At 40.2% G+C, this 72,089-nt stretch overlaps 2 protein-coding genes across 2 annotated transcripts; one reads left to right on the top strand and one right to left on the bottom strand.

The window, feature by feature from the left end:
- The first annotated feature begins 7,708 nt into the window (after positions 1-7,708).
- Positions 7,709-14,613, top strand: LOC131256084 (heat shock protein 81-1). The gene is made up of 3 exons (XM_058257137.1): positions 7,709-8,078; positions 8,171-8,451; positions 12,830-14,613. Exons 1-3 carry the CDS (start codon positions 7,814-7,816, stop codon positions 14,375-14,377), a joined length of 2,094 nt encoding a protein of 697 aa, XP_058113120.1. The 5' UTR covers positions 7,709-7,813; the 3' UTR covers positions 14,378-14,613.
- A 28,529-nt stretch (positions 14,614-43,142) lies between these two features.
- On the bottom strand, positions 43,143-71,040 carry LOC131255376 (uncharacterized). The gene is made up of 7 exons (XM_058256069.1): positions 70,757-71,040; positions 68,986-70,240; positions 64,834-64,893; positions 48,770-48,904; positions 47,534-47,674; positions 45,044-45,225; positions 43,143-44,529 (listed from the first exon to the last, which is right to left on the bottom strand). Exons 1-7 carry the CDS (start codon positions 70,914-70,916, stop codon positions 43,268-43,270), a joined length of 3,195 nt encoding a protein of 1,064 aa, XP_058112052.1. The 5' UTR covers positions 70,917-71,040; the 3' UTR covers positions 43,143-43,267.
- Positions 71,041-72,089: the final 1,049 nt, after the last annotated feature.

Raw genomic sequence — 72,089 nt, 5'->3', positions numbered from 1 at the left:
CTTCTTTCATAAATTTCAGTCGTTTTCCAAGGAGTGTATCTTCCAATCCTTGTTGAACTAGGATATCATTCATCTTAACTTTCCATAATTTAAAGTTATTTTTATCAGAATATTTCTCTACGTCAAACTTTGTGTTAGATGTTATGAATACCTTACTTTTATATTTGATCTTCTTCCCAATGTTCTCTCTGATACCACTTGTAGTGACTCGCATAAACACAAGGAGCGGAATCAAGCAAAGTAATTGCAATCACATAAACAAACCTAACAAGAAGGCAATCCAAATTTTAAGTGAAAAAATCCCTGTGGGAAAAAACTACAGCATAAAGCGATGATTAATGCACTATGAAAGTAAAATTACAAGAGATAGTAGATCTTACCGTTTTGAACAACCCTTGAATCTCCTTTGAAACTTTATCTATGCCCTTAAACTTTTTAGAACACTTTAGAAAAGTCCTAATCCTCTCAAATCCTTATCCTGATATCAATTACACTCAATATATATATATATATATATATATATATATATATATATATAAAATATCTAACCAGAACATGAAACAAATTGTACACTTATGCAACTTTGCGCATTCACTCGATGGGACCTTTGATAGCATTGGCAGACATCGAAGACCGGTCAATGACATTGAAGATCATTCGATGCCATCGAGTAGGAACTTCTAAATTTGTCCAACAATCAAATATGATTTTCTTGGATTTTCTCGATGGGATTGAGCAGTCTGTCGATGGCATTGATATCATCCACATATGCTTGACGGGATTGAGTGGTCTGTCAATGGCATCGAGAGACCTTGTTATAGACAGATTTAAGACATTAAACAACAACATGTAATAGGTATATAACTTATTTTTAATTTACAAGGCCTGCTATGGTCCAGTCTATTTTAGCCTTAACCCTTGTCCAACCCTAGCTTGACTTGACCCTCCACCGAGGGTTAACAATGTACGAAACATCTTACTTGTGATCTTCACCCAAGGGTGTGCACTTGTTTCCTTTTAAGCACTATTCATTGACAGTTGACCATCCATCATTTATTTTGAAGGATGATGCGCTTGGTTCCTTTTAGTGCGCCGTCTTAGATTCCTTTTCTCATAACTAGCTTTGGCTTGATAATCCCAACTGTCTTATCAATAAATATTTGGTTGTTAGGCCTGGTTATATGGGATGATCATCCAAAAAAAACTTAGCAAGAACTGGCAATAGGAAATAAAACTGTTGTAAGAAAAGTGAAGTGATGGTGCGCGTAATCTATCCTAATCCGTCTCAGAAATGTTGTGTGTAAGATCTGTGCAAACTCCACCATGATGAATGTGTTTTATCCACTCGGTCCATACATTTTCCTTCTCATTTTAGGCATGGTCCCATCAAATGAGGTACATCAAAATCTCAGGTGGATCACAACATAAGAAACAATAGTGATTGAATGCCCACCTTTAAAACTTCTTACGGCCTGTTATAATGTTTATTTGCCATCTAAAGTCACATAGACAAATATAGGAGCAGATTACGTGAGAACCTGGATCCACCAAGGTGGGCGGGAAGCCCAACTGTGGGGCTCACATCGATGTATGTGCCTTAAGCCACACCATTCAACCATTCTGAAAGCTCATTTTAGAGGATAATCAAAAAATGAAGTTGACTCAAATTTTAGGTGCACTACACCATAGGTGATTGAATCCTCACTATTAAAAACTTCATGGATTCCACTGAAATGTTTATTTGCCATTCAACCTGTTGATAAGGTCACAAGCACATGAAATCACAAGCACATGAATGAAGAGATCACACAAATATCATCTTGATCCAATAGCTTTTAGGCTCATAAAAAATTTTCATGGTTAATCACTATTGTTTCCTGTATTATGATTCATTTGGGATTTAGAACTGGCACTTCTTTTTATGAATTCGGATTCTCCGTGTTCGACAAACACGCTGCATTATGATTGAGCCATGCCATCACATACTGCTAAGTTAAAGTCACAAACAGAGTATCTGGACTCTTTTCGGATCATGCCCAAAAATGAGCTTTCAATATGAATGGGCGGCATGGATGTAATCACATACATCACAATGGGCCCCACTGTCTGGGTCCCACCTACCTTGGTGGATATGAGGTCTCCCATAATCTCGCGGTCTAAATTTTTTGTGAACCATGAGAAAATTTTAATGATGGCATTCAATCATCATTTTGTCAATGAAAAAAACACACATTACCGTAGTCCATTAGCACTAACCAGTTGGGACCCTTGACTATGGATCTCACAGTGATGTTTGTGCCTTAAATCCACACGATCCAACTATTTGAAAAGCTCACTTTAGGGCATTATCCAAAAAAAAAAGTTGACTCAAATCTTAGGTGGACCACACCACAAAAAACATTTGTAATTGAATCCCCACCATTAAAAACTTTGTGGCTTCTACTGGAATGGTTATTTCCCATCTAACCTCTGGATGAGGTCCCAAACATCTAGATGAAGAGACCATACAAATATCATCTTGATGGAAAGCTTTTTGGCCCACAAGAAGTTTTAAATGATCAATCACCGCTATTTTCGTCTATTATAGTCTAACTAGTATTTGGAACTGCTTCATTTTTTGAATCATGCCTTAAACGGTCGAGGCTCATTTAACACTGTTTCCTGTAATGTGGTCCAGTTCAGATTAGGATATACCACATTTTTTAATCTCATACCATAAAATGATATGGAAAAATAGATGGACAACATGGATGAAACACAAACATCATGGTAGGGCCCAAATAGCACCGACCACCAGCCATTGGCCGGGGGGGGGGGGGTAGTAGCCGATCCGTTTCCCTCACCTAATCCGCTCCCACTTTACCGAATCCGAGTCGGACGCGGATTTCCTGCAAAAGTCTTTAGCAGCAAGTTCCTGCGCTGGGAACTGAGGTGGGCCCCACTGTGATGTATGTGAGAAATCTTTCCCGTCCATCTGTTTTGTGAGTTCATTTTAGACCATGACGCCAAAAATGAACCGTATTCAAAGCTCAAGTGGGCCAAAAACTTGATAATTGAACATCCACAGTTGAAATATTCATGGGCCACAAAAGTTTTGAATCGTGCTAATATTTATGATTTCAGTTCATCTCAATAGGAATGAAGTTATTAACGGCATAGATGGCATGTAAACATCACTTTTAAAAACAAGTAGGTTTCAACAGTAGAAATTTTTCTAACCACATTTACCTTTAGTACGGCTTACTTAAGTGTTGGATACGGTTAATTTTAGCATCATGCTCTGAAATGAACTGAAAAACGGATGGAAGGGGAGGATTTCTCACAAACATCACAGGGCCCCACCTGGGTTCCCAGTGCTAAAGGCTTTGGCAGGAAACCCGCGTCCTGAGTCGCATAGGAATCTTTTTGTTTTTTCTTTTTTTTCTTTTACCCCGGGAAAGTGCGGTGCCTGAAGCTTCTAGAACCGTGCTATTACTTTGGTAAACTGACAGCTACATGATTTTGAAGTTTCGTGAGATCAAGCCGTCGATGAGGTATGCCAGCTCATATTAACCATTGAACACAAAAATCAGGATAATTCAAAAACAGTCGGGATGTAACACCACCATTTTTTGATTTAGGGCACACCGTGCTGTTTATATGCCATCCAATCCATTAATCCGGTGTACGAAGGAATCATCTGAAAATCACTGTATTTCAAACGCAGGTGGGCCATAACACATGAATATATAAGTTTTAGGTACGGAATGTTCGGGTAGACTACTCGAGGAAAAATAGGAGATGGTGTACCTGATTTACAGAGTGATTTGGATGGACGTCGAGTAACATCCCCACGGCAAAGGAAATGACGGGCAGGTGTCCAGCGCGAGCTGCATCAATGTTTTACGTTTTCGGAAGAGACGTGCAGTGCACGTGCGAGAGGCATGACCCCCAAGATTTGGTAAAGTACAGTGCGGGTGTATCCCAAATAAGAAACGTCCATGGCTAAGAGGGGACAGGCTAGTGACCCAAACACCAGCTTACTAGCTGGTGTCAAAGCTATGTTAAGTAAGTATGAAAGCACGTAAAAATAAATCAAGCAAAGTATCGTCAATTGAACAACTAAGTTTGAATCCGAATTTCATGTGGAAAAACCTTTTCTAGAAAAAACAACATCACAAAGCGACGAATAATGTACCATAAAAATAGAAATTACAAGAGATGGAGTTACCGATTCGAATGAGCCTTGAATCTACCTCACAGGCCTTGAAACCGCTTATGATAAGACATTATAGAAAATCTGAACCGTTCATGTGATGGGCTTCTCCATGCATTTTCAAATTCGTTGCTTATTTATTAAAAAAATAAAATCAAATCATTTTGGCTTTGAGACTTTTAAAAATCTTCAAAATACTGGGAGTTACCATAAGGAATGGAATCATTGGTGGGTGCCAAAATAGCTTTATGGGCCTACCACCATGTATGTGTTTTATCCACAATGTCCATCCATTGTTCGGTTCAGTTTAAGCCATGAGCTTGATCATAATTTTATATGGATCACATTAAAAGAAATAATGGTGATTGAAGATAGACCATTAAAATCTTGTGAGCCATTCAAGTTTTGAATCTAGATGATATTTGTAATTTTCTCTTCATCAAGGTTCATGTGATGACAAATAAACATTGCCGTGAGTCTTAAGGAAGTTTCAATGGTGGTGTTGTCATCTCTTTTGTATTTTAAAATAAAACTTTGTTTTAATTTTAATTTTAATTTTAATTTTTTGTTGATGCAGAAATCAAAACGTTCTCCTTATACCACTTGAGACCTGCAGGGGAAGACAAAGATGGAGACCCTGACTGTAGCAGGGGACCCTCCGATGCCAAATGATAGGTCTAGTAGAACGTAGGGTTTTTGGGGTGAGATTTGTGCTTAAGGTTGTGTATAGCTTTCATCATTGGAGGTGCTCCTATTTATAGTTGAAAGGGACGGTGATGTATATGACCATCTCCTTATTTAGTAGGAGCGTATTGTAGAGGGGATTGTATCCCGAGAGTGTCGTAGATATCTTCTAAGATCTTTGGTTGAGATTTTGGACAAATCCATGCTGTTGTTATCTTTCGAGATCTTCGGCCGAGATCTCAGACAGATTTCTTTGAGTAGTCAAAATAAGAAGAAACATATAGTAAGATGCTGAGGTAGAGCATCCGAGATGGCCTACATAGCCATCTCAAGGAGTGGTTTGCTGACCTGTCCTTGCGCGGCGTATCAAAGCACTGAGACCTAGCTCCCTCCTTTAGTAGAATGTAGGCGAAATCGAGGATGACCATCCTCTTCATCTTATTGTACAGTGTGGAGGTAGTAACTCAAAGTCTCTCTCCATACCGAGCCATGCTTTAGAGGCTCTTACCAAGAAATGATCCGAGCAATAGCTCGAAAATGTATGGGACATGGAAGAGCTCGATGTCTGATGAAAGTGAAGATACTTTATCTCTTGGTGGTCAAGCTCGAGGAATAGGCGTGCTTCCCAATAGTGGATTGTTGATTTCTGATCATTAAAGAACTCCTTGATCATGCTCGGCACTAACTGACCATGTGACGAGCACATATGTTCAAGCTGACCTCTTTCCTAGGCTAACATTTCTTGTTTTGAAAAATATTTTTATGTATAGTGTATTTTTCTTATCTTATATCGAACCAAATAAAAACTTATATAGATATGGGATGTGGTTTGTGTAATGATTGGGTTATAAAAGGAAGAATGGCCATTTGGTTTGAATCGCTGTCTCAGATAACTTGGGGGACGCGGATTGCGTCCTACCCCCGCTCAGACAGTAATACGTCCGGGCAGGGCTCTGTGGGGCCCACTGTGATGTAAGTATTTTATCCACACCGTTAATTGTTTTTATATGATTGTTTTAAGATATGAGCCAAAAATTGAGGTAGGTTTAAGGCTTAAGTGGACCACAAATTGTGGATTAAACTTCCACCATTAAAAACTTCCTGGGAGGGAGAAGTGTCGGATCAAGATGAAATTTGTGTTTTCACTTCATCCAAGTCTGCATGACCTTATTAATAGGTTGGGTGGTAAAAAAACATCATGGTGGCCCTTAGAAATGTTTCAACGGTGGGTGTCATTGTCACTGCAGCTTCCTTTGTGTGGTCCACTGGATTTGTTTATCTGCTTCATTTTTTTGTATAATACTTTAAAATGATCATATAAAAATGATTAACGGTGTGGATAAAATAATTACATCATGGTGGGCCCCACAGAGCCTTGCCCGGATGGATTACCGTTCGGGCAGGGGTAGGATGCAATCTGCATCCATAACTTGGGTGCTTGACACGCCTGGACTCAAATGGAAGCGGATTGGCTGGTGTACCACACACCAGATATATAGCTGGTGTAGGTACTTCTTGTGCGGAGACAAACTTTGATGCTCCTCGAGCTCTGAGTTGTACGAACGGTTCAAAGGAGATCAAAGCTACATGGCCCCCACAGTGATGTCTTTATTATACCTACATCGTTCATCCATTTTTCGAGATAATTTTAGAGCATTATCCAAAAAATAAATCATATCCAAAGATCAAATCGACCACACCACAAATACTAGTAGAAATAATGATTTTCATTGTTAAAATATTCATAGGGCTCACCATAACTTTTATTTTCCATCCAATCCTATAATAAGGTCACAAAGACATGGATGAAGAGGAATTTCTTTTTCATATTGATCCAAAACTTCGGTGACCCCCAAAAAGGTCTCAATGGTAGACGTTCAATTCCCCACTGCTTTTTTCAGTGTGGTCTACTTGATAGATATCTCTCTCTTATTTTTAGTCTCACGCCTTACGAGGATCTCTCAAAATGGATGGATGGTCTAGATATAACACATACCTCATAATGGGACCCACAAACTTGTTAACGTAAATACACTCGCTATTTAGCTGGTGTGCGGTACACCAGCCAATCTGCTTCCGACTCAAATACATAAATCATCTTTTCTTTATAAATTTTTTATTTTTAAAATTTATTTACAGTTTTCGGCACATTATTTTAAACCGTTTTTACCAATTATTTTGATGCAGTCTACTTTAAATTTGAATTTGTATATCATTGTACTCATGCCCTGACATGAACTTAAAATGGACGGACGGCGCGGATAACACAAAGACATCGTGACCAGGCTATGAGAGAGAAAGGCGACTTCCGAATCAGGGACGAGTCTTGCGCTTTCGCAAGAGACGTGCAGTGCACGTGAGACAGGTATGCACTTGCGAGGTTTGTTAGAACACATGCGGGTGTATTACAATAGGATACATTGACGGTTAAGACGTTGTATATGTGTACTTTCAGAAAATCCAAACCGTTCATGTGATGGGCCTCTCAGTGGATTTGAGACTGAAATATTTAAACACTTTGATTTTTTAAAATCCTGATAAAATCTTTTATTTCAAAAATAAAATACTCAAATCACTGTGGATTTGAAAATTTCCAAAATAAGAGATTTTATACTCTTAATATCTGCAACGAAGGTGGTCGGTAACATGAACAGTTTGGATCATTGAAAGGGATGACCACGGATTAAAACCGTAAAGTCCCGAGCTATCCTTTCTCAATACGTTGCGATGTATGTAACAAACCAATCGTCTCGCATGCTCCGATTTGTTTTATAGAACAATCTAGAAACCCTAGTGGCTTTCTATATAAAGCCGCTATGCCTCGCATACCTCTGCCTCTCAAACCCTAGATTACAAGCAAACCCCAGATTCCTTCCTTCTTTCCTTCCTTCCTTCCTTCCTTGCATCGTTCCCAGAACTTCGAATTCGAGAGCGATGGCTGAGACGGAGACGTTTGCATTCCAGGCGGAGATCAACCAGCTTCTGAGCTTGATCATCAACACCTTCTACAGCAACAAGGAGATTTTCCTGAGGGAGCTGATCAGCAACGCTTCAGATGCGTTGGACAAGATCAGATTCGAGAGCCTCACAGATAAATCGAAGCTCGATGCCCAGCCCGAGCTATTCATCCACATCGTCCCGGACAAGACCACAAACACTCTTTCCATCATCGACAGTGGCATCGGCATGACCAAGTCTGGTACGTTTCGTTTCATACCGCTTTCTTCTTGTTCTTCTTCTTCGTAGTCACTACAACCATCGTCATCTTCTTGCTGCTGTTGTTGTTACCAGATCTGGTGAACAATCTTGGGACGATCGCTAGATCTGGCACCAAGGAGTTCATGGAAGCCCTGGCTGCGGGTGCTGACGTTAGCATGATTGGTCAGTTCGGTGTCGGGTTCTACTCGGCTTATCTTGTTGCTGAGAAGGTGATCGTGACGACGAAACACAATGATGATGAGCAGTATGTGTGGGAGTCGCAGGCCGGCGGTTCCTTCACTGTCACTAGGGACAACTCTGGGGAGAACCTTGGCAGGGGAACAAAGATCACCCTCTACCTCAAAGAGGACCAGGTATTCAATATCAAAACCATCTACATGTTCATGTGTCGATTTTCAATATAAATGCTTATTAAATTCTATGCCTTCTTTCATATTGTTTGCATTTTGACTTTTTTTTCCCCATCTAATGGACATATCGTATCCAATTGGTTTCAATGTGCAATTTTTTTTTTTTTTGGTTTTGTGTGTGTGTGTGTGTGTGTGTGTGTGTGTGTGTGTGTGTGTGTGTGTGGATTGCTGAACATGATGGGATGGTAGCTACTTGATTTCATGGTGTATGTTAGAATCGATGATATTATTATTAATCATGTGCTGAGTTTTTTTTTTTTCCTAAATGCTTGATGACATCAGACACAGTTGTTTATTGTACAGAATCATGGTATTAGTTACTAAATTGATGCATGTTGTTCTCTTTAAAAATGCTATTGTTGTAATGGTTTTTTTGTTTCTTCGTTTTATTAGCTACAGTCTGTCTACTTTCCAGTATCTGCCGATGTTTTAGAAACTGTACCAGCAATGGATCTTTTTGTAGTTGACAGTCTGCTGCAACTGGGGGAAACTAGCGGTGTCATTATGATATGATGATTGAATTAATTACAATTATTAAGGCTACAAAAATAATAAAATAAAAATAATGCCTTTAACTTGTCACCACCATTGAGTTGAGTTTGATTTGTTGGAAGTTCCTAATTCACTAATGTCAAACTGTGCCTGTGGCATTTCCTTTCATAGTAAAGTTTGCTGTCTTCCTCAAGTATCTTTTTAGCCGTTTTAGTTCTGTGATATTTGAATTTGAAATCCTTTCTCTTCTCTTTGAGTGATGAGACTATCTCATCTGGTCTCATCAGCCAAGTATCTTTTTTTACCCCTTTTGTTTTTTAAATGTCTTCATTAAGAAGAGAGATCTTGTTGAATTATGCATATCAAGTCAAACATGATAGTTTAGAGTTAGTGCTACTGTGCAATCTGTATATTCATGTCTTTCTTAAATGAAGAAAATTTACAGTTTGTTCAAACGAGATCATTCCTCTAGTTGCCTTGTCTCTGCAGTTGGCTATACATACGTATGTACAGATTTGTTCAAACTAATGATCAAAGGAATCTCTTAAGTAAAGGGCATGACTTGCTTAACCTTACTTTGAAATCTTCCAGTTGCAATCAAATTGAAGAGTAAGAGAGATGAACTGGTACAACACCTTTAGTTGATATTCAACTTACTTCCAAGAAAGTTGACAGTTGAGCCCTTAATGGAGATAAAATCCTTGTATTCGTATCAATGAATGGAAAAATTGACAGCTGAGCCCTTAATAGGGATAAAGTCCTTGTATTCGTATCAATGAACGGAAAAATTTCATATTGCATAGCGAATGTCTAGCTTTACCTTCCCTACCCAACAAAACCAACAGTGCAGGGTACAGAATTTTATATTCCCTCAATTTAATGATCAAATTTCAAAATGACAATTGAGCTCTAAGTAGAGACAAGTGATGCAATCATCACACAACCCACATGTGCATGCTTTGCACATGTACACAAGAAAGGGCCTTCTTTCCCTTTTTATCCTCTAATTTCCTTTTGCTTCATGCGTACATTAGGAAATTTCCTTGCCTCTTCAAGTATAATAATGCGGCCATCTAGAATATCCATTCTGACTCTTCAGATCATCCAAATATTTTGTGATCAATCAACCATTTGTTGCAAGGTTGATATAGTCCCATCCTGAGTTTTTGTAGCCGTCTTATGATTGTGGGTCATCCATCTTCTAGTGCTCATACGGCAACAGGCTTTTGCAGATTATTATTATTATTATTATAATTATTTGATGATGACAGGGTGAGACCAATCACCTGCAAACCAGCAGATTATTATTATTATTATAATTATTTGATGATGACAGGGTGAGACCAATCACTTGCAAACCATGTGCATTGGGTAAATCATGGAGAGGGGAATTGAACTTGTGTCTTTGGGGACCAAATCCACAAAACTAGCCATTCACCCAAACCCTGGGTAATATTTTTTTTTTCTTATTCTTTTTTGATATCGGGAATGCTAGAAGGTTTTGGGAAGTTTGGGTGTCTGATAGGGTATAGGCTGTTTTCTAGTGGAAGCCAGCCCCTGGCCATTTGCCAGTACCTTTAATCATTTAAGGACACCCAACACTAAGCAAGTCCAATTAGAGATTGACCCTACTAACTTTCTGTCATTAGCTTCTTCCCCTGTATAGCCAGGTTACAAAACTGAAGTCTAATTAGTTCTGCCCCTTCCCATCTTGCTAATTCCTAGTGAGCATCTGTGGTCCCCAGTGGTCATCCAATCTGCATTCAGCTTCCTCTTGGGGAAGAGGCTTCTTGTGTATTTGGTTTAAATGAGTCGCGTGGAAAATTTTTAAAAAATTTCAATTTGCAGTTGTAACTTGAGGCATTAACTCAAATTGGTTAAGATATCAACTGCATAGCTGTAAACTCCCATACATGCTCATCTTCCTCCATTCGGTTGTGAGAAATGTTCAAAAACTTGCATGTGTGGTTCTGTAGCTTGAGATATTAATTCAAATCAGTCAAGATATTCATTTCATTCCCTCTTAATGCAACTAGAATCTAATTGTAAAACTAAGATTCATGCACCAGACTGAATAAGCAACATGTGGAAAGATTCACATGTCATCATTGAATGAACAATAAAAGGGGTAAACTTCACTTAAGAATGTGTTTGGCTTTCCAACTACAACTATAATGCATAAGTAAATGAGCCATCATTACCTTTTTAAGGTGTAAACACTTGTAGAAAACTCATCATTGCAGTTAAAATGTAGGTTATGTCATCACACAATTATAGGGGTAAGTAATCATTATGGCCTGTTTGGTTTTCCAATTGTGGTAATTGGTTCCAAACGGGTAATGATTACTTACCCCTGTAATTGTGTAGTGACATTACTAACATTGGCTACAGTGATTATATTCTGCCAGTTTGTTTTACAGGGACATTACTATAAAAATGGTAATGTAAAAATGTAATGATAACAATTTCATTTAATGTTTGCTTTACAAGGTGTATTTGACTTTGTTTTTTTGTGTTATAATTCTCTCTTGGGGGGGTGTTTGGATCTTAAGTTACTTATCTTAGTTTCTACTTATTAAGCCGAAGTGATTAACTTTTAAGTTAAAAAAAAATGTACTTATAATTGATCTTAAGCAAAACTTATCTCAAATAAGTTGCTTTATCTACTGCTGTAAGTAGAAAAAGTAACTTATTCTGTAGTATCCAAACGGGCCCTTAACGATAGCTTATTTACTTTTATAATGATAGCTTATTTACTTTGAATTACAGTAGGAACTAGAAAACCAAACTTGCCCTTATCCATTTCTGGCCATTTGCCGTTGTAATTGGAAAATGAAATGCTGCCTAATATTCAATCTCAAAATCACATGTACAAATTATATAAGCAATACATGCAAAGATTTAGAAGGTAACACATGCCTTCATTTTACTCATGACAAAAATGGGCAAACTTCTCTTCTTTCTTAATATTCAAGATCTAAAAATACACCTCCCCACAGGGGATTTATTTATAACCTGAAGCAAGTAAAAACCCCAATAAAGGAAAATAATAGAACGTTCTTAAGACTTGGTCTGGTCAGCCTAGGGGGTAGTTTAGGCATTTTTGTATTTATTTTAAGACAAAAAAAGAACACTAAACTCCATGTTAGGCTCGTATGTAACTGTGTTGGGCCCATGCTTTTGATCAAGTGGGATATGCATGTGAGATGTGAGATCTACTTGCATTGCCTATGATATGTATGTGAAAGTGCTTGCACTTGAAAAAAAAAAAACATTTCATAAAATACTTGACTTGCACACCTGGATATTGGGGGAAAAATCTCGTGATGAAATTACATCAATAATGAGTGCAAACTACAATAAAGAGATCAGACTGTAGTTTGGTATTATACAATGTATGGCCTGAGAGATTGTAGATCTAGGCTTTTTAGTTTTTACATATGGGGCCCATTGCTTTGTGATCTGAACTCTTGATATTGTTGGTCCTGCTTTAATTTCCTTTTTAACCAATCAAGGGCCAAAATTTCTGTGACTAGAATCTTCTATTCTGGGGTTTTTGGTGTGATGGCTACTTACTGTAAATTTCATATTATAGCCTATTGGATCACTGAACTATGAACCCCATCATTTTTGGTGTTTGCAAATGTCAAACTTGGCACTATTGCATGATCCCTTAACCTGAGCATTTGATAATGCCTTGAGACCTTACATTCCTTGCAGACTTCAAACTCTGAAGTTGAGTACTTTGTGTCCACACAGCTTTCGTTTGGTGTATGCTGTACCAAGTAGTTGGTGTTGCTTATATTGTTGTCCTTGGTTCTGTTTGCAGTTGGAGTACCTTGAGGAGCGCCGTCTCAAGGATCTGATCAAGAAGCACTCAGAGTTCATCAGCTACCCCATCTCTTTGTGGACAGAGAAGACCACTGAGAAGGAGATATCAGATGATGAGGACGATGAGGAGAAGAAGGATGAGGAGGGAAAAGTAGAGGAGGTTGACGAAGAGAAGGAAAAGAAAAAGAAGAAGATCAAGGAAGTTTCCCACGAGTGGGCAGTGGTCAACAAGCAAAAGCCAATCTGGATGAGGAAGCCTGAAGAGATCACAAAGGAAGAGTATGCGGCCTTCTACAAGAGTCTTACCAATGATTGGGAGGAGCATCTGGCTGTGAAGCATTTCTCTGTGGAGGGCCAGCTCGAGTTCAAGGCCATTCTTTTTGTGCCCAAGAGGGCCCCCTTTGATCTGTTTGACACCCGAAAGAAGCCCAACAACATCAAGCTTTATGTCAGGCGTGTCTTCATCATGGACAATTGTGAGGAATTGATTCCTGAGTACCTGAGTTTTGTGAAGGGTATTGTCGATTCAGAGGATCTCCCCCTCAACATCTCCCGAGAGATGCTTCAACAGAACAAGATCCTTAAGGTCATCCGCAAGAACTTGGTGAAGAAGTGTGTTGAGCTCTTCTTTGAAATTGCTGAGAACAAGGAAGACTACAACAAGTTCTACGAGGCGTTCTCGAAGAATCTCAAGCTTGGCATCCATGAGGATTCTCAGAACAAGTCCAAGTTGGCTGAACTTCTGAGGTATCACTCCACCAAGAGCGGAGATGAGATGACAAGTCTGAAGGATTACGTGACAAGGATGAAGGAGGGCCAGAATGAGATCTACTACATCACTGGCGAGAGCAAGAAGGCGGTGGAGAACTCACCTTTCCTTGAGAAGCTGAAGAAGAAGGGTTATGAAGTCCTTTATATGGTCGATGCCATTGATGAGTATGCTGTGGGCCAGCTGAAGGAATTCGAGGGGAAGAAGCTGGTCTCTGCAACCAAGGAGGGCCTGAAGCTGGATGAGAGTGAAGACGAGAAGAAAAAGAAGGAAGGCCTCAAGGAGAAGTTTGAGGGGCTGTGCAAGGTTATCAAGGACGTGCTGGGTGACAGGGTGGAGAAGGTGGTGGTGTCGGACCGTGTTGTCGACTCCCCCTGCTGCTTGGTGACTGGGGAGTATGGCTGGACTGCTAACATGGAGAGGATCATGAAGGCACAAGCGTTGCGGGATTCAAGCATGGCTGGCTACATGTCGAGCAAGAAGACAATGGAGATCAACCCAGAGAATCCCATCATGGAGGAGCTGAGGAAGAGAGCTGATGCTGACAAGAATGACAAGTCAGTCAAGGACTTGATCCTGCTGCTGTTCGAGACTGCCCTCCTGACCTCAGGCTTCAGCCTTGACGACCCCAACACTTTTGGCAACAGGATCCACAGGATGCTGAAGCTTGGTTTGAGCATTGATGAAGAGGATGCTCCTGCCGATGCTGATGCAGACATGCCCCCACTGGAGGATGCTGATGAAGCTGAAGGCAGCAAGATGGAGGAAGTTGACTAAGTGGGTCACGGTTCTTAGATATAGTGAACTCTTTATAAAGTCTTTTGTTTTGCTGTTTTTTAACTATTGCTTTTTTCTCTTTTTTGAAATTTGGGTTTTTAGTTCTCGACAAGATGAGGGAGGGCCCCGTTTTATGTTTTGTTCTTTTTTTGGAGGCTCTTGGTAAGTACTCAATTCTATCTTGTTTTCGACTCTATGCACATGATTAGATGTGATTGCTTCTTCTGGTTTGTTCCTCTGCTTCTGTTTTCCTCTACTGGAATGACTGCAGGTCGTTTTCGTTTTCCTTCAGCTCTTATTTATCGTTTTAAATAGTTGGAAAAACCCTTTATTATCTCTCCTGGTAGTCTGGGTTACCGCACCTGGGCAGCTGATTAGTTGAGATACAGATGGCGCATGACCTTTTTGATTTGTGGAATGAAAGTAGTTTGGTGATTGTGTATTATTATTAATCAAAAATTCCCAAGTTATGCTTAACAGGGAAGCAATGGATGGGATATTTGTACAATGCAATGTCAGGCTAAGCAGCTGAACTTACTGTTCCTGTTTAGTCCCCTTTGTTTTCGGAAGTTGTTTCTATTTCTATGTTTGTTTGTTTTGCACTTTCCCCCCTTTCTTTCATTTCTGAGGTTTATTTCAGTTTCTTAGAGCCCATTTTGATCTTAAGTTATTAATATGAGCTACTTATGCCTCAAATAGCTTATCTTGATGTATACTGATTAAACTAAAGTGATTAATTACCTTAATTAAAAAAAGTTACTTATAATTGGTCATAAGCTGAACTCATCTCAAATAAGTAATTTATCTACTGATGTGTAACTTATTTGGTGGTATCCAAATGGGCCCTTATTGACAATAGGCGATAGTATTCTGTATCTGATAAATAATAGAATACTAAGGGCCTGTTTGTTAAATCTGAAGTTGGAAGTCAGAATCTGAAATCAGAATCTAAAGTCGAAAACCTAGTATTGAATCTGAAGTTGAAAACCTAGTATTGAATTTAGAACAACCTTTTTGTTAACTAACATCTGGAATGTTTGGAATATGTTAATTTTACACATTTGCCCTTGCGTAACAATCATGATTGAATCTCTACCATTAAAATCTTTACCACACAAATATCTTGCAAGAAAATTTTAATGGTCAGTTACCACTTTTTCTTGTATTATGGCCTGTCTTGATTTGGATTTGCTACATTTTTTTTAAGATCATGCCTAAAAATGAGCTTTCAATGTGGATGGATAGCATGAATGTAGTCACATACATTACCGTGGGGCTCATGGTCAGGGTGCCACCCACCTCGGTGGATCCACATTGCATACCATTCAATCACCCCCAGCTATTGGATGGTATTGTGTGGCCCCCATCATAATGTATGTGTTTCATCCACACCATCCATCCGTTTTTCCAAATCATTTTAGGGATTGATCCCAAAAATGGGGATGATCCAAATCTCATGCGGCTTGGAACTTTCTTGGCCCATTAATGGTCACTCACCACTATTTCCTATGACATGCCTACTTGATATTAGGATTTGCTTCATTTTTTGTATAATGCCAATGTTGAATATAGGATACATAGATCAAGGTGGGCCCCCACGGATACATACATCAAGGTGGGCCCCATGGTTATGGCCAAGGTGGGTGGCACGTGGCACACCACGAAATCCGCTTGACCCCATAAGTGGATTAGCTACTGTCAGGTTGAGTAGCGAGACTCACTACTGAAGTTACGTCACAAAGTTGTGGGTCCCATCATGGTGTATGTGTTGTATCCACACCATTAATCCATTTGGAGAAATCATATTAGGGCATGATCCAAAGATCGAGTCAGATCCAAACCTTCAGTGGACCCATAACAGAAAACAGTGGTGAGAGTGATGGCCACCATTAAAAACTTCCAAGGGCCATAAGTTTTCAATCAAGCTGATATATTTTTTTTTACCTCCTTTCATGTCCGCGTTAACACATGAACAGGTTGGATGTCAAATAAATATCAGTACCTTAGGGAGGTTTCAATGGTGGGTGTCACTCTCCCCTCTATTTTCTATGGTGGGGTCCACTCCAACTTTGGATCTGCCTCATTCTTTGGATAATACCCTAAAATGATCTCTCCAAATGGATGGATGGTGTGGATACAACACACATCATGGTGGCCCCACAGAACTTGGTGACGTCATTCAGTAGCGAGTCTCGCTACTCAACTTGATCCGCTCCCCCAAATCTGGGTTGGATTGCTGACTGGATAATCGGTAAAGCTAAAGCTAGAGATGGACAGTCCTGTCAAATGGCTCTATTGGGCACACCATAATGCATATGTTTTATTCACACACGTCCATTCATTTTTCCATATCATTTTAGGGAAAAGTTCTAAAAACAAGTCAGATCTAAGGCTTAAGTGGGCCACACTACAAGAAATAGTGGGAGTTGGGTGCTTACCATAAAAAATTTCTGTGTTTTTCCTTCATCCAAGTTTGTGTGACCTTATGAAGAGGTTAGATGGCAAATAAACTTCACAATGGACCCTAAGAATGTTTTAATGGTAGTCATTCCATACCCACTGCTTTCTATGGTATGGTCGACTTGAGGTTTTGTTGGACGTAGGCCAGTGGGGCCCACTTGTGAGCATCACTAGTGGGTACGTCCCATGTTTTCTCCAGTCTCTTCCTATGAATTAAATTTCAAATTCAAATATGAATTTGATTTTTGATTGAAGATAATGATTTGATCGGAATATTTAGCCTTATCCCAATCCCACTCAAACTCTCCTTCCTCTGTTATAAAAAGGAATGCGCTTCTCTCGTGTAAAGCATTGAGTCATACGATAAATCGAGAGTATACAGAGAGATACAGTGTGCACTATAGTTTGTCTATTTTAGCTTGTCCTTGGGACGATCTGATCCATAGATCGCAATCCGAGGCCACTATATACCGTAGGATTAGAGATGTGAATAGTTCCATCTTCTCCAGTAGTAGATAGGCGGGCCGTTGAAGCACCGTTCTTCTGCTTTGTGAGGGTTCCTAACTTCGTGTAGACCGTCAGATCTTGAGGGCTCACCTTCCGCGCTTCCCAACAGTGGTATCAGAGCATTTAACGGCGGATCTCTGATTATTTTCATCTAAAAAGGTAAGTGGCCTATCTTTTCTTTTTGGATTGGAATCCGTAGAGATCGGTTTGACTGATGTTGTTGTATTGAAATACAACATAGCTATTAGTGGCTAATGTTGTTGTATTGAAATACACCACTAGCTGATGTATTAGAAAAACGAAATGGCTAAGTACACGCATTCTTATTCTGATAAATGGGTCCATATATGATTACTGTACAATAAAGAATCCACGTGATGTACCCTATGAATATACATTACAACAGATATATACTCCCACTTTAATGTTGAATGTGGACTGTTGTTGTGTTTTTCTATAATCGACCGTCCATTGGTAGACCACAGATGGAAAGGTTAAGATTGTCCCATGAAGGAAAGTTTGTAGGGGTGCAACTCAATCTACCAGCGGAGTGGATTACCAAACCATGAAAGTATGTAGCATATACCCTATACGTGTGCATCATACCAACTAAATAGTTGTTGAATTAAAGTCAACCACTAAAACATAGCTACTGGTGACGTATCCCACCATACTTGAATTGTTGGTTGTTGTACATGTGATGACTGTTGTACACGTGATGACTCATGTACATGTACACGTGTGATGGCTCATGAATTGTTGGCTACTGTTGTACACGTGATGGCTCATGTACATGTACACACGTGATGGCTCATGTACATGCACATAAGTGTATATGCACGTATGTTGGCTGATGTACACGTGTACACATGTTTAGACTAATTTCTCTATATGTTGGCTGATGTACACGTGTGCACGTATACTTGGCTGATGTGCATATGTACACCTGTGTACATATGTTGGCTGATGTGCACGTGTACACGTGTACACATGTTGTTCTGATAGATAACTTCAACTATATACATATCTGTACACGAATTGGCTAGTGTTTGCCATAGTTGTATTCATGTATGTCAACAACCCATGAATTTCCATCGTTGTATTCATGTACGTCAGCAACCCATGAATATTCATATGTTGTATTCTTGTACGTCAGCAACCCAAATTGAATATTTCCCACATTGAATATTCATGTGTTGTATCCATGTGCAAATCATGTATTGTATCCATGTGTTGTATCCATGTGTTATAAAATGTTCATGTGTTGCTCAGATGGCAAGATATGTGTTGTATCTAAACTGTCTATCTACATGGAGAACTAGGCAGTCAGCAACACATATGGATCTTATCACAAGGTATGTGTTGTATCCAAACCGTCCATCCATTTGGTGAGCTTGAATTTATGACAAATATAATTATCAAGTGGGCCACATGGATGCGCGGCATGGATAAACCACATATTTTTGAGATTGGCTCAAAGGAGTTTACTAAGTACGCAATCTGATTTTCATGTCGCCTGTAGCAATGTGGCACATGTACATGAAATAAGGGCCGCTCATCTGGTAATGATGATGCGCATATTACAAATACATAATGATGCATAAGTGAAGTACTGTGTGTAATGAATGCATGTATGCTTATGATATGATGGGCCCATGAATTCGTATGATGCCCCTCTTGTTTAATGTGGCATATGAATAATGTTTCCTTTATAACTTTTTTTTCACTGTTGATCAAGAGATCATTAGTAATCGAAATGATCATCGACCATGATGATCAATGTTGATGAAAGGATCCATCATCAACAATGATCATTAACGGTGATGATCAAATCCATCTCTAATGAAAATGATCACAGGTGAAGAAAGAACTCTCTTGATATCTTAACACTTTATTTTTCTTTATTTCTGATGATGTTTATATATGTGATATAATTAGGCTTGATGTGTTTAGATCTAAGCCCTCCTTATTTTTCATTGGAACATATAAAAATAATTAGTGCTTAGATACTCCCTATACACATAAAAATAGGTTGTGCATAACCTGAGTGGGAGTTTATTCTCCTCCACCAAATGATGCATGCAACTAAGTAATGGTAGGTTGCACGTTATATAAATTTATTCTTATAAAAGCGTTAAATCTCATCGTAAAAGGAGAACTTGATTGTTTTACACCGCCCATTCGGGTATGTGGACTTTCAGATCTCATTAAGATGCGTTTACTATTTTTATACTTTGAAAATTTGTATAACACGTAGAAATGCTGATGATTAGTGTCAATACCTTAGATCATAGCTAAGTAGTGATACTCATGCAATGTAGAGATGGCCACCAAAGCGTTAATCGTTGAACAACTGAAATGACAATATTTCGATGGTAACAACTACGAAGACTGGTCCCGCGCGGTGCGATGCCTTCTGGATGAGGACGATATATCTCACACACTCGATGTAGCTCAAGAGGAACCCATCTTGGCTGAAAACGGAAATTTACAAGAACATAGGGTTGCGATGACTCGCTATAATAAGTGGCGAAAATAAAATCGTTCAGCCCGTAATATCCTTCTTAGCACTATGCACAAAGAACTCATACCTACATATGAAGTGTATGAAACCGCTAAGGGAATCTGGGAAGCACTGACAGATGCCTACGCGCAGAAGTCAGATGCGAGAGTTAGGGCAATGAAATTAGAATTCCAGGAGTACAGGATGCCTGTCGGCTGCCCCATTAAAGATCATATTCGTAAGATAGAGTAAATGATAGGTGCCCTTAGGAATGTCGGGTGTAAATTGACTGAAAATCAGAAGATTATAGCCATGCACCGTTCCTTGCCTGAATCTTGGGCCCAAATCAAAAGAATTCTGAACCATACTGATTCTATCACCATGTTCAGAGACTTTTGTGGCCACTTGGTACGTGAGGTTGAAATGAATACAATTCAGCCAGGTTCGGCCAAGGCCTTTGTAGCAGAGACCCATAAGCGAAAAGCTAACAATAAACTGTTCAAAGCTCGCAAGAAGGCGAAGAAGAATAATCAAGAACAGAAGACCACAACACCTCCTCTAAATCTCAAGAAGGGGAATGGAAAGAAGAAGCAGAAAAAGACAAATATAGTCTGCTTTGTTTGTGAAAATTTCGGCCATTATGCTCGACAGTGTGCCCACAAAAAGACGGTAATTTCTCAGTCACAAGATACTTTGTATGTAGGTGTTTGTTCTGAAATCATTTCCATTGATACTATATCTAACGAGTGGATTTTGGATTCAAGCGCAACAAAGCACGTGACACAGAGTCGTCGAGGACTCGAGGAATTCTGGCCTGTAGCCAAAGGAAGTTACAAGCTGTACATGGGCAATAACGCTGTTGAAGACGTACTAGGGATTGGCGTTCTCCATCTCTGTACGCGCATAGGGCAAACAATAATCCTTCGTGATACTCTTTTTGCACCGGGGATGCGTCGGAATTTAATTTCTGTTTCTAGGTTATTATTTGATGGTTTTGATATTCGATTTTTCGGGACAAGAGTTTCTTTGAGACTGAATAACCTCATCTTTGTATGGAGAAATTTAATTTCAGATTTATTTATTTTAGATGTAGATTGTGATAATGCCCTTCTTGCTTTATCTGCTATGTCGAATGAAACTGTAGTATCTGAATCTCAAAAATGGCACGTGAGGTTAGGTCACATAGGAAATGATCGTATGACAAGACTAGTACATTCTGGTTTGTTAGACTCCTTATCCAAAGTTGATTTGCCATTTTGTGAACATTGTGTGTTCGGAAAAACTTCGAAGAAACCATTTCCCAAAGCGGCTAGGTCTAAGGGCACCCTAGAGATAATCCATTCAGATATCTGTGGACCCTTTAATGTACATGCCAAAAACGGATGTCAATACTTTGTCACTTTCATTGATGATTACTTGCGCTATGGATATGTGTATCTCATCTCACACAAATCTGAGGCTTTTGATTGTTTTCTTAAATATAAAGCTGATGTGGAAAATCAACTTGAGAAAAAGATTAAAATCCTTCGATCTGATAGAGGTGGCGAGTATACATCTGAAACTTTTAAATCATATTGTGCAAACGTTGGAATTGTTCGGCAGTACACAATGACTTACACGCCACAACAAAATGGTGTTGCAGAGAAAATGAATAGGACACTATTGGACATGGCTAGATCGATGATGGCACAAGCCAATCTCTCTACCACATTCTGGGGAGACGCACTGTTAACAGCCGTCTACGTCCTTAATAGAGTCTCATCCAAATCCATTCCTAAGACTCCATATGAGATGTAGTCTGGGAGGACTCCTCTAGCCAACCTACGCCCTTGGGGATCTTTGGAATATGTTTTGCTACCTACTTAGCATAGAGGTAAACTTGATAGTAAAACCATTGAATGCGTGTTCATAAGGTACCCTATGCATTCAAAGGGATGCATTCTAGTTTATGAGGACCATGGACGATGGATTGAGATAGAATCCCGAGACGTGACCTTCGTTGAAGATAGATACCCAAGCTGAATGAAGCAAAAGGTTCCATTAGAATTTTTTGAAATACTCGATGTATTTCAGGAGAGTGGGAGTTCTGCTTCTCACGATGATGATGCTCCTATCGTTCGTCAGGACGGTGGGAGGACCTCTCAGTAGGCTCCTGAGTTACGCCGAAGCGAAAGAGGATTAATTCTCCGAAGATACTTCGATATTAAGGGGCAAACATTCTCTTGTGTTGCAGTTGATGATGATGAACCTGATTCGTATCAGGATGCATTATTATCTTCTAACTCGGCCGATTGGGTGAATGCTATGGACGAAGAGATCGCTTCTATGGAGAAGAATAAAGTCTGGGAACTTGTTGATCTGCCTTCCAATCGCAAAGCGATAGGTAATAAATGGGTACTTAAGATCAAAAGAAAGACAGATGGTACAGTGGACAAGTATAAAGCACGATTAGTTGGTAAAGGTTTTACACAACAAGAAGACATTGACTACGAGGAGACCTTTTCACCTGTTGCAAAGTTCTCCTCAATCCGCATGATCTTGTCCATTGTCGCAAGTTTAAACTTAGAGTTATATCAGATGTATGTAAAGACCGCATTCTTAAATGGTGACTTGGATGAAGAGATATACATGCAACAACTCATGGGTTATATGGACAAAAAGCATTCAAAGAAAGTCTGCAAGTTGTTGAAATCTATCTATGGGCTGAAGCAATCTTCAAGGCAGTGGTACATGAGGTTCCACTTGACCATCACCACTTTTGGATTCACGATGAGTGAAGAAGATCATTGTGTATACATGAAACGGTCTGGAATATCTTTTCTGATACTATCTCTATATGTAGACGATATTCTGTTAGCTGGTATTGACATGCAATTGTTGATATCGACTAAAGATTGACTATTCTCGAACTTTGAGATGAAAGACCTCGGTGAAGCCAACTTTATTCTTGGGGTAAAAATCATCAGGGATCACCCTAAGAAATTTTTAGGCTTGTCTCAAGCAACCTATATACAAAAGATCTTAGAGCGGTTGATGATGGAAAATTTAAAAGCTGTTGAAACCCCTATGGATAAAGCTACCAAGCTAGACAGGAAATCGTGTCCCCAGACTGAAGCCGAGAAATTGGCTATGTCCTCAGTACCTTATGCAAGTGCAGTAGGGAGCTTAATGTATGCTATGCTTTGCACCAGACCGGATATTAGCTATGCAGTTGGCATAGTCAGCCGTTATCAGAGTAACCTGGGACAGTCTCATTGGCAAGCCGTCAAACGTATATTCCGCTATCTCAGAGGAACAAAGACCTAATGTTGTGTTACGAAGGAACAAGCCTCGAGCTCAAAGGATATTCTGATGCTGCTTGGGGTAATGACGCCGACGAGGGAAAGTCTACTTCAGGGTATGTATTCTTACTCGGAGGAGCAGCTATCTCATGGTCGAGTAAGAAACAGACATCTATAGCTCTTTCATCTATGGAGGCCGAGTACATTGCATGTTGTGCTGCAGTTTAAGAGTGTGTTTGGGTTCGCAGATTTCTATTGAGTCTGGGTGTTGTACCGAGTGTTCGTCAGCCTATATCGCTGAAGATAGACAATACTTCTGCCATTGACTTGGCAAAGGACCCTAAACACCACTAGAAATCTAAGCACATTGAGATCAAGTATCATTACGTCCGTGATCAAGTGAGAGATAAGAAGGTCGCCCTCAGCTACATTCCTACTAAGGAGATGATGGCTAATCCCATGACGAAACCTATAGCTAGAAATCTATTTCAGGTTCACGTTAGGCAAATGGGATTGAGGAAAGCTTGACTGATGTACTTGTTTTGTGGTACATTTTCATCTTTCATTAATGAATATTATATTCCTTTTATTCAGTATTGAACACTAATATAACTAGGTATGAAGATCATCAGCATTTACCTTGAAATCATGTAGGATTTCTATTTTTGTTGGCAGGCCGGTCACCTACTCGCACAGGTTGACCAAACTTGAATGTACAAGAGAGGTACATTTGGGGCTATGTTTATACGTTGAGGTATGAACTTCCCTTTATTGTGAATAATAAAGGATGATGATATGAGTGAGTCATATCCGCCTACAATCTTATAAAGATTGAAGATGAGACTGATAAAGTCGAATAACATAATCGCACCATTCCGTTACATGCGATCAATGTTATGGCCTGAAATTTACGATGTGGATTGTAGCCACGTGCTGGGACCTATTACCTACAGATTGCTTTGATTTGATCTAATCATTGCAACGTGCGAGTAGCCAGTCCCGTAGGTGACTCTTTATGTCCTTAGCTACCCTCTTCTTGTGTATATGAGGATGAGATTGAGTGTCGCTACTTTAGTGTATTATGACGAAAGGTCCTTGATTGGCCAGACTCAGTTACGCTAGGAAAGTGGCTTGATTAATTCCAAATTACACATCTACGTGGGAAGATCCCGTGACAGCTACACCAAGTTTCTAGAACTATAAATACGCACTTGAAGACTTATCCGCCGGCAGTATCGAGTTGTTTTTATTAGACTTTTGCAAAAAATATTTTTCTTAAAAAGCATATATATAAGTATTGCTTTAAATTGGTTTCAATCGAAGTTTGTAAAAAATCAAGTTTTCAGAATAACTCGATAAGTTGGATAAGTGCGTATGTTGGCCAAGTACTCCAGGTCGGGAGTCAACTCCATCCGGTGTGGTCATGCGGACTAGGACAGGCATTGCAAAGCTTGGGTTATTGAGTACTAGTTAGGTGGTCACTTAGTACTTAAGCACCTGTGAGGAGATTATAGTGATCCAGCTGGTCCCATGCCTCTGATTCTTTTGATCGTGATGTTTGGTTCTTTGATTGTTATTAGGCAAGTTAGATGGACAAATTTATGTGCCTATCCCACAATGTGATTGAGTGAGAGATGTTGGACGTAGGCTAGTGGGGCCCACTTGTGAGCAATCACTAGTGGGTACGTCCCATGTTTTCTCCAGTCTCTTCCTTTGAATTAAATTTCAAATTCAAATATGAATTTGATTTTTAATTGAAGATAGGGATTTGATCGGAATATTTGGCCTTATCCCAATCCCACCCAAACTCTCCTTCCTCTGTTATAAAAAGGAATGTGCTTCTCTCGTGTAAAGCATTGAGTCATACGATAAATCGAGAGTATACAGAGAGATATAGTGTGCACTATAGTCTGTCCATTTTAGCTTGTTCTTGGGACGATCTGATCCATAGATCGCAATCCGGGGCCACTATATACCGTAGGATCAGAGGTGTGAATAGTTCCATCTGCTCCAGTAGTAAATAGGCGGGCTGTTGAAGCACCGTTCTTCTGCTTTGTGAGGGTTCCAAACTTCGTGTAGACCGTCAGATCTTGAGGGCTCACCTTCCGCGCTTCCCAACAGGTTTGGATGTGCCTCATTTTTTGGGATCATGATCTAAGATGATATAGAAAAGTTGATGGGTGGTGTGGATCTAACACATAAATCATAGTGGGCCCAGAGAAGTGCCACATGTTAAAAATTGAGTTATCTTTTATGTGAAAGAGAAAGTACAGGGCAATTTTGGAATTAAAAAAATAAAATTACACGGAGTGCATTCTCCATTCACCGTTAAGCTAGACCTTCAATGCTGAAAAAATTCTGCTACAATACAATACATGGAGTGCTTTCCACGCTGATTGCGTTCCAATTCCGCATTAAGTCAAAATTTTCAGCTTTACCAAACAGGCCCTAAACATATGATAAATAAGAGAATATTATAGATTTGAGCCATAGAAAATGAAGGGCTTATTAGATTGAATAAGTACATTAGATCTAGTAGAATGATTTTGCTTTATTCGGAATAATACCAATCCAACCCATTTCATGAAGAAACTGTGACCAATTTAACTAGTCTTCTGGAGGAAGCCTCCTTAAGGTTAGGATTTTTTGGTCCATATGATTTTTTGAGAAGTAGAAAACGAAGGTTCTTAAATGTTCCATGCTCCGCTCCCCAGGGAAAAAGAACAGGGCCTTTTTGTGGTTTTGTTAGTAGTGAGGACTGGTCCCTTGACAACAATATAAATCTGCTTGTCTTCATGAACACCTAACATGTTCTAGTCTAATCTTCACTTCTAATTGGTCCCTCAGTAAATATTCCCCTGAATATTTGTGTTATCAAGAGGAAGTGGGATTGCTTCTTAACCTGTGCAAAATCCATAGATCTCTTATTTTTCATGTGGCATGGAGGATGTAATGGGAAGGTTAGATAAAGAGTAGTTTGGTGCATCAGTCTACTTGTGGGTATATGGTTCGCATGGTTAGAAAGGAATGATTGATCTTTTGATGCTTCAGAAATTGAAAGGGGTGGGAAGTGTTTAAAAGGGCAAGAGCACTTATAATGGAATGGTTGATTGCAACAAAGATCATTGTCCAATTTCTGGATAATTGGTTAATAGTTGTAAATTTACTTTAAAAAAAAAAAAAAAGTTTTTGCTCTTAGGCTGTGGGCCTTTAATCAATAAAATTATCAATTAAAAAAAAATCTATGTGCTGAATGCACCCATAAATTGAGAATTAAGTGGTCCATAAGATGTGTCATCACTGTGCTCAATACACCCAAAAGTTGAGAATTAAAGAAATTGAGTATTTGGGTCACGTCGGTTCGGTTGGATGTACACAGCAATTGTCTGTTTGTTAGACCTGCTCGTTGATAATTTTTCTCAATCACTTAAAAATTAGTTGTGGCATGAGAACTCTGATTGCTCTTCCAGTGTTTTCAAAATTGTATCTTGATGCTGCTGGGTTTCAATTTGGATTGCCGACCTTTTGAAATTGTATTGAATGGTTTGATAAAAGAGGGGCTCATCTGTTGAGCCCATTGTACAGTACAACTCCTTTGAATTTCTAAGCTGAACTTGAAAGAAATTTGGAGTAGGTGGGTAAATGAAGGCCTCTTGAATTGGAGTTGCAAGGGATGGTAATGATGAGACTGAAATGGTGATTGGGGAAAGATTTCTTTTTTCTTTTTATTTTAAAAACCAAGTTAGGAGCTAAGGTTGGATCTTAGGATGCTTGGATATTAGGAATCGAAGGAAAATGTATTGGAAAAATGATAATTATCTAAGTATAGAGAAAATAACAATTATCTAATGATTATTTCCATGAACATTGTTGAAAAATGGATTTGATATGTAGGGGTCAGGTTTGGATAGCAAAGTAGAATCCTCAATTCATTAGAAAACAGCCAACTAGTTCCTCGTGCAAGATAATTCTGATTGTGTTCTACGGCAATGATTACACTGGATTTCATGCATCCAAACATACTGTTTTTTTTTTTTTTTTTGATGGATTCTATGTATCCAAACGTCTCTTACCATTTCCCTTTGCCATAAATCTAGGGAGGGAGATGATGCTCTGCCTTTCCACTAGTGAAAGAAGGGGGTGCCACCTTTTGATGGTCTTCTGAAAACCCCAACACAAACAAGGCATTTGGAACGGCATCGTGGTGGCAACAAAACCTGATCATCAATGGTGGGGACAATGGTTTTATCATCATCATCATCTAAGCCATATCTCAGTTACTTGGGGTCAGCTGCATGAATCCTCTTCTGCCATTTACATGAATGCAAGCGCATCTCTACCATTATGGATTGTTGTATCCTGCTTCCATGTCATCATTCAAAAGAAGGACAAAATAAAAAGCAAAAAAATAAAAAAGAAGAAGACAGCAATATGAAGGATGAAGGGGAGTGAAGTGGAACAAGTCAAGAGAGAATACACCAGCTTCAGCATCACTTCACCTTGCTACTGACTTCTCCTAACCATAACTGGTTTCCGGCTTTTCCTCTCAGATGTCTTTGTTTTCTCTCTTTCTTACTAGTATTTAGCTTGATTGTCCAGTTACCAATTAGCTGCAAGCATAGAACATCTGAGAGTCCCTGTCAAGTCAACATCAACCAAGGCATCTCCATGAAACAGCGATGCTACCTTTGGCACAGTGACTGAATCGTTTGTGCTGAGGTTGAAGCATGTGCCCATTATTTTGATGGATACTCCAGCATGGTCTTCTGGAATTCTGATTAGAAGTCTGCATTATGGAGGCAGACGAGTGGGGGCTCTTGCGACAACGGGACCTGAAACCGGCATATCTGATATCTCTATGTCTGACTCTGTAGGAAATGGACGGCGTTGAGACTGGTACATAATTACGCCTGGCTCTCGAGAAAACGGGTGCTGAAATTGGCAGTCAACATCATCTGATGTCTCTTGAGAAACTGAGCTCTATATTCAGAGCATGGATCAGACATTTAGGATCATAAGATTGGTTGTCCTAGATGTACTAGTAGCAGACTAGTAGTCCCATGAGATGAAGGATCCAACTCATAGTGGCATCGGTGGGTGGGACCATCACAGGATGTCTTATGTTGCCTTACACAAGGAGTGTATAACAGCATCTTTTTCATAAGATGGCCAAACAAGTATAATTTCATTATAATAAAAGTAATCTTAGCTTCTCTTTTAATCTCAATTAATCTACAATCTCCATTGTTGGGGGAAATGGTAAGAAGAGTTACATAATTGACTCTGATTTTTTTTTTTTTTTGGAAGATGAGAATTTTATTGAAAGACCAACAAAGAAAAGCAACAGGAAAGGAAAATACACAAAACTAAAAGAAGGAAAAATTACAACCAGGCCCTGTCTAGAAAGAACCCTGAAAGAAATTAAGGAGCCCAGTCCCTAAAGAAGATGAGAATTATGGACAAGATACCCCCGGAGGATACACTCCTTTCCCTAGAACAGCGGTTGTTTCTTTCAGCCCATAAAGCCCAGCAAACCGCTAGTAACAGAGATCTCCATTTCCTCTTTCGTATAACACCTCTAGAGTCTGAGTGCTCTGACCTTTACGACTATAAATGAGAAAACAGGATGCAAAACAAACATCAAAGGGCAGATACAAATAGTGTGTGTATGCTAAGTTAACCTTTAGACAAGGAGCATACTGCCGCCATCGCTGGTAGCAAAGAGCTGACTTTGATGACATGATGATGCCTCTGTGTCTCTGCTCCTAGATAGCCCTTGGAACAATCACAGAGAAAGAGGAGGACAAGCAAAATGATGAAGTGGAAATCAACAGTGGCCATGGCAAGGAGAGCATGCAATGAAGAGAATGTTACTGTTAATCATATCACATGCATATATACATGGCCGTAAAGAGCTTTTAATGATAGATAGATAGCTTTCTTTGCTTTGCCCACCCAATGAAGGAAATGGGAAAACAGATGAATGTATAGATACAAATATGCCTTAGGATTAGAAAGCAACCTTGCCTTATCTACTTTTCTTGGAGGTTCAGGTTGCTTAGATTAATCATGGATTTTATGGAAAGCAGATGCATTGGATGATAATGGGTGAAAATGAAATGCACACGAGGATGCCACAGTCATGGATTCATACAACATGGTGAAACATGAGTTTGCTTCAAAGAGAATAAGCAAAAACATCTGCACCTTTTTTTTTTTTTTTTTTTTTTTTGTTAAAAAAATTTTTTTACTTTGAAAATGGCGTAGTTTGAAATAAAGATTTACCTAGAAAAAGAATATAAAAGTTCATTTGTTTTTCTTAAATATTCAACAATAGGATGTAAGTTACAGTCAAGAAACTACGAATGGCATAGGTCATCGGATTCATTTGTTGATTGGATAGACCCCACGTCTCTGAAAATCACCCATATCAGAAGATTACAACCCCTGGATCAATGGCCTGTAGTTGGATGGTTAGGGAGAGAATACTTTAGATTCAAGAAAAAAATTTCAATCATCAAGGCTTGGAATCTCCTAGTCTTTAGCCAATTTTAAGCGAATTCCCTTCACAAAGCTACCACAATCCAAAAGGGTCTTAATAATACAAATATGGTCCCATAGGTATAAAATCTTCAAAAATCCAGGTTTGCTGATTGGTAGGACCTATAATTTTTATAAAATCTAGGTTTGCTGATGAGTAGCAGGAGTCTGCACAAGGCTCACATTGGATCCAAGTGAGGTTGCTGCCAGTGTCGAAGATGAGTGTCATGTCTCTTTTGGACGTGCTGGTCACAGCGTAATTCCCGGTGCTGCATGAACGGGCTGGGGACTCAGCTAACAAGGCATGGGGTTGGAGCTGCTGGGAAGCGCTGGGGATTTGGGATCAGATCCAGCTGACTCTGGATCGGTCTTGTAGGAGGATCTGATCGGGGATTGCTGCTTGCTTGTTGCTGCTGAGGGGTGAGCTGGGTCCATGCTGATGGGCTACTGTTGGTGCCTATGAACTGGGAGCTGAAATGAAAGAAAACTTCTCAGCATAAGAGAAGGACAAGAAAATATGTGGAAATGGACCACTGATTCATCAGGTCACCAAGGGGTGGTCCATCCCTCCACAGCCCGCTAGTCATGATAAGCGGATGATCCTATCTGTTGTTCTAAACCTTTTTAACTTTGAACTGTCCATCTAAGGCCGTAGCATGCAAGTGGATAGCTAAAAATAAACTGAGCCCCATATTCAGACCACCATGGATCATGCATTTAGGATCATGAGATCGATTGTGCACTGCTCGTTTGTAGTAGGGACATCAGATGGAGGGTCCAAATCATAGTGCCCTATCACATGATGTCTCATGTTGCCTTGCGAGAAGGTAAGGTGTGTATTGCAGCATCATTCTAATAATAAAACAGACGACAATGGCTAATCCACTCTGGTTGGTGTGAAGATTAACAATAAACGACAAGGCAATAATCACTTGTCAAATTCCAAGGGCAAGAGGGAGACATCATCAAATTACAGTGGTATGATGCTTACCTATAGATGGGGAGCAGACTACTGCTACTGCCACCGCTTGTATCAGACAGCTCACTTTAGCGACGTGATGATGATGCCTCCATGCCTCAGCCTGGGAACAATCACAGAAGAGGAGATGAGGAGAAGAGAAGGAAGCGGAAATGGGCAGTAGCCATGCCAATGAAGATGAAGATTACTGTTAGTTAATCAAGCCAACCACATGCATATATACATCTATGGCCCTTGGAGAGTTCTTAACCATTATAGAAAGACTGTTTTGCTTTGCTTTGCTTTGGCCCACCCAAACAAGTCAATGGAAGTGAAAAATAGAGGGTCATGTATATATAGATAAATACATGATTAGAAAGCAACCTTGTCTTCTCTTCTCTGTTTGGAGCTTTGGGTGGCTTAATTTAATCATGGGTTTTGTGAGAAACAGATGAATCAGAGCCATCCAAATTCAGGTCACCCCACTGTAAGACTAAGAGTGGTCCAAACAGGAAAATGCATGAGGAGATGCACGCGTTGGTCCATGAATTTTGTTGAAAAAGGGATTGGATATTTAGGGGTCATGTTTGGATACCAAATAGAAACCTCAAATTCATTAGACAACAGCCTACTAGTTTCTTGTGCCAGGGAATCCTGATTGTGTTGTAGGACAATGATTACATCTAGCATTCTACGTATCCAAACATACCGCCTTTTTTTCAATGGAAAACAGTTTCCATTTCTACACGGATTCTGTGTAGCCAAACGTGCCCTTACCATTTCTGTTGCCATAAATCTAAAGGGCCACCCTTTCATAGTGTTCTGAAAACCCCAATACAGACAAAAATGAGAGGGAGGGAGGGATTTTTTATAATTTTGTCTGTCGGGCACACCCATCGATGATCTGAGCATTAGTCAGACCCAAGGACCATTGGACATAGAGTTTTCATCTTGGCTTTGTAGGAATGTTCCAAGATTGTGTAGACCGTCAGATCCTATGGGTCCACCCATCTGGGCTGTCTTTTAGTTGTAGCATGTAGATGCCCAGGCCATAAGCCAATTTGGTCCAGTCAATAGGTGGGCCACATGTGTACTGTCAATTTGGATTGTTGGCCATCTTTCTAACTATTCATTGTTTTTTCTGCATGTGTGGCCCCACTGGATGAGTTAACCAGCCTGATTTATTAGCCATGACATATACTCGGTGGGGCCTGTCCCCAGATCTCAAACAAGTTCTTCCACAAATCCAAAAGAGACTCCCAATGTGGTAGTCATGTTATCAGGACTCTCCATCTTAATAGTTGTGAAGCTCATCAACTCTTTTAATTGTATCAGGTTCAACTTCAACTGGACCAATGATCAGATTACATGTTGAAAAAACCATGTTGCGTGAAGAGGGCCTTGTTGCTTTTCTACAATGTTCTATTCTCATTTTTCTTGCATATTTAAATGTATATTGTGTAAGTTTAAGAGTTTGAAGATAAAACTTGACCATAATATATCTTTATCAAGCATCAAGTGTTGAAGAATTTCTCTAGGACTCTCCACATCTCACTCTCTCTAGGACTCCTTTTCCACTCTTGTAATAATTGTATTGTATACAACTATCCCTTTCTAGTAGTTGTGTTCTCGTCTCCTTCTCCAAATATATATATATATGTCACACCCTGTCAAGAAGAAATATCAATAAGAAAATTCAGAATTCCTCTCTTAGCTAATTTTCACACTTGGCAATAGAATACACGGGCTTTAGTTAGGATGATTCCTTTTTCTTTTACACTAATGCTTCTGACCATAGGCATATAATTGTAGTGATTAGAGAAGAAAAGTCCACTGATCTTTATGCAGTGCTTTCTCCCCCTCTTATCGCCATGAAAAGTATACTTTGTTATAGTTGGAAGGTGCAGCCTCCCTTATGTGAACCCTCCTTTTACAGTAGAATCACAGCTAATTGAAATGATTACTTGAATCGGTCACAAATTCCAAAACTGGTTATTAAGCGTTTGGATTGGTTATTGAGGGCAACTGTCCACCCCAAAACCCGATCAATGATGGAGAACTGTTTTGTTGAAAAATTAAGAAACTACATCAATCAAAGCTCCAACCAGTAACTTGTAGATAGAAGTGGAATTCTCTATCCAGTATGTTTAGAAGCAAACTTCTTGTCACTTCCTCAATTCTTTTTTAATTAATTTTTTTTCCCCATTTTAGTGGATGTTTGGTACCTAGTGTTTGGATTTTAACTTAAGAATCCAAACCCATGATTTTTAATCCCTGAGATCTTCATTCTATCAATTGTGTTTGGCAGCCTGGATTTTCAATCCTGTGGAATCCATAAACTGTGTTTGGCAACCTGGATTTCAAAAATGCCCACTTTATGGAGAGAAGGACAGTGGTTATGACAGTTGGAGAGGATTCAAAATCCTTGGGCTCTGCTTTTTAAGTCGACATGGAAATTCAATTTCAACAATTGCAACAACATCACTAATTTCTTTTGGAATTGACTTCAGCCAACCATTACTGGTTTCTGGCTTTTACTTTCAGATATCTGCCTTCCTTTTATCTCTTTCTTTGCCATTTTTATTTAACTTCTTTGGCCAGTCTCCAGATCGGCTGCAACCTCTGGCGTTGAATCCAACCTTCTCCCTTACCACATCTTAAACCACCTCAAACGTCTGCTGCTGCTTGTTCCTGAAGATAACTACATCACCATTGTCACTGTTGCCAGCGAAAGTGATGTGCTTGATCCGAGGAAAATCCCAGATAAGTCAACATTGAACTCGGCGCTTCCCCGGAACTGCAATGCTATCTTTGGCATGGAGATTGAATTGTACCCGCTGAAGTCGAAGCATGTGTCCAGTATTGAGAGTGCTGGAGCTGATGGCCACTTGCACATGGCTGTCTGGAATGCTGATCGGAGGGCTGAGTAGGCTGATGGAGGCAGGCGGGTGATGACAGTGCCAGAGTCAATGAGGGTGCCAGCTGTTGAGAAGACCGATGCTGAAATTGGCAATCTATGTCCTTCGACAGTTATGGCTATCAGGTCGAGGAAATAGAAGGAAGGACTCCTCTCGGCGAGGAAGGAAGGCAGTAAGAGAAAACCTGGCTGAATTTTTTAGCTGTCTGGGATGTGAAGGATAAACCCATTTGCTGGCCTGAGTAGAGAGCACACGCCTGAGTTGCATGATATGTTGTGCTAATAATTCGACTGTGACAGGTCGAAGATCTTCTCTTGCTGTGAGTAGCAGGAGCCTGCACAGGGCTTGCATTGGATCCAAGTGAGGACGCTGCCAGTGTCGAAGATGAGTGTCATGTCTCTTTTGGGTGTGCTGAATCCAACAGTGAGGACATAATTAGCAGTGCTAAGTTAGCTGCCTGAACAGGCCAGGAGGGTGTTCTTAGCTAATGAGGCCAGGGGTTGGATCTTCTGGGAAGAGCTGGAGATTCGGGATTGGATTCAGCTGACTCTGGATTGCTCTTGTATGAGGATCTTATCTGGCATTGCTGCTTGCTTGTTGCTGCCGAGGGGTGAGCTGGGTCCATGCTGATGGGCTAACGTCAGTGCCCATGGACAAGGAGCTGGAATGAAAGAAACCACCTCAGCATAAGAGAAGGACATGAAAATATGTGGAAATGGGCTACTGATTCATCAGATTACCTTGGGTATGGTCCATCCCTCCACAGCCCACAAGTCATGATAAGCGGATGATCCTATCTGTTGTTCTGAACCATCTGAGTTTTTAATTGTTCATCTAAGGCCATAGCATGCAAGTGGACAGCTAAAAATAAACTGAGCTCCATATTCGGACCACCATGGATCAGGAAGCATTTAAGATCACGAGATTGGTTGCGCACTGCTCATTTGTAGTTGGGACATCCGATGAAGGGTCCAAATCATAGTAGCCCATTACATGATGTTTCATGTTGCCTTAAGACAAGCTAAGGTGTGTTTCTTAGCACCATTCTAATAATTAAACAGAAGCCAATGGCTCATCCACTCTGCTTAATCTGAAGATTAATTATAAAAGAGAAGGCAATAATTGCTTATCAAATTACAAAGGCAAGAGAGAAACATCGTGTTGCAGGGGAATGATGCTACGTTAACTTTGTTGGAATTTAAAGTTTGGAAAACTATTTAGACCAAGTAAAATTAAAATAAGTAAAAGGAGAAAACTTATCGGTTTGTAGAAGTCAAGGCGTGATTTAGAATCACTCGGCTTGAAATTGAATTTTCCCTCCTTGGACCATGTTCCAAGTGTAACAGGATTTTCTGAGCAATTGACCTCTAAGATAAAATGATTATTACCGGTCTAGTGGTGCACTCATTGCACACGGGCTCGAACCACTTGCAGTCTTAACTTGAAAGTGCTGAGTTAACTCAGCGATGAACTCAACAACCAAAACTCGTAAAACAGAATAGGAATAGAGAGAGTTTTTCACAAGAGAGTATAAATTTTGTTAATGTTTTTTAAAATAGAATGAAATTCCTTATATAGACTCCGAAGTGGTGCATTAAGCACCCTTTCGAAAGGGTTTGGTTTATTGGATTTAAACCCAATAAGTGCGACCAACCAACCAGCCACATTTCTCTGTTTCAAAATGAAAAGGCACAAGTGCGAGTACACTTTCGCACAAAATAAAGTCTTGCAAGTATCCATACACACACACACACACCTGCGTGAGTACACCTGCACTCGCACCTGCGGCCTGTCCCGTCGCACACGTGCACATGCATACAGGCACAGACTCGGACTTGGCTCAGCACGGTGCGGCTCGGCTCGGCTCGGTGTGCGTGCACGTGTGTGTGGTCAGTGACATAGATTAGAGCTATTATCATAGCCCCCCACATGATCAAATTCACACGCCCCCTAAATGAGGATCAAGCTCTAAGGCAAAAAGCCTATCTTATATACAAGAAACTTTCTTTGACAAATCCGATGTGGGACTAAACCCATAACTCAAAAGCAACAAAAATTTCAAATTTGGAGGGAAATCGAAATATTTGAAAATTTCTCTTAAAAAAATAATTTTTGAAACAAAATACAACATTCCTCCACATGTTTCAAAATAATTTAAAAAACTTTTTGAGTTAACAAGTGATAGTTGTGCAATGGTGCCAGTGTCACTCACGCAATCCTTTTTGTATAAACTTTTTAAACTTAAATCGATATTAGAGTAAGAAAGACAGGTTTACAGGAATCAGGTGACACTATAGTTTCAAACTTAAATCCTTTTTGTATAAATCGCAAGTATATGCCACTCACCCAACTCTTCCTTTATGAGTGATTTTGCGATTCAGTGCTACTGGATTTCAAAAGTGTTCTAGAGAATTCACCTAGATTCTTATAGGAAGCGACCTCTACCTCCACACCCATATATAGGAATTCCATCAAGTACATGCAACAACTATATACACCATCAAATATATGGTTATGGATCCATTAAAAGTTTCAAAACTCATCCTTCTGCGTTGCTGCTTGCACTGCTACACCATAGAAGGGGCTCATTTATAACAGTGAAATTATTTACCTCGTGTCTTATTGTTTATCCATTTAACCCATCTCATGGGATCTCCACTTGTATAGGTTGGGTTGCCGACACTGGCGGCTTATATATTAGGCTTAGCCCCATTCCTCTCGATGTATCATTGACTAATATTTTAGGTAGTCCTTTAGTCAGAGGATTCAAAAGTTCACGACCCGCGGCCTTCTATCCCCACCCGGCATTGCTCTGCCAGACTTTTGCCTATTACGAAAAATTCACCACTGCTACCTTCCATAAGAGTTAGGCCATGTCTTAGTCCCAATGTGGCTAATCGTCCTTTCGGACCTGCTACTGATCATTGCCTTGATATGTTATTACCTCACCAACTATTTAATCAGATATAAGCCCTTAAGTGGATTCCTTATTTTACTCATCAGCCTATGGGTATTAGTACCTTGCAAATCTTGTCAATGATCATAGCAGTTATCAACATGCCTTGCAACGTTAAGGAGTTACGAACTCTTCTATGATTCATATAACAAACACATACCAAACTATTTCTTAACCTCACAAAGTCAACAATTATGACTTTATCATGCTATATATTTTTGCCAATGGGCATATTGTATCTATAGTAAAAAGAGAATGGAGCAATTTATCATGCATACATATATGAAAACTAAAATAGAATATTACCTTCATGTAATTGAAGCACCATTACTTAAACATCATTACATTGCTACATGTTTCCTTAACACATAAAACACTGGTTGGTTTGTTGACCAATGATTAGAATTTAATTTTAAGAGAGCCACTTTGGATTACATGTGGGTCAAGGGTTGTCCAGTGGATGATACTAATAGGGTCAATGAATTTTTAGCAGTTGAATATGTAGGAGAAATGTCCAAATCTTGAAGGGTTAGGACCTCTTAATCTGGAAAGTTTCTGTGGTATTCTCAATCCATTGTTAAGTATCTTGTCCGACGGTTTGTTCATCGAGCAATGATCCCCACATGTGTGGAAGTTAACCGATCATAAAACTATACATTTGCTGATGAGTAAGACATCAAAGTTCATAATAGTTCATCAAATAAACTTATAGTTGCACATATGAACACTAATTCCAAACATCCAAAACTGTCCTCCATTGAGAATAGAGCATAGCCTGAAAATTCTATTGATCGAACAATCATCTCTTGAATTCAAACTAGTGCCATTTCTGGTTCAAAGAGCTGACTTCGGTGATTTGATGATGATGCCTCCATCTCTCAGACTGGGGACAATCATAGAAGAGGAGAAAGAGAAGAAAAGAGAAGAAAAGGAAGCTGAAATCGGCAGTAGCCATGCCAAGGAAGACGAAGATTACTGTTAGTTAATCAAGCCAGCCAAATGCATATATACACAGACATACATGGCTCTTATGAGCTCTTAACAACAATGGATGAATGTATAGAAAGAGTGCTTTGCTTTGCAGTTAGCCTGTTACCTACCACCCAAACAAGGCAATAGAATTGAAAAATAGAGTGGGCCATGTATATATAGAGAAAAATACATAATTAGAAAGCAACCTTGTCTTCTCCTCTGTTTGGAGCTTTGGGCGGCCTAGTTTAATCATGGGTTTTGTGGGAAACAGACGAATCCGAGCCATCCAAATTCAGGTTACCCCACTGTGGGAGTGAGAGTGGTCCAAACAGGAAAAAATGCGTAAGGAAGAGGCCATGCACATGTTGGTTCATGACTATTTTTGAAAATGGGATTTGATATTTAGGGGTTAGGTTTGCATAGCAAGTGGAATCCTCAGACTCATTAGACAATAACCAACTTCAGCATCATCACTTCACCCTGCTACTGATTTCTCCTAACTATTACTGGTTTCTGGCTTTTCCTCTCAGATGTCTTTGTTTTATTTCTTTCTTTGTTATTAGTATTGAGCTTGGTTTTTCATTTCCTGATTAGCTGCATCCTCTGGCACGGAATTTGATTGTTCCCCCTGCCAACTTAGACTTGTTAGAGTCCCTGTGAAGTCCACATCAACCAAGTCACTTCCACGAAACAGCCATGCTATCTTTGGCATATTAGCCGAATCTTTTGAGCTGCGGTTGAAGCATGTGTCCATTAGCTCAATGGATACTCAAACATGGCCTTCTGGAATTCTGATTGGAAGTCTGCATAGATTGATGGAGGCAAAGGAGTGATGAAAGTGCTAGAGTGGATGAGGATGGGGGCCCTTGTGACAACGGGACCCGACACTGGCAAATCTGATATGTCTATGTCCGACTCTGTAGGAAATGGACGGTTTGCAACTGGTACATATTTACGCCCAGCTCTTGAGAAATAGAGCTCTATATTCAGAGCATGGATTAGACATTTAGGATCATGAGATTGCCTGTCCTAGTTGTACTAGTAGTAGACTAGTAGTTCCATGAGATGAAGTGTCCAAATCATAGCGGCATCGGTTGGGCCCATCACAGGATGTCTTATGTTGCCTTTCACAAGGTGTTTATATTAGCATCATTCTCAAAAAATGGTCAATCATCTATAATTTCAGTATAATCATAGTAATCTTTGTTTCGCTTTTAATCTCAATTAATCTACAATCTCCATTGTAGGAGGAAATGGTTAGAAGAGTTAGCTAATTGGCTCTGATCTGTATGATGATAAACAAGAAAACAGAATGCAAAACAAAAATCAAAGGGCAGATACAAATAGTGTGTGTATACCAAGTTAACCTTTAGACAGGGAGCATACTGCTGTCACCACTGGTAGCAAAGAGCTGACTTTGACGGCACAATGATGCTTATGTGTCTCAGCACCTAGAGAGCCCATGGAACAATCACAGAGAAAGAGGAGAAGAGAAAACTGAGAAGAAAAAGAAGCGGAAATTGTCAGTAGCCATCGCAAGGAGAGCATGCAATGAAGACAATGTTTCTGTTAATCATGTCACATGCATATACACATGGCTGTAAAGAGCTTTTAATGATAGATAGATTGCTTTCTTTACTTTGCCCACCAAAAGAAGGAAATGGGAAAACAGATGAATGTATAGTTGCAAATATGCCTTAGGATTAGAAAGCATTCTGGCCTTCTCTTCTTTTCTTGGCGGTTCAGTAGCTTAGATTAATTATAGATTTTATGGAAAGTAGATGAATTGGAGCCAAGAGCATTGAATGATAATGTCTTGGGTCAATCAATTGCTTTAGGAATGCAATAGATAATGGGTGAAGATGAAATGCACACGAGGATGCCACTATCATGGATTCATACAATATGGCGAAACTTGGGTTTGTGCCGAAGAGAATATAGCAAAAGAAATCAAAAACAGATGCATCTTTTTTTTCTTTTTTCTTTTTTCTTTTTTTAATTTTTTTTTTTTTTTTAAATACTTTGAAAATGTCTTAGTTTCAAAAAACGATTACCTACCAAAAGCATTTAAAAATTCATTCTCTCAAACATTCAACAATAGGATGTAAGTTATGGTCGATGAATTGCAAACGGCATAGGTCACCCGATTCAGTTGTTGATTGGCTAGTCCTGAAGTCTCTGAAAATCACCCATATCAGAAGTTTACAACCCTCAAATCAATGCCTATAGTTTGATGTTTAGGGAGAGAATACTTTAGATTCAAGAAAAAAGTTTCAGTTATCAAGGGTTGGAATCTTCTAATCGAATCAATTTTAAGGGAATCTGATGCACAAAGCTACCACCATCCAAAAGGAACTTGATAGCCCAAATATGGTCCCATGGGCATAAAATCCTTGAAATCTAGGTTTGCTGATGAGTAGGACCTATAATTCCTCTTTAGAACCTAGTCATCTTTTCTTCTAAGATAATTAAATTTATGGCCATCAGTATTAGAAGCTGAAAAGTGAGATGAAATGGAGGAGATTTCCACAACAATAAGCGCATTGATGAAAATGAGAGAGTCAGCATCTTTTCTTTCCGCCCTTTGCTTCGACACTACTTTGTCTCCATAAAGATATTTTGAACTGTGTTATCAAAGTTTATGAACATGAAGGATGATTACGGGCCTGATAACCCCCTTTTGATGATGCCTGTCATTAATTATCTCTTTTTATGATAATCTGTTTCAAGTGGGCACTTGTATTCATTCAATGAAAATTTCCTAGCTAACTTTAAGGTAAATGGAAAGTGGAATTATTGGATAGTTCATTCCGTGCCGTATAAATGTACAAGTGAGCCCCTATTAGTGAATTGATGCAAGAGTGTTGATCTAATGAAGGATAAATAACCTTGATTTGCAGAACCTAAACATTGATCGGTGGGAGGTTGAATCCTCACTAAGGAAGGATTTGATTGACGGATGTCTATGATCCCATATCCTGTTTCAATATAAAGTTGGGTATGATAGGGCTGGAGATGTGCCTTGCTTTTTGTTAAAGTCACAGTGAAGAGAGTGGGTTGGAGAAAGTAGGGAAGGTTGATTACTTGTAATCAACAGCTCATTTGATTGGACTACAATGCCCACTTGGTTAGATAAGATTGTCCTGCAAATCTTTGCAGTGGATCTGGCCTCAGTGGGTTTCTTCAGTTTCAGATATTATTGGGATTAAGTGAGATTCTGTTTGTTTTGGTGATTCATTTTTGCACCTTAAAAGAATTCCTTTGGATAATATCGCATAGGGTCTGGAGTGGGTGGAATTTGAACTTGGAAGATGATGTATTCTTATCCAAGGACTGACCAATCCTAGTAGAGATGTGGATAGGACCTGGACAATGAACTTCTCTTGAGGATTTGCAGGCGCATGGGCATGCAGCACTTGTGTGTGCATGATAAAGACTGTTCTTTAGGCAGCTGTTATTGTATAATGACCCATGGGGCTCACCTATGGGCAACCACTAGTGGGTGGGTCCCACATTTTTATCCCCATTTTCCTCTTTCTAGACTTTCCCTTCATAAAAAGGAGAGAGAGAGAGAGAGAGAGAGAGAGAGAGAGAGAGAGAGAGTCCCTAAAGGAAAATAGGGAGGAGTTTTTATCTTTTTGTCCGTCTGGCCCACCGTTTGAAGATCTAAGCATTGATTGGACCTAGGGACCATCTTAATCATAGAATCAGAGGGATGACAGCAACCTCTCTGCTACCGTAGTGGTTAGGCGGACCATTGGACATAGACCGTTCATCTTCAGCTTTGTAGGAAGGTTCCAAGATCGCGTAGACTGTCAGATCCTGTGAGCCCACCCATCCAGGTCACCTTCCAGCTGTAGCATGTAGATGCCCCAGGCCATAAGCCAATCTGGTCCAGTCACCAGGAGGGCCGCATGTGTACTGTCAATTTGGATTGTTGGCCATCTTTCTAACCATTCATTATTTTTTCTGCATGTGTGGCCCCACTTGATGAGTTAACCAGCCTGATTATTGGTCATGACATATACTCGGTGGGGCCCATGCTCAGATCTCAAACAAGTTTTCCCACAAATCCAAAAGAGAGTCCCAATGTGGTAGTCATGTTATCAGGGCTCTCCATCTTAATAGTTGTGAAGCTAATCATGGTTATTTGGAAAAGATTATTTTATTTTATTTTATTATTTTTTAAGCTGATCAAGGTTATTTGGAAAAGATTTATTTTATTTTATTTTTTTATTTTTAAATTTTATTTTCTGTTCTACACTCAACTTCTTTAATTGTATCAGGTTCAACTTCAACTGTGCCAAGGATTGGATTACATGTTGAAAAAACCATGTTTTGCGAAGAGGGCCTTGTTGCATTTCCACATGGTTCTTGCTGTTAGACAGCTCACATACCTTGTATAACTAGTATACCTTGTATAGTTTATTTCCATAGGTAGAGGATTCTGAGTTTATTGTTTTCCTTGTATAGATGGTTGTAATCTCTATATATTTAACCCCATTGGGTTGTCTCAAATAAAGAAAAGCTTTCAGCTCCTCTTGGTTTTCATGGTATTAGAGCGTCACTGATCCAAACTCGGCACCACCTGTTAGATCCGACTGCCTCTGCTCGTCCGACCACTCTGCCCCTCTGCTCCCCTGCGTTTTCTGGCCCCTGCTCATCCAGATCCAGCGCTCCTGACCATCTGCCCGTCCAGATCCGGTGCACCTGAGCTCGTCTGGCCCCTCTGCTCGTCTGATCCAGTGCACCGGCCCCTCTACTCGTCTGATCCGGTGCACCTGAGCTCGTCCGGCCCCTCTGCTCATCCGATCCAGTGCTCCTGCCCTTCTGCGCTTCTGCTCGTTCAGCCCCTCTTGGTTTTCACTTGCATATTTAAATGTAAATTGTGTAAGTTTATGAGTTTGAAGATAAAACTTGACTGTAATATCTCTTTATCAAGCATGATGTATATTCATTCCTCTTAGTTGGTGGTAAAATAGATGGGCTTTAGTTAGGATGATTTCTCTCTCTCTTACACTAATGCCTCTTACCATTGGCACATAATTCTACTGATTAGAGAAGAAAAATCTGCTGATATTTATGCAGTGCTTTCTCCTCCAGCTATTGACATGAAAACTCGACTTATTGTTATAGTGGAACCACAGTTAATTGAAATCATTGCTCAAATTGGTCGCAAATCCCAAAACTGGTTATTGAGTGTTTGAATTGGTTATTGAGCGCAACTGGCTACCCCAAAACCTGATCAATGATGGAGATAGTTGTTTTGTGGTAAAAATAAGCAACTACATCAATCAAAACTCCAACCAGTAACATGTAGATAGAAGTGGAATGCTCTAGCCAGTAGGATTAGGAAGCAAACTGCGTGTCAATTCCTCAACTCTTTTTTAATTTTTTTAAGGGCCTTTTGGCACCTTGGATTTGTATTTTAACTTAAGAATCTAAACACATGATTTTTAATCCCCAAGATTTTCATTCTATTAATTGTGTTTGGCAGCCTGGATTTTCAATCGTATGGAATCCAATAACTGTCTTTGGCAACCTGGATTTCCAAAATGCCCACTTTATGGAAAGGAGGACAGTAGTTATGACAGTTGGAGAGGATTCAAAATCCTTGGGTTCTGTTTTCTAAGTGGACATGGAAATTCAATTTCAACAACTGCAACAACATCACTAATTTCTTTTGGAATTGACTTCAGCCAACCATTACTGGTTTCTGGCTTTTATTTTCAGATATCTGCCTTCTTTTTATTTCATTCTTTGCAATTGTTATTCTACTTCAGCCAGTTTCCAGATCAGCTGCAACCTCCGGCGCCAAATCCAATCCTCCCCCTCGCTACATCGTAAACCACCCCAAACGTCTGCTGCTGCTTGTTCCCAAAGATCGCTACATCACCATCGTTGCTGTTGCCAGTGAAAGCCAAGCAGATCTGCGATGTGCTTGATCGAAAGAGAATCCCAGAGAAGTCAACATTGACCTTGGCACCTCCCCGGAACTGCAATGCTATCTTTGGCACGGAGATTGAATTGTACCCGCTGAAATTGAAGCATGTGTCCAGTATCGAGAGTGCTGGAGCTGATGGGTACTTGGACATGGCTGTCCGGAATGCTGATCGGAGGGCTGAGTAGGCTGATGGAGGCAGGCGGGTGATGACAGTGCCAGAGTCAATAACAGTGCCGGCTGTTGAGAAGACTGATGCTGGAATTGGCAATCTACGTCCTCCGACAGTTATTGCTATCAGGTCGAGGAAATAGAAGGAAGGACTGCTCTGGTCTGTCAGCAGTGGTGTGTATTTAACACCAGAGGAGGCTGAGGCTGTGCTGGCCCCGAACTTAAGATACCCAGTTGAGCTTGGCGAGGAAGGAAGGCAGTAAGAGAAAACCTGGCCATATTTTTTAGCTGTCTGGGATGTGAAGGATATCTTGTTGCGGCCAAGGCCAAGCAACCCAGCTGTTCTGGCATACAAATCTTGGTTCATCTGACCACATCCGAATTGGAAATTTGGGAACACATCAGTTCCCACTGTCAGAGTTTCATGGCTAAAGAACCCGATTGAGTATGATTGGTCAACATAGTCGATGGTGTAAAGGCATGTGGAGGACGAGCAGCGACTTGGGTATCCGGTTGCTGGCCTGAGTAGAGTGCACTCACGTGACTTGCATGACACGTTGAGATAAGAACTCGATTGCGATGGGTCGAAGATCTTCTCTTGCTGTGAGTAGCAGGAGCCTGCACAGGGCTCGCATTGGATCCAAGTGAGGTCGCTGCCAGTGTCGAAGAAGAGTGTCATGTCTCTTTTGGGTGTGCCGAATCCAACAGTGACAACGTAATTCCCGGTGCCAAGTGACCTGCCTGAACGGGCCGGGAGGGTGTTCTCAGCTAATGAGGCTTGGGGTTGGAGCTGCTGGGAAGCGCTGGAGATTCGGGATCGGATCCAGCTGACTCTGGATTGGTCTTGTGGGAGGATCTGATCGGGCGTTGCTGCTTGCTTGTTGCCGCCGAAGGGTGAGCAGGGTCCATGCTGATGGGCTAGAGTTAGTGCCCATGGATTGGGAGCTGAAATAACAGAAACCTCCTCAGTATAAGAGAAGTACAAGAAAATATGTGGAAATGGACAGGCCACCATGGGGATGGTCCATCCCTCCATGGCCTACAATTCACGATGAGCGGTTGATCCTATCTGTTATTCTAAACCTTTTGAATTTTGAACCGTCCATCTAAGGCCATAGCATGCAAGTGGATAACTAAAAATAAACTGAGTTCCATATTCAGACCCCCATGGATCAGAAGGCAGTTAGGATCATGAGATTGATCGTGCACTGCTCATTTGTAGTAGGGACATCAGATGAAGGGTCCAAATCATAGTAGCCCATTACATGATATCTCATGTTGTCTCAAAAAAATCTAAGGTGTGTATCTCAGCACCATTCTTATAATAAAACAGAAGACAACGGCTAATCCACTCTGCTTAATCTGAGGATTAACTAAAAAAGAGAAGGCAATAATTGCTTATCGAATTCAAATGCAAGAGTGACATCGTTGGATTGCAAGGGGATGAAGCTAAGCAAACCTTTAGACGGGGAGCAGGCTAGTGCCACCGCTGGTATCAGAGAGCTGACTTTGGCGATGTGATAATGAGACCTCCATTTATCAGCCTTGGAACAATCACAAAAGAGAAGATAAAAGAGAAGAAAAGAGAAGAAAAGGAAGCGGAAATTGGGAGTAGCCATGCCAAGGAAGATGAAGAGTACTATTAGTTAATCAAGCCACTCATATGCATTTATATACACATACATACACGGCTCTTAAGAACTGTTACCTGTAATAGATAAAATGTATATAAAGATTTCTTTGCTTTGCTGTTGCCTATGTAAACAGAGAGGAGCTGAAAGCTTTTGTGTATTTGAGACAACCCAAAGGGGTTGAATATATAGAGATTACAGTCATCTATACAAGGAAAATAATAAAATCAAAATCCTCTACATATGGAAACGAACTATACAAGGAATACTAGCTATACAAGGTATATGTGGGTTTATCTAACATCCCCCCTCAAACTAATGCGGGTCATCGACAAGTAATAGTTTGCCAACTAGAAATGAGTGACGTGCAGAAGTGCGGGACTTGGTGAGAATGTTTGCAATCTGATCATGAGATGCAACATGTGGAAGAGAAATGAGCCTATACTGAAATTTCTCGCAGATAAAGTGACAGTCAACTTCAATATGCTTCGTCCGTTCATAAAAAACCGGGTTACAAGCAATCTGAATGACACTTAGATTATCAACATGGAGTGGAGTAGGATTCTGCAGAGGAACGCCCAAGTCGGAAAGAAGTTTACGTAACCAGACAAGCTTATTACACGCAGCGGACATCGCCCGATTCTTGACTTCTGTGCTTGATTTGGAAATAGTGGCCTGCTTCTTACACTTCCAAGAGATGAGAGAAGTGTTGAGAAAAACACATTAGCCAGTGGTAGATTTTCGTGTAAGAGCGCAATCGGCCCAATCGACATCCAAATAAGCACGAAGGTCTAGAGTTGTCGTGGAGGAGAAGAACAGTGATCGATCTAGAGTTCCACGTAAGTACCGTAGGATGCGCAACACTGCAGTCATATGAAGAGTCCGAGGAGCAGAAATAAAATGACTGACGACTTGGACAGCATAGGCAATATCAGGGTGAGTCATAGTTAAGTAAACAAGACTCCCAACCAAACGGCGGTATAAGTTGGGCTGTGCAAGTAGATCACCATCGTCACGGCCATATTGAACGTTAAGTTTTAAGGGATTCTGAACTGTCTTCTGATCCATCAATGATGCCAAGGTGAGAAGATCTTTGGTATATTTACACTGGCTGACCAGGATCCCACGTTTAGAATGTGAAATTTCAAGCCCAAGAAAGTATGTAAGATGGTCGAGGTCTTTCATCTTGAAGGAGGATTGCAGAACTTCCTTTAAAGCCGAGATGCCAGTAGCATCACCACCAGTCAGAAGTAGGTCATCAACATAGACGAGAACAATGACAATTCCGCGAGTAGTGGTGCGCAAAAATAAGGATGGGTCATGACTACTTTGAGTAAAGCCAGTACCGGTAACAACATCGTGAAAGCGTTGGAACCATCCCGAGGCGCCTGTTTGAAGCCATACAGGGCTTTCTTTAGGCGACATACCTTATTGTCAGGGATTAAAGACCCAGGAAGAGGTTTCAAATATACTGTTTCTTGGAGGTCTCCATGAAGAAAAGCATCTTTCACATCCATCTGAGCAAGTGGCCAAGAGCGAATGGAAGATATTGCCAGAAGAGTACGAATAGTTTTCATCTTGGCCACGGGAGCGAATGTCTCATCATAATCAATTCCGCATTCCTCTTTGTATCCCTGAGCGACGAGTCGAACCTTGTATCGATCCAATGATCCATCAGACTTGATCTTGATAGAATAAATCCATTTGCTACCAATTAGCTGTTGGTCAGCGGGTCGAGTGACAATATCCCACGTATGATTATCATCCAATGCCACAAGTTCTTCTGCCATAGCATTCTTCCAACAATCATAAGTGGCTGCCTGAGAGTATGAAGTAGGAATAAAAACAGTATCCAGAGTAGCATTCATTGTAGACATAGAGCATATCAAGTGATCAGGCACTCGATGTACACAATCGGAACGACGTATCGAGGTAGGTTCATGATCTGCAACAGGTACAGTAGGTTCGAGTTGAGTAATAGGTGGTGGAGCTATACGTGATCAACGCGAGTAAACCTACAACAGACGACAGAGAATACTCGAGGTAAAAAGAATATTAGGAAAGGTGGTTAGATCAGGAGATTTTGGGGCGTGCAGAGGAGGAAGAGATGAATGAAAGGCAATATGTTAAAAAAAAACAACATGTTGTGAAACTCGAACACGACGAGAAACCGGATCATAACATCGAAAACCCTTCACGTGTCACGAAGATGGGATACAACACCAGTCATATGATTGGAAGCACCCGAATTGAAGAACCATGGAGAAGATGGGGATACACCTGACATACCGGCCGCAGAAAGGGCCTGAGCGATTTACTGGAACATTGCAGGAGTTAAAGGTGATGAAAGACCTTCAACAGAAGATGTCGAATCACTAACAGATGGTTCGGAAGAAATAGTAGCGGTAGTAGCAGAAAGTGCACGACCACGGCCATAACCATGACCACCACGTCCACGGCTGAAAGAAGATGCATAGGCATGTGAACGGCAGTCCTGAATACCATGACCAGTCCGTCGACAATAAGCGCACTATTCTTTGCATTGAGCGATAATATGACCCACCTTGTTGCAGCTGCGACAAGTCAAAAGAGTGGAACCACGTGTTGGTATAGTGGTGGACACAGCAAGCACCATATCAGATGATCCTGGAGTTGAGGAAGGAAGAGACAGAGAACTTTCAGTTGTTGTTCTTTAGCCAATAGATCATTAATAACCGAATTCAATGAAGGAGTAGGGCCACGGTTCAAGAGAGCAGCCCGACAATGCTCGAATTCCAGACGCAGCTTCATAAGAAATTGGCGAACTTGCATACTCTCACACATAGTTTGAAAAATCTTAAAGTCATGAGGAAATGTTGGATCCATCATAGCCATCTCAGTCCAAATTGTGACAATTTTAGAGTAAAATGATTGAATACTGTCGTCACCCTGAGTAAGGTTAACGAGATCTTGGTCTAGACGGTATAACCGGGCCGTGGGGTCAGAAGAAATGGCTGAGTTTCTAGTTTCTTTTTCAAATCCAGAAGATGGAGCTAACAAGGCTTTTTTTTCATAGGATGAAGTCTCAGTTAAAGCATACATAAGCTAGTGCATAGGATTTCGTTTCGATTCTAGACGATGAAGCTAGGGCTGAATCATATAGGGCAACAAAGGTTGAAATTGATTCAAAATCGGAAGAAGTAGCAAGAAATTATCTGAAGATGTTCCCACATTGCCTTAGCCGTGCGATGAGGTGTAAGACCAACAACAATGGACCGATCGATCGAATTGAGAATCCAGGTAATAATCCGTCTATTGCTCATTCCCAATTAGCCAATTTGTCGGCATTTGTGGAAGTAGGGATAGTAACAGATCCATCAATTAGTCCCCACAAACCACGGCCCTTGAGGAAGTTCTGAAAATGGATGGCCCATAACGAATAGTTGGTACCATCAAAACTACAATGTGGGGCCTCTGTACGTGATGAGTTCTTGTCCATTGATCGGAAGTAATGTAAAGCATGCAAAGAGTTGCAGCAGAAGAAGGTTTTAGATGTACCGTACAACAGGAGATACCCACGGGTTGCAGTATCTGGATCTGGCGGAATAGCAATAGCAACAGAGGTTGCTGGATCTGGAAAATCTAGATCTGGATCTGGCAGAACAACAACAACAACAGGAGCTCTGGATCTGAAAAATCTAGATCTGAATCTGGCGGAATAGCAACAGCAATAGTGGATCTGGATCTGAAAAATCTTGATCAGCAACAGAGGCTCTGGATCTGGAAAATCGAGATTTGGCGCTGGATCGGGAAAAGCGAGATTTGGAATAGTAACAGGGGTTGCTGGATCTCAAACAGATCGAGCAATAGGGGTGGCTGGACAACGTAGGGCGCTGGACGAGCAGAGGGGTGGTCAGACGAGCAGGGGCGACGCTGTAAGGTGGTCGAACGACGTAGTGATGGTTGGACGACGCAGTAGGGGTGGCCGGACGACGCAGCAAGGGTGGCCCAACGACGCAGGGGTGGTCGGACGAACAGGGATGGTGGCCGGACGCACCAGGGATGGTCGGATCTGACAGGTGGTGCCGGATTTGGATTAGCAAAGCTCTGATACCATGTAAACAGAGAGGAGCTGAAAGCTTTTGTGTATTTGAGACAACCCAAAGGGATTAAATATATAGAAATTACAGTCATCTATATAAGGAAAATAATAAAATCAGAATCCTCTACCTATGGAAACGAACTATACAAAGTATACTAGCTATACAAGGTATATGTGAGTCTGTCTAATAACCCACCACCCAAACAAGGAAATGTAATTGAAAAATAGAGAGGGTCATGTATATATATAGATAAAAATATATATGGTTAGAAAGCAACTCTGTCTTCTCTTCTCAGTTTGGAGCTCTGGATGGCTTAGTTTATCATGGGTTTTTAGGAAACAGATGAATCATAGCCGTCTAAATTCAGGTCACCCCACTGTGAGAATGTGAGTGGTCCAAACAGGAAAAACGCATAATGAAAAGGAAATGCATGCGTTGGCGCCCACCAAGGAAGGATTTGATTGATTAATATTTCTTCTTCTTCTTATTATTAGTATTATTATTATTGCTTTTTCTATTAAGTTAGTTGTGCTGGGGCCAGAGCTGTGACTTAATTCTGTTATATTCGTACATTCACACACACACACACACAAAGTGATGAGTGTGGGATTGGAGAAAAACGGGAAGATTGATTAATACGAAGAACAATGACTTCATTCTTGTTTTTTGGTTTTTGTTGATGCCTGATTGAAGAGAATGACATTCCTCTAGAAGTAGTTACATGTCCAAGTGGATCATTAAGGGTGGCAAAGATGACACATGCACCATGTTGCACACGAGTGTGAGATCCATGTTTAAGATCCACCACTCATCCAGATTCCTTGGCTTGGAAACAGACAAATTCTTGTTCTTCACAATTTCTTGGAATGGGAATATCTTGGGAGATTTTCAAAATTTTATATTTTTCTTGTCATCTTATTGAGAAAATATCACTCACAATAGCAGAGTGCATCCGAGAGGACCCATCATTTTATTTTCTCTTCTCATGGCAGGGCAGGACCAAAACCATCCGGGTCCATTGAAAGCACTAACGGAATGGGTGGGTGGGCGGGCGGGGTGGGTAGTTGTACTTTTGGCTACCCATACAAGACACTTGACTTTTGAGATTGGAAGATTGAAATTGAAATCCTTGATAGTAATAGATTCCATCAATCATGCCATAGAAATGCAACACATAATGGAGGAGAGAGTGGTGGAATTATGAAATGCACATGAGATGCCTCTCTATATATGGAAAATCTATTCTGTGAGTGATACTTGGGTTTTTACTAATCAGAAAATAGAAAAATAAAAAGGAATTTTATAAAAAACTGCCAATTAATAAGAAATTTATATTCGGATACCTTTTTCAAAAAGGTTTTTAAAAAACTACCTCATTAATTCATATAATTATCATTCCACTATCTTCCATCACGGTTAGTCTGTAGCTCCACTGTGATATTTATGTCGCATCCACTCCGGCTACTAGGTGAGTAACCCTATGTTAGGGTAAAGGCTAAAAGTAAGCTTTATCTATGATTCCAGTGGACTACATGATTGGGTTCTTAGTCTTGCTCTGGTGGTAGACTCACAAGGAGTTTCAACACTAGGTAAGGGTTGAGCACGGGGGGTTCTAGTACCTAAAGGTGGTGAAATCCCACTACAACGTGACTGTGTGGGTCTGTATGTGTGGGGTGGACGTGGGTTGCGTCCTACCCCCTAAATGTTAATCCATCCGGGCAGGGCTTTGTGGGCCTACCATGATGTAAGTGTTTTATCCACACCATTAATCGTTTTTATCATATCATTTTAAGGTATTATCAAAAAAATGAGGCAGGTATAGGCCTTAATTCGACCACAAAGTGGGGATTTAATGTTCACCATTAAAAATGTCTTGGAAGCTAGAGAAGTTTCAGATCAAGCTGATATTTGTTTTTTCACTTCATCCACGTCTACATGACCTTATTAATAGGTTGGATGGTAAAAAAACATCACCGTGGCCTTTAGAAAGGTTTCAACGGTGGGTGCAAGTATCACTGCAGCTTCCTTTGGTGTGGTCCACTGGAGTTGTGGACCTGCTTAATTTCCAAATTATCATTTTAAAATGATCTGGGAAAAACGATTAACAGCATGGATAAAATACTTACATCACGGTGGGCCCCACAGAGCCTTGCCTGGACGGATTACCATTCGGGCGGGGGTAGGACGCAATCCATTCGGGCGGGGGTAGGACGCAATCCGCGTCCACCCCACACATACAGGCCCATGCACACTCACATTGTAGTGGGTTTTCACCACCTTTAGGTACTCAAACCACCGTTTGGGGTGTGTGTGCGTGAAAAAAAGAGGTGGAATTATATGATTGGGTCTTTGTACACTTTTTTTTGTTCGGTGCCATAGTGTTTTTTTTTTTGGTGGAATCTAATGGTTTGGGTGGATTTGATATAATTATCATAGTAGGCCTTATTAAAACAAAGGGTGGATGTCACTCTCTCAAGTGTTTCCTTTAGTGTGGCCTGTCAAAACTAACGTCACTCTCTCAACTGTTTCCTTTAGTGTGGCCTGTCAAAACTAATAAAACTTATTCCTTTTTATTGTCTCGATGCCTAACATGGAACTAAATATCCAAGCCCTTCAAAATCAAGGATGTCACCCATGCATCTTTTTTTTTAAAATCTAAATAATTTCTATTTATTGCTAGAGAGGGGACCACTGTGATGCGCATACGAAACCAGCGGTGTGAAAGGAATAGCCCCGCTTAAAGTGAAAGTGACTCCATAGCCCTAAAGGGGGGACTCTTACTCATTTTTACAAGCAGCTTTTGATTTTCTAATTATTTCTTCAATTGAGAGAAAGAAAGAGAATAGTAGGAATTCGCTCATCCCATTTGGAAGGATGTCATCCTTATTCTTTTTTAAGCCTACAGCCGAAATCAAGTTGACTTACAATTCAAGTGGGTCACACCAAATAAAACAATTGGGAGCGAGAAATTCACCTTGAACATCCTACGATTAATGAAATCCACTTCCTCCATTAGATGTCACATCAAAAATTAAGGTCCTGGGCTAACAATCAAACCCATTTATGAATTAGATTGGCCATACCAAGGGAAACAGTTTGAAGGATGATCGCTACCTTATACGCTGTTCCAATTATATGGTTCTCCTTAATCACACATGGGGTGGTTTTTACGCCCTTGGGCTAACACAAGGAGACCGCTTGGTAGTCAGGATAGATTTTACATAAATATCAAGGTGGGGCCCACCCAACCACCCATTTGCTGACGAAATTGGATTGCTTACTGAGTTACTCAGTATGCTCTTATCATCCTGAGTAAACTCCATTGGGCCCACCATGAATGTATTAGGTTTATCCACGCCGTCCGTCTGTTTTTTCAGACAATCTAAATGGCTGATACTAAAATTGAAGCATATCTAAAATTCAAGTGGACCATACCACAAGAAACACGATAGTTGAAAACTTTCTAGGATATTATGATATTTATTTGTCATCCAACCTGTTAATAAGATAACAAAAACATGGATGAAGGGAAAATACAAATATAAGATTGATCCAAAACTTCTGTAGCCCTCAAGAATTTTTCAATGGTACACGTTCAAGTCATACTGTTTTCCGTGGTATGGTACATTTGAGCTTTGCATATGCATTTTTGGGCTCAGGCCCTAAAATTATCTGGTAAAATGGATGAAAGGGGTGGATAAAATTTATAAATTACGGTGGACCCCACAGAGTTTATTCCATACGCTTATCGCAACGACTTACTGAGTACGCAATCCACTTCCTTTGCTGACACGCGCACTCAAAACCGAGGATATTGATTAGTGAGGTACTTTTTGAAAACCTTCTCTCAAAGGTACCGGGATGTAAATTACATATTAGTTACGTACCATTTTCTTAAATTTTCTAACCATATTGATTAATGAGATGGTTTTTTAAAAACCTTTTTTAAAAAAAATACCGAAATGTAAACTCAATATTAATTAAGTAGCTTTACGTAAAATTCAACAAAAAGCTAAAAATCGCTGAGTTTTAGAACATGGGAATTATACTGTTGATGGGAGATTCCCTGAGAATCACCCAAAAATCAGAAGATCACAACCCTTGGATCAGTGGCCCATAGTTTGTTGGTCACGGAGAAAAACTTACTTGTAATCTTTTCTGATTTTCAGGGATTTCCTGACTGGACTCGGCTTCGGTAGTGACCCCTCCAGTGCTGAGCTCGGTGCTGGAAAAGCTGTGGCCCCACCATGATCTGTCTGTCTCATCCACACAGTCCATTTATTTTGCGAGCTCATTTTCGGGTATGAGCCCAATTCTCAGGTGGACCACACCACAATCACAAGCCACCATGCCAACATAGAAGTATAGGTCCAAGATCCAATCCATTCATTAGACCGTCACCACTATGTTAATGCTCTGGCGCAAGAATGAGGTTCATAAACTAGCGACCCGAGGCAACAGTCTGCAAATAAAGTGTATGGCTCTTAAAAAAGTGGCCGAATTTTTCTAAACCGTCCACCTGTTTGATATGTTGGGGATCACACGCTGATTAGATCATATTTTATTTTTGGAAGAATATGCACAAGGTGGGACCAATTTGATGGATGGATTAGATCTCCCACGTATGTACCATGCTAACACATGTGTGGTGTGTACACAAGCTTTATTGCACTGGCATGTACCCTTGGCAAAGCTTTATAATTAATTATTATTAGAACTTTCTAAGCCCAGGGGAGAGTCTTTTTGTTTTTTTATTTGAATCGAAAGGAATATTGGATTGTCCAAACGGTGTTAGTTTTTTAGATGACCTGGTCACTTTTTTGCCTTATCAAATGAACGGTCACCAAGCTCTGAGCGACTGTTGGGCCCAATGTGATGTACGTGTTTTATATCAAGCTTGTACATCTGTTTTTCCAGCACATTTTAGGGCATGAGACAAATGAAGCAGATCCAGGTGGACCACACGACAGGAACAAGTGGTGATTGAACAACCTTTTTCAGCCAGGTTATGTGTGCCATTGGAGGAAACTGCTGGCCCAGGTTTGCAATTTCTCCTCATTTGCCCGTCCTACAATATTACCTTATCTTTGACTATTCATTGATTCTCGTTGATTTTGCAGGTGATTCAGTTGTTAATATATACATAAACCATAAAAGAAATTTGCATTTGTTGAGATGAGATCTGAAGTTGGTCCTTTTCTTATGCAGATACTCTACTGCAACATTGGAAATCCTCAATCGCTTAGTCAACAGCCAATTACTTTTTTCTGAGAGGTTGGTGGGTTGCAAGCCTTCAATTGAAAGATTAAGCAGCATGGCCTTTTTAAATTGTTAATCCATTTGTTCTCAGATTCTTGCATTGTATGACCATCAATCCATCTTGGACAGAGACAAAACTCATGCTTTGTTCAAGTACGCAGGCAACTGTACTGGAATTTTCAGACAAGGAATCGAGCTCAGTCATAGTCCTTTAGGAAAACTGACACCCCTACACATCCTTACATTCAAAGGATAAAATGAAACCCAGACCCAAGTCCTCTAGGAAAACCAGAGTAGCCCCTATATTGTCTGGTATTCGCGGGAATTGTCTGGTTCAACCTTGAAATCCATGCAAAGAATGGCATCACCAAATATCACCTAGACATGTGCTTACTCTACCTTTTCTTTGCAGCTTGCAAAGCAAGTTTTTGAGATGGACTTCATGAGGACACGTATGTTAAAAAAAGCTTTCAGTCTAATTGATAATCGTGTAAGTCGATCGGGTATGACTTCATTGATTTCTTTTCCGTCTCTTTTACTAGTAAATGTTAATTTCAACACTTACACTCTTCAGTCCTACCCTTAACCCTCAATGATTGATCATAGCTAATAAAAGAAACAATTTATATGTAGTAGGATATATATCAATCGCTTGATATTTCAGTTGGTCAGCCCCCTCAAGCAATGACAATGTGGCATTGGCGAGGTAATGACTAAGGATTACTTGGCAGTTAAATGATTATATTTTGTGAACCTACGTGTAGTATTTGTGGATTTGTTATTGCATGAATATGCTGATTGCTAGATAACATCATGAATCATGTCGGTAGGTAATGGATATGTGTGTGTGTGTGTGTGTGTGTGTGTGTAATAATTAGCATGATGCAGGACTCTTTGACCACCCATTGAGGTCCACCAGTGGAATGTATTGCTGGTTGATGGAAAACCAGGCTAAAATCTGTCATCCAACTGGGGCCCACAAGTCCAATCAAAAACCATTTATGCCTTTATTTATAAACTGTTAGTCTTTTGGCTTTTTCTATAAACCATATGGTCCATACATACCATATGGCCGTATTCAAAACCTCATATGGTTGATACATACAAATTTCTGGTGTTATTTGACCTCTTTAATTCCTTGGACTTTTATAGCACATTTGAGACAATTCAGGGATATGTATGGGTCAATAGGCTTTAAAGCCTTGGCATCATGGTTATATACAGAGATGCATATGAAATTTTAGGGCATGCTATTGAAACAAGTACTCCATTGATTTTTATTTTTTTTTCGAGTAAAAAACTTGATTGAGTTGAGTTGATTTTTTCACGAGTTGTTATTTTTGTTAGTTTATGGATTTGATAATCCATTATTTATCATCATTATTATAGCCTTGTCTTTGAAAGTTGCCAATTACAGGCACTTTCATCTCTATTTCTTTCTTGTTGGCCCGCTTTTAATCAGCTGTACTGTTTTGGTTATTTTATTTTATTACTATTGTTATTATTTTTTTGTAAATGGGCACAAGTGAAATCATTGAATGGTGATTTCACACAACTTTTCTTGAGGTTATGGCTTTGATTTTTTTTTATTATTGGTTTTTCATATAAAAAGTTATTTTTCTCTAAGATTCTTGAATTAGTTAGTTTGGGGTTTTCTATGAAAAATTTTGTTGTTTTGTGTTTACTTTCGTTTTGTTTTCTAGTGGCCATCTTTTTCTTTTGGTTCTTGCATATTTTGTATAGGGGGGTTTCAGGTTTTGGTTTATTTTTATTTTTATTTTCTTAAAGTTATGGGCTTTTGGATATTTGATGGGTTTCTCAGACATTTTGGAGAGTAGTCATAACTTGATTTTGCAGGTATACTTGACTGTTGCAATTTAAAATTTCATATTGCAAAATGTGATTTGTGCATTTTAGTTTGTTGCCTAGGTTTATTTGGTACTGAAATAATGAGATCTTATTTTGTTCTCTTCCATTTGGTTATTTGGAGCAGATAAGGAGTGGACTCTCTCAAAGTAATTCAAACAAAGAACTTTGAAATTACAAAACGCCTCGCCTCTCTCAACAAGCTAGAGATCCCAGTTTTGCTGCTTGGTCATGCATGATGACATGTTTTGTGGTTTGGGCTATGCATCATGCATGCTTCATAAGGAGTGGAGCATGGAGGATTTTTTTAAATTTATTTTTCATGTATTCGGACCATTGTAAATTTATTCTTGTAAATATATATAATTTTTATTATGAAGTTGTTCAATATTTGTTTAATATTAATTTTTAATTGCATCTAATATTATTTGGATTTTAAAAATAAAAACAAATACAGCTTTCAATTGAAAAAAACATTATTGGCAAAAGCTCATAGTTGTACAGCTTTATTGGCCATTCCTAAATAAGGAAAAATACTGTTTCTAAAATTTGACCATTGGCAACATTAAGTTGTTCTTAAATTACTTTCTAAAACCTGACCTTTGGCACTGGAACGGTTTAAAACCGTTTCTAATATTTCATTTCAAATTTTTGAAACGGTATCTAAAACGGTTTTGAGCCGTTCCTATTTTTTGCGACGCCTCGTTTTAGGAACGGTTTAAATGACGATTTTTGGTGTAGGGGGTCAGGCTTTATTGCACTGGCATGTACACTTGGCAAACCTTTATAATTAATTATTATTAGAACTTTCTAAGCCCACAGGAATGTACAAATCAGCTCCCACAGGCGAGTACAAATCAGCTAATGTACATGCCATTATATGTGCCTGCATGGCAAATAGGTGAAATATCCAGGCCAACTTATGGGTGGATCAGATCTCGCATGTATGTGCTTTGGTGGCACATGCGCAGTGTGTACACAAGCTTTATTGGAAAGGTGTGTGTGCTTAACCGAGCTCTAGAATTATCATTATTAAAGCTTTTGCTAAGCTCCCACACGTGTACAAATAAGGTAATCTACACGCCATTGTATGTGCCCGTGTGGTAAATGAGAAGGCAATAATCACTTGTCAAATTCCAAAGGCAACAGGGAGACATCATCATATTCCAGCGGTATGATGCTAACCTATAGACGGGGAGCAGACTACTGTTGCCACCACCACTTGTATTAGAGAGCTCACTTTAGCGACGTGATGATGATGTCTCCATGCCTCAGCCTGGGAACAATCATAGAAGAGGAGATGAGGAGACGAGAAGGAAGCAGAAATGGGCAGTAGCCATGCCAAGGAAGATGAAGATTACTGTTAGTTAATCAAGCTAACCACATGCATATATACATCTATGGCCCTTGGAGAGTTCTTAACCATTATAGAAAGATTGTTTTGCTTTGGCCCACCCAAACAAGGCAATGGAAGTGAAAAATAGAGGGTCATGTATATATAGATAAATACATGATTAGAAAGCAACCTTGTCTTCTCTTCTCTGTTTGGAGCTTTGGGTGGCTTAGTTTAATCATGGGTTTTGTGAGAAACAGATGAATCAGAGCCATCCAAATTCAAGTCACCCCACTGTAAGAGTAAGAGTGGTCCAATAAGGAAAATGCATAAGGCGAAGCACGCGTTGGTCCATGAATATTGTTGAAAAAGGGATTGGATATTTAGGGGTCAGGTTTGGATACCAAATAGAACCCTCAAATTCATTAGACAATAGCCTACTAGTTTCTTGTGCCAGGGAATCCTGATTGTGTTGTAGGACAATGATTACATTGAGCATTCCATGTATCCAAACATACCATCTTTTGAATGGAAAACAGTTTCCATTTCTACATGGATTCTGTGTAGCCAAACGCGCCCTTACCATTTCTGTTGCCATAAATCTAAAGGGCCACCCTTCCATAGTGTTCTGAAAACCCCAATACAGACAAAAATGAGAGGGAGGGAGGGAGTTTTTATAATTTTGTCTGTCGGGCCCGCCCTTCGATGATCTGAGCATTAGTCAGACCCAAGGACCATTGGACATAGACTTTTCATCTTGGCTTTGTAGGAATGTTCCAAGATTGTGTAGACCGTTAGATCTTGTGGGCCCACCCATCTGGGCTGTCTTTTAGTTGTAGCATGTAGATGCCCAGGCCATAAGCCAAATTGGTCCAGTCAATAGGTGGGCCACGTGTACTGTTAATTTGGATTGTTGACCATCTTTCTAACTATTTATTGTTTTTTCTACACGTGTGGCCCCACTGGATGAGTTAACCAACCTAATTTATTGGCCATGACATATACTCGGCAGGGCCCGTCCCCAGATCTCAAACAAGTTCTCCCACAAATCCAAAAGAGACACTACAAGAAAACGGTCCTTAGCCAACCGATGGGTAAACCCTTTGCCAGCGGCCAATTTTAACGGCTGCCGGCAGGGTCCCTGTATATAAAAGAAAAAAAACTAACCTAATTCCATCTCTCAAATGGCGCCGCACGACCCTCTCCCTCCCTCTCTGCCGCTCCCTCTCCCTCTCGTGCGCTTTCCCTCTCTCTACCGCTCCCTTTCCCTCTCGTGCGCTCTCACTCTCTCTGCCGCTCCCTCTCTTTGCCTCTCTGTCTCCGATCCTCTCCCTCTCGCGTGCTTTCCCTCTTGCTCTCCCTACCTCTCTCTGCCTCTCCTTATCGCTCTCCCTCTCCCTCTCCCCCTCCCTCTCACTCTCTCTATCCCTCTCTCTCTCTCTCTCTCTCTCTCTCTCTCTCTCTCTCTCTCTATCTCATCGGCCCTCTGCTACAACATCAGGTATCTCTCTCTCCGCTTGATCTACCGCACATCAAGGAGCATTCTGTTGCAACATCAGGTATCTTCCTCCCTCTCTCTCTTCTTATCTATTCATATCAATTTGGGCATTTTTTTGGCATTTTTTAATCCTTCAAGTAACATTGTGCAATGATTTGTGTATTGGGAATTTTTGAGTTTCGAATCCCTAATTAGGGATTTTCTAATATTACAAATTAGAGATTTGGGGATTTTAGAATTTTGGGGGCCTTGAGGATTTTTGAAATCGGGAATTTCAGGCAGGTGGTTTTGATAGCTGATTTGGTAGATTTGATGTTTATTTGTTCATATTTTATTTATTTATAGGGTTTTGATGGCGGTTTGGAGGATTGGATGGTTATTTATTCATGTTTTCTTGATTTTTAGGGTTTTGATTGCCGATTTGGAGGTCTTAGTGTTAACTACAATATTCCCTGGTGGCCCTTTGATGATGGACTAGCCAGTGTATCTAGTAGAGATAAGTTTTGGTATATACTTTCCTTTTCATAGAATATTAGGTCCTTATCTTATTCTTTAATGGACGTTCCTCTCTTTTCATCAATAGTAATTTGGTGGCTAGCTTTCCATATACAGAAAAAGATCGGTGAGCTTATGCATCCTTCTAATTTGCATTTTGTATTTTTGGGAATGCCAATTAGTTTGCTAAGAAATGATATAAATACATGAATCTAAAATTTCATGCCTTTTTTTGTAGGGTTGTAGAATGCTTTAGAGCGAACTACCCCTATTCTGGGAAAGCAAAGAGTAAGTATAAAGATCAGGAACTGTAGCTTTTGTCTATCGAAATTATATAGCCATGTAATTTTTACTCATGGTATCTGAGGAAATTTCTTTATGTTTTGACTCTACATGCAAATAAATTTGAATTCCATGCATTTGCAGACTATGAATAATTCATAAATTGTGGTAGTGAGACACTACATTGATCAGATCAAACAATGCAATGGTACGAATGGGATGCTGTCACGGTGTTTGATCCAAAACTTAATTGCAATGCCTTATGAATGTCCTTAGGCCCTCAACCGCTGGGGCTGCACCCTCTATGGCTTCAATCCCATCCAAAATATCAATGTAATCTTGATAATACATATATTAGTTTGATCCAAAACTTTTATGGCTCCTGAGAAGATTTCATCGGTAAGTGTTATTGTCCCTGCTATTTTCTGTGTGGGTTCCACGGGAACTTTGGATCCACCTCATATTTTGCCTCATAGCTTATAATGATATTTCTAGCTGGATGAACCATGTGTATACAACACATGCATCATTATGGGGCCTTATAACTTGGTGACCTCACTTCAGTACTAAATCTAGCTACTGAAGCCGTCAATAGCTAATCAGCATCTGTTATCATAGTGGAAATAGGATTGCATGATGCGTAACCCACCATGAATGTACCAAGTAAACTCTCTTGGGTCCATCATAAATGCCTATGGCTTGTCTATGTTGTCCATCCATTTTTTTCAGCCAATTTTGGAGTTGAGCTCAAAATTGAACCCTGTCCAAAGCTCAAGTGAACCCACCATAGGAGACAGTGGGATAATGATGTCCACAGTTGAAACCTTCTTAAGTCCTACAGTGATGTTTATTTGTCATCCAACCAATTCATAAGGCCACAAAGACATGGACAAAGGTAAAACACAAATATAAGCTTGATCCAAAACACCCTCTATGGCTTCAATCCCATCCAAGGTAAGAATTTATTGCTAGTTATGAGACAACTTTTTTAACTCCAAGCACATCCAAAATTGTGGCACAACTTTGTCTAGAACCGTAACTTTGAATTCTCCTTTGGATTGTGTGCTTACGTTCATTTTAGGATGTAATATAGTTTGGATGGGTCTCGAGTCTATGTATACAACCCTAGCCCTGAATTCTCATGTGTTGGTGATAGGTATTTGATTATTCTTATTTTAAGTTGTTTTGATGCCCTAATTTGTGTTTTCTGCATTTTGTATTTTGAGATTGTGTAGCATAACCTTTTCCCTTTCACAAAATTCTCTTTTGGTTGTAATTTTTACTATCACTTGATGCAGGCAAGTGATAGGTTTAATATCAATTCCCAGCTTGAGCATCTCCAAGCTAAATATGTTGGAACAGGACACGCCGACTTGAACAGATATCTTATGCCTTGTTGGCCGATCCAAATTCAACATGAAAGTCTTCCTTACTTTCATTGGGCCTTGCAATGCCTTATGAATGTTCTTCATGATTACAATTGTTTGATTTTCTAATGTTTCTCTTCAAATTTTCTAGCTAAGGGAATGTGCATTTTCTAGTTGAGGGAATGTCCATGCACGCCAGGTAAAGTCTCAACTCATTAACTGATTACTCCTGTAGGTTATTAATGTATAAATTTTGGATATATTGATCAATCAAATGTTGTACATAAAAGATTTAGCAACTCTGCAGATGGAAAAGAAAAACTTATCACTTCTGCCTAAAAAATCAGACAATTTCACTCTTCAGGTGGGTCACAACAGACAAAGTAAATTGATGATTGAACTTGTTTTTCCTCTAGCCATTCATTTGTTTTGATATGTCGTGGCCAACCTGAGGTGTAGGATTTCCTGGAGGCAAAGGAGTGATGACAGCGCCAGAGTGGATGAGGATGGGGGTTCTTGTGACAACGGGACCCGAAACTGGCAAATCTGATATGTCTCTGTCTGACTCTGTAGGAAATGGACGGTTTGCAACTGGTACATATTTATGCCCAGCTCTTGAGAAATCGAGCTCTATATTCAGAGCATGGATCAGACATTTATGACCATGAGATTGGCTGTCCTAGTTGTACTAGTAGTAGACTAGTAGGTCCATGAGAAAAAGCGTCCAAATCATAGCGGCATCGGTTGGGCCAATCACAGGATGTCTTATGTTGCCTTACACAAGGTGTTTATATCAGCATCATTCTCAAAAAATGGCCAATCATGTATAGTTTCAGTATAATCATAGTAATCTTTGTTTCGCTTTTATTCTCAATTAATCTACAATCTCCATTGTAAGAGGAAATGGTTAGAAGAGTTAGCAAATCGGCTCTGTTCTGTATGATGATAAACAAGAAAACAGAATGCAAAACAAAAATCAAAGGGCAGATACAAATAGCGTGTGCATACCAATTTAACCTTTAGACAGGGAGCAGCATACTGCTGTCACCACTGGTAGCAAAGAGCTGACTTAGACGACACAATGATGCTTATGTGTCTCAGCTCCTAGAGAGCCGATGGAACAATCACAGAGAAAGAGGAGGAGAAGAAACGAGAAGAAAAATAAGTGGAAATTGTCAGTAGCCATAGCAAGGAGCATGAAGACGATGTTTCTGTTAATCATGTCACACGTACATGCATGGTTGTAGAGAGCTTTTAGTGATAGATAGATTGCTTTCTTTACTTTGCCCACCAAAAGAAGGAAATGGGAAAACGGATGAATATATAGTTGCATATATGCCTTAGGATTAGAAAACATCCTTGCCTTCTCTTCTTTTCTTGGAGTTTCAGTAGCTTAGATTAATCATAGTTTTTATGGAAAGTAGATGAATTGGAGCCAAGAGCATTGGATGATAATGTCTTGGGTCAACCAATTGCTTGAGGAATGTAATAGACAATGGGTGAAGATGAAATGCACACGAGGATGCCACTAGCATGGATTCATACAATATGGTGAAACTTGGGTTTGTGCCGAAGAGAATATAGGAAAAGAAAGCAAAATCAGATGCAACTTTTATTTTTTTAATAATTACTTTGAAAATGGCTTAGTGTTGACGGTTAAATATTGCATATTAGACCCCAGTTATTATTTGATTTTACAAATATGATACTGTTTAACGGCCTGTTTTAATCGTGTTTGTGTTGTGATGTAGAGCGGGTCGCGGACAGTTTCATGGCCAAGATGGATCAGGAAAGGCCCGGTCGACGACAGAAGTGATCCGGACCATCGGACCTTAGATCGGGCGTATCTCGCAATCCGGAATGAGTTATCTGACGTAAAATATATGATTTTGGGGTAGAACGAGCTACTTTTGCCAACCAACCTAGCTATGCCGGGTTGCACAACCTGGAATTGCGAAAAACCCCTTGATCGATGGTCGTTTCTCTGTTTTAATTCCGTTTTTACTATAAATAGTAAGTTTTAGTTTGATTATAACTCTTCATCTATCGGGCTTTAGGAGTTGCGCCCAACGTGAAAAGAGCTTAGAGTAATTAGGAGAACGGTTTGGTGAAGCCAAATAGGACACTTACTATTTTTGGCCGAAAACCTTGCGCACTTGTAGACATCACGACCGTCTATAAATAGTAAGTTTACTATTTATAGTAAGTCGCCAATTCCAGGAGTTTGAGTTGTAGTTTGATTCTGATTTCTTTCCCATTGCTTGGTACCCTTATTTAAAGGGTTGTGAACTCGTTTTTAATTATTCATCAATCAATTTCGAATTTATTAGAATTTATTTCTATTTTCTGCTTTCTTTCCTCATGGATTCGAGAAGTCTCTGTGAGGAGTCTAGAGAAGTTCTGTGGATTCGGAATAGTTATCCTCTTGAGGAAGACGATGCTTGACCTCACGTCCTCTCCTGCGTCATGTTGCAAGATAAATTTAGGAGCCTGAACTGAAAAAAGGTACTAAAAGTATGGATTTAATGCTCTGAAATCACTAAGGCAAGGGATAGACTCCAGGGGATTGAGATCGAAGAATTTATACGCTAGAGAACCAAGAAAATCAAGACCATAAATTAACCGTATACGTCAAATTTCAGTCATTGGATCTTTGTGGAAGTGGCTGAATGGACAGATTAGCCTCTAAAATCCTAATTTGGGGCCCACCTGATATCTGGATATACTTCAATTTTGGCCTCAACCTCTTAAATGGGGTGGCACAACAAATGGACGGAGCGGATTTTACACGTACATCACAGTGGACTCCACGTGTACAGCGTGTGTACATGGGGTACACGTGCCCGCGCCACACCGGATGGTCAGCCCGGTCAAACCTGGGTTGACCCGTCTCTCTCTCTCTTCTCTGCGCAGAACGCCCAGCGGACGCACCTGTCCGATTGGGGTTTTGCTTGTGGGCCCCACCAGTCATCCATTCTGAAGATCTGGACCGTCCATTGTGTCCATAAGGGGGGCATGACCCTCACCTAGGTGGCCGTTTGGCCCCATATAAACTTACACACGTGGATCGTCAGAAAATGCAAGATGAATGGCGAGTTAGTTTGATACAGTGGACGGCACCAAAACCCGATAAAAACTACTCCTTCCAGACTGGTTTTTCGCTAGAAATCCAATAAACGTGGTGTATTTCTCCGAAAACACCACTGTGGGGCCCGCCGCTCATGTCAGCGCAGCCTCGTGCGTAAGCCTACGCACGTCAGTGGAAAACTGAATTTTCAGGCGGTCGTGGCCCACCATATTTGATCAGATGCAAGATCTGAACCATCCATCGTGTAGAGCATCCAAAAACGTCCCAAGGGACGGTGTTTCTTTGGAAAATGAGCAAGGAAAGTGGAAGTTTTCGGCGCTGTCTTCTTGACTGCGTAGCAAGACTTACGTAGGGGAGTTCTCAGCTGCGTAAACAGCACTTATGCACTCCAGCCGACCTTCTTTATGCCTATAAAAAGAGAACAGAGCAAAGAGAGAAAGCATCCAAGGAGAGGATGTGAGCAAGGGAGCAAGGATTGAGCGTGAAGAGGCTGTCTATTTATTTATAGTTTTTCTCCTTTTCCTTAGCTGTTTTTCCTTAGCTGTTTTGTTTATATTTTTTTAAAGAGATTTTAGTTATATCATGTCTATAACAGGCTAAAACCTCTTAGATAGGGCTAAGAGGTGAAGCTTGTAGCGTGATGGGTTGTGCCTATGGCTTGGATTCATGTTTTAATTGAACTCACTTTTGATTCTAATTTGATTAATAGGAATGCTTTCAGTTTTTAATGGTTTGTTGTGACTTAAATTACAATGGATCTGCAATATCATTGAGCATGTTCTTAGCATTATAGGGTTTGTGAATTTGGGAACTCCGTTATTCACTATCGTCTCCTGGACATGGTTGAATGATGGAATCCTTCCCAACATTCATATATCCCTTAGATTAGTTATGGATTGGCTAAATTCTGTTGTTTGCTTTGTCTCATGGGTATGGTTTTGTGATAGAATCAATTCTAATTCTCATACCCATCTTCTATTTGATAATTAGATTAAAAGGAAGTTCATATTTGTGTTTTAATGGATTATCTTCCAACTGGATGAAGATAGGACTCTAAATCCAGTTGTGTTCTTGAATCAAGCGTAGATCTCCCTGATCTCTACAAGTGGATCCTTGACACCCTAGTTTCCTACCTTTGAATTTCACAAGTTTTAGTTTAATATTTTACCATTATCCTCTTAAAAATCCTTTGATTTAGATTACATCTTCGCCTAGTTCTAGTTCAAGTTACTTTCAGATTACGTACAAGGTTCAGTCCCTGTGGATTCGACCTCACTCTTACCGATATTATTACTACATCACAACCCTATACTTGGGGTGTGAACACTTAGTTTGAAATAAAGATTACCTACCAAAAGCATATAAAAAATCATTTTCTCTCAAATATTCAACAATAGGATGTAAGTTACTGTCGACGAATTGCAAATGGCACAGGTCACCCGATTCAGTTGTTGATTGGATAGTCCCCAAGTCTCTGAAAATCACCCATATCAGAAGTTTAAAACCCTCAGATCAATGGCCTATAGTTTGATGTTTAGGGAGAGAATACTTTAGATTCAAGAAAAAAGTTTCAGTTATCAAGGGTTGGAATCTTCTAATCTAACCAAATTTAAGGGAATCTGATACACAAAGTTACCACCATCCAAAAGGAACTTGATAGCCCAAATATGGTCTCACATGCATAAAATCCTTGAAATCTAGGTTTGCTGATGAGTAGGACCTATAATTCCTCTTTAGAACGTAATCATCTTTTCTTCCAAGATAATTAAATTTATGGCCTTCAGTAATAGAAGCTGAAAAGTGAGATGAAATGGAGGAGATTTCCCAACAATAAGCACATTGATGAAAATTAGAGAGTCAGCATCTTTTCTTTCCGCCCTTTACTTCGACGCTCCTTTGTCTCCATAGAGATATTTTGAACTGTGTTCTCAAAGTTTATGAACATGAAGGATAATTACGGGGCTGATACCCACCTTTTGATGATGCCTATCATTAATTATCTCTTTCTTATGATAATCTGTTTCAAGTGGGCACTTGTATTCATTCAATGAAAATTCCCTAGCTAACTTTAAGGTAAATGGAAAGTGGAATTATTGGATAGTTCATTCCGTGCCGTATAACTGTACAAGTGAGCCCCTATTAGTGAATTGATGCAAGAGTGTTGATCTAATGAAGGATAAATAACCTTGATTTGCAGAACCTAAACATTGATTGGTGGGAGGTTGAATCCTCACTAAGGATTTGATTGACTGATGTGTATGATCCCATATCCTTTTTCAATGCAAAGTTGGGTATGATAGGGCTAGAGATGTGCCTTGCTTTTTGTCAAATTCACAGTGAAGAGAGTGGGATTGGAGAAAGTAGGGAAGGTTAATTACTTGTAATCAACACCTCATTTTATTGGATTACAATGCTCACTTTGTTAGATAAGATTTTCCTGCAAATCTTTGCAATGGATCTGGCCTCAGTGGGTTTCAGATATTATTGGGATTAAGTGAGATTCTGTTTGTTTTGATGATTCATTTTTGCACCTTAAAAGAATTCCTTTGGATAATATCGCATAGGGTCTGGAGTGGGTGGAATTTGAACTTGGAAGATGATGTATTCTTATCCAGGGACTGACCAATCCTAGAAGAGATGTGGATAGGACCTGGACAATGAACTTCTCTTGAGGATTTGCAGGCGCATGGACATGAAGCACTTGCGTGTGCGTTATAAAGACTGTTCTTTAGGCAGCTGTTATTGGGTAATGACCCATGGGGCTCACCTATGGGCAACCACTATGGGTGGGTCCCACATTGTTATCCCATTTTCCCCTTTCTGGACTTTCCCTTCATAAAAAGTTGAGAGAGAGAGAGAGAGAGAGAGAGAGAGAGAGAGAGAGAGAGAGAGAGAGAGAGAGAGAGAGAGAGTCCCTAAAGGAAAATACGGAGGAGTTTTTATCTTTTTGTCCATCTGGCCCTAGGGACCATCTTAATCATAGAATCAGAGGGATGACAGAATCTTCTCTGCTACCATAGTGGTTAGGCGGACCAGTGGACATAGACCGTCGATCTTCAGCTTTGTAGGAAGGTTCCAAGATCGCGTAGACTGTCAGATCCTGTGGGCCCACCCATCCAGACCACCTTCCAGCTGTAGCATGTAGATGCCCCAGGCCATAAACCAATCTGGTCTAGTCACCAGGAGGGCCGCATGTGTACTGTCAATTTGGATTGTTGGCCATCTTTCTAACCATTCATTATTTTTTCTGCATGTGTGGCCCCACTTGATGAGTTAACCAGCCTGATTATTGGTCATGACATATACTTGGTGGGGCCCATGCTCAGATCTCAAACAAGTTTTCCCACAAATCCAAAAGAGAGTCCCAATGTGGTAGTCATGTTATCAGGGCTCTCCATCTTAATAGTTGTGAAGCTGATCAAGGTTATTTGGAAAAGGTTTTTTTTTTTTCTGTTCTACACTCAACTCCTTTAATTGTATCAGGTTCAACTTCAACCGTGCCAAGGATCGGATTTCATGTTGAAAAAACCATGTTGTGCGAAGAGGGCCTTGTTGCATTTCCACATGGTTCTTGCATAGTTAAATGTAAATTGTGTAAGTTTATGAGTTTGAAGAAAAAATTTGACTGTAATATCTCTTTATCAAGCATGATGTATATTCATTCCTCTTAGTTGGTGGTAAAATAGATGGGCTTTAGTTGGGATGATTTCTCTCTCTTTTACACTAATACCTCTGACCATTGGCACATAATTCTACTGATTAGAGAAGAAAAATCTGCTGATATTTATGCAGTGCTTTCTCCTCCAGCTATTGACATGAAAACTCGACTTATTGTTATAGTGGAACCACAGTTAATTGAAATCATTACTCAAATTGGTCACAAATCCCAAAACTGGTTATTGAGTGTTTGGATTGGTTATTGAGCGCAACTGGCCACCCCAAAACCTGATCAATGATGGAGATAGCTGTTTTGTGGTAAAAATAAGCAACTACTTCAATCAAAACTCCAACCAGTAACTTGTAGATAGAAGTGGAATGCTCTAGCCAGTAGGTTTAGAAGCAAACTGCTTGTCAATTCCTCAACTCCTTTAAAAAAAATTTAGGGGCCTTTTGGCACCTTGGATTTGTATTTTAACTTAAGAATCTAAACCCATGATTTTTAATCCCTGAGATTTTCATTCTATTAATTGTGTTTGGCAGCCTGGATTTTCATTCCTACGGAATACACTAACTGTCTTTGGCAACCTGGATTTCCAAAACACCCACTTTATGGAGAGGAGGACAGTAGTTATGACAGTTGGAGAGGATTCAAAATCCTTGGGTTTTGTTTTCTAAGTGGACATGGAAATTCAATTTCAACAACTGCAACAACATCACTAATTTCTTTTGGAATTGACTTCAGCCAACCATTACTGGTTTCTGGCTTTTTATTTTCAGATATCTGCCTTCTTTTTATTTCTTTCTTTGCCATTTTTATTCTACTTCAGCCAGCTTCCAGATCAGCTGCAACCTCCGGCGCCAAATCCAATCCTCCCCCTCGCCACATCGTAAACCACCCCAAATGTCTGCTGCTGCTTGTTCCCAAAGATCGCTACATCACCATCATCGCTGTTGCCAGCGAAAGCCAAGCATATCTGCGATGTGCTTGATCCAAGGAGAATACCAGAGAGGTCTACATTGACCTCGGCGCCTTCCCGGAACTGCAATGCTATCTTTGGCACGGAGATTGAATTGTAACTGCTCAAATCGAAGCATGTGTCCAGTATCGAGAGTGCTGGAGCTGATGGGTACTTGGACATGGCTGTCCGGAATGCTGACCGGAGGGCTGAGTAGGCTGATGGAGGCAGGCGGGTGATGACAGTGCCAGAGTCAATGAGGGTGCCGGCTGTTGAGAAGACTGATGCTGGAATTGGCAATCTACGTCCTCCAACAGTTATTGCTATCAGGTCGAGGAAATAGAAGGAAGGACTGCTCTGGTCTGTCAGCAGTGGTGTGTATTTAACACCAGAGGAGGCTGTGCTGGCCCCCAACTTAAGATACCCAGTTGATTTTGGTGAGGAAGGAAGGCAGTAAGAGAAAACCTGGCCAAATTTTTTAGCTGTCTGGGATGTGAAGGATATCTTGTTGCGGCCGAGACCGAGCAACCCAGCTGTGCTGCCAAACAAACCTTGGTTCTTCTGACCACATCCGAATTGGAAATTTGGGAACACATCAGTTCCCACTGTCAAAGTTTCATGGCTAAAGAATCCGATTGAGTATGATTGGTCACCATAGCGGATGGCGTAAAGGCATGTGGAGGACGAGCAGCCAGTTGGGTTTCCGGTTGCTGGCCTGAGTAGAGCGCACTCGCCTGAGTTGCATGACACGTTGAGATAAGAACTCGATTGTGATGGGTTGAAGATCTTCTCTTGCTGTGAGTAGCAGGAGCCTGCACAGGGCTCGCATTGGATCCAAGTGAGGTCGCTGCCAGTGTCGAAGACGAGTGTCATGTCTCTTTTGGGTGTGCCGAATCCAACAGTGACAACGTAATTCCCGGTGCTAAGTGAGCTGCCTGAACGGGCCGGGAGGGTGTTCTCAGCTAATGAGGCCTGGGGTTGGAGCTGCTGGGAAGAGCTGGAGATTCGGGATCGGATCCAGCTCACTCTGGATTGGTCTTGTAGGAGGATCTGATCGGGCGTTGCTGCTTGCTTGTTGCCGCCGAGGGGTGAGCAGGGTCCATGCTGATGGGCCAGAGTCAGTGCCCATGGATTGGGAGCTGAAATAACAGAAACCTCCTCAGCATAAGAGAAGTACAGGAAAATGTGTGGAAATGGACAGGCCACCATGGGGATAGTCCATCCCTCCATGGCCCACAATTCATGATGAGCGGATGATCCTATCTGTTTTTCTAAACCTTTTGAACTTTGAACTGTCCATCTGAGGCCATAGTATGCAAGTGGACAACTGAAAATAAACTGAGTTCCATATTCAGACCCCCATGGATCAGAAGGAAGTTAGGATCATGAGATTGGTCGTGCACTGCTCATTTGTAGTAGGGACATCAGATGAAGGGTCCAAATCATAGTAGCCCATTACATGATATCTCATGTCGTCTTGATACAATTTGAGGTGTGTATCTCAGCACCATTCTTATAATAAAACAGAAGACAATGGTTAATCCACTCTGCTTAATCTGAGGATTAACTATAAAAGAGAAGGCAATAATTGCTTATCGAATTCAAATGCAAGAGAGAAACATCATTTGATTGCAGGGGGATGAAGCTAAGTAAACCTTTAGACGGGGAGCAGACTAGTGCCGCCGCTGGTATCAGAGAGCTGACTTTGGCGATGTGATAATGAGACCTCCATCTCTCAGCCTTGGAAAAATCACAGAAGAGAAGAGAAAAGAGAAGAAAAGAGAAGAAAAGGAAGCGGAAATTGGGAGTAGCCATGCCAAGGAAGATGAAGATTACTATTAGTTAATCAAGCCACTCATATGCATATATACATACATACACGGCTCTTCTTTGCTTTGCTGTCGCCCACCACCCAAACAAGGACATGTAATTGAAAAATAGAGAGGGCCATGTATATATAGATAAAAATATATATGGTTAGAAAGCAACCTTGTCTTCTCTTCTCTGTTTGGAGCTTTGGATGGCTTAGTTTATCATGGGTTTTTGGGAAACAGATGAATCATAGTCGTCTAAATTCAGGTCACCCCACTGTGAGAATGTGAGTAGTCCAAACAGGAAAAACGCGTAATGAAAAGGAAATGCACGCGTTGGCGCCCACCAAGGAAGGATTGATTGATTAATATTTCGTCTTCTTCTTCTTCTTATTATTATTAGTATTATTATTATTGCTTTTTCTATCAAGTTAGGTGTGCTGGGGCCAGAGCTGTGACTTAATTCTGTCATATTCATACATTCACACACACAAAGTGATTAGTGTGGGATTGGAGAAATACGGGAAGATTGATTAATACACAGAACAATGACTTCATTCTTGTTTATTTGGCTTTTGTTGATACCTGATTGAAGAAAATGACCTTCCTCTACAAGTAGTTACATGTCCAAGTGGATCATTAAGGGTGGCAAAGATGACACATGCACCATGTTGCACATGAGTGTGGGGTCCATGTTTAAGATCCACCACTCATCCAGATTCCTTGGCTTGGAAACAGACAATCTTGTTCTCGGCAATTTCTTGGAATGGGAATATCTTGGGAGAATTTCAAAATTTTATATTTTTCTTGTCTTCTTATTGAGAAAATATCACTCACAATAAAATATAAAAAAATATTTATTATATAATAATAAATGGTTTTAAAATTTAGAAAATATAAAAATGATTTATTTTAACTTTCAAATAAAATTTGATAAAATCACAAAAAATCAAGAACACAGCGAGGTTCTGATTTAACTAGTGAATCAGCATGCTTTTTTGGCAGGGCATCTATTAGATTATACAATCTAATTTTCTATCGGAGAAGGATATAATTACAAATCAGGAATCTAAATTAGAGATTGTACAATCTAATATCATCTATGCTGTGTGGGACTCAAATGAGAGCGAGGGCTAGCATAGTGCATCCGTGAGGACCCATCATTTTATTTTCTCTT

Source organism: Magnolia sinica, chromosome 9 (assembly GCF_029962835.1).
Source record: "Magnolia sinica isolate HGM2019 chromosome 9, MsV1, whole genome shotgun sequence".
Lineage (NCBI taxonomy): Eukaryota > Viridiplantae > Streptophyta > Magnoliopsida > Magnoliales > Magnoliaceae > Magnolia > Magnolia sinica.
Note: the sequence above shows the minus strand (reverse complement) of the source record. Positions and strands in the feature narration are given on the sequence as shown.

Coding starts and splice junctions, on each gene's coding strand:
- LOC131256084 (XM_058257137.1), top strand. CDS start 7,814: ATGGCTGAGACGGAGACGTTTGCATTCCAGGCGGAGATCAACCAGCTT. Junction 8,079..8,170: donor CATCGGCATGACCAAGTCTG/GTACGTTTCGTT, acceptor TGTTGTTACCAG/ATCTGGTGAACAATCTTGGG. Junction 8,452..12,829: donor TCTACCTCAAAGAGGACCAG/GTATTCAATATC, acceptor TTCTGTTTGCAG/TTGGAGTACCTTGAGGAGCG.
- LOC131255376 (XM_058256069.1), bottom strand. CDS start 70,916: ATGGCTACTCCCAATTTCCGCTTCCTTTTCTTCTCTTTTCTTCTCTTT. Junction 48,905..64,833: donor GCAGCTGAGAACTCCCCTAC/GTAAGTCTTGCT, acceptor CTATTCCGCCAG/ATTCAGATCTAGATTTTTCA. Junction 47,675..48,769: donor CCAGATACTGCAACCCGTGG/GTATCTCCTGTT, acceptor ATCTTCTTTCAG/CCGTGGACGTGGTGGTCATG.